Genomic DNA, 72,089 nt, shown 5'->3' with positions numbered 1-72,089 from the left:
ATTAGAGATAAATTAGGCAATATCCATTAAATTTTTTAAAGCCTTTTCTCTTTGACTTAATAATTTTACTTTTATGCATTCAACCTGTAGATAAATGCCCAGCATGCATTTCAAAATACATTTTAGCATTTTTATATTAATGAAAATCAGAAACAACTAAAATGTTTATCAAGAAGTTAAAGTATGTAAATTCATATAAATGTGTACATTTTATATTCCTTAAAAGCAATCAGTCAGGACTGCGCTATTGGTGGGGACTGATTTCCAAAATATATTAAAAGAGAAAGCAAGATGCAGAACAGTCTGTATATGTACTTGCTGGTGCCACAAACGGGTTACACACATACATACATCCTTTCATTTGCATCTAATGTCTATGGGAGGAAACACAAGTAACTGGCAAGGACAGTTGTCTCCGAGGAATTGCTTTGTATTGATTAATTTTGTTCTTAATGTGTGCATGAATTATCTGTTTAAATAAAGAAAAAAGGAAAGAAAGAAAGAAAGAAAGAAAGAAAGAAAGAAAGAAAGAAAGAAGGAAGGAAGGAAGGAAGGAAGGAAGGAAGGAAGGAAGGAAGGAAGGAAGGGAAAAAGTAGCCACTGGAGGAAGGCAATGAGTTAAGTTTTAGACCAGCTAACTATGTGCTATATGCCACCTCCAGGGATAAATTTTCAGTAAGCAGATGCAATTCCTGTCTAGCAAATGAGAAAGAAGAGAGTTAAAAAAGTAATGATTTTTCAGTGTAGGGGAATTGGGAGGAATAGGTAAGATCATCTTGAGAGAGAATAGAAGTAATACAGGAAACGTGAGAAAAACAGCAATTAAAATGCAGGCAGAGGAAGAGAGGCCAATAAATGTCACAGATGAATAGCCAGAGGAAGGGACACTACAGCAAGAGGGATGGAGTTTCAACAGAAAACACACACACTTCCACATGTTTTAATGCCACTGAGAAAACCACATGCTGTACTGTATGAACAGTGAATGGAACCCAGACCAGAAATTCTTTTGTATATATGTTAAATAAGACTACAGTGGATCCATGCTTATGTGCAGATAGAAAATACTACATTTTGAATTGTATCCCTATTTATGATAGTTATTATTTTTGCTTTGTTAGGAGACTAACAAAGAATCTTACAAAACCTGGCATTGGGTCTCATGAATCAAAGGGTGAATAAATTCACAATGTATGACATATAGGAAGGATATCAAGAGGTAGCTGTTGAGTGAATGTTGAATAGCACAATCACTTTGTCAGTCTCAACATACAAAATTTTCATAGCTCAATAATTATAATATATCCTGTAACCATAAATTAAATCAAGTAGCTATTAAATTGACAAGTAATTAGCTATGAGACAGAGTTCCACTTATATCCCTTCCTCTACCTAAATGTAAGCAATGAATTTAAGACACATGTCAATTTTCCAGCTGTGTTGCAGGATAGCCTGGGAGGGGGAAAGGGAGATTGGGATTAGGGGAAGGGCTGTTTGTGAATCACTACCATTGTGTCACACATCGATAGTTGTGCAATTCACAAAGAAAGATTAATCATTTAATTGAACATTTTCAAATTTCCATATTTAAAGTGATTTAAGATGGCATTTAATAAGTAGCTATCATCAAAGAAAGGAGGCACTTTGAAGACATTTTGGCAGATCTTACAGAAGTAAACATATTCTCACCACATGACCCAGTAATCACTCTGCAAGGTATTTGAATTGAAAACATACATTTACTTAAAAACCTGTGTACAAATGTTTACCGAAGCTTTATTCATAATTGCCAAAACTTGGAAGCAACCAAGAAATCCTTCACTAGGTCACTGAGACAACTTTAACAAGGACTTGAAAGCTGTCCCTTTAAAATGGAATCATTAAGAAAGATAGTGATCAATCAAAATACATTGAATACTTAGAACCTGACATCATTCTTGAGCCTCTAAGTATGAAAAGAACACATTTTTTTTCTTTTTACATATTTAGGCAATTTTAAGAAATATTTGTTCTTTTATTTATTAGTTTGTGTTTTGAATAGTTTGATTTTGGACACTTAAGGTACCTTACAACTGACTATATTTCAGGTGGATATGGACACAAATGATTTGTACAAAAATGTTTCTTTTTAGATACTTCCTTTTTGTCGCAGTTTTTATTCTTACATGACCAAAATACATCATAGACTGTGAATTCAAACAAGGCCATAGTCCATTTATAGTTTCCCCCAACTATGCCCACTGTAAATTACCCAGTAGTTGATTGGCTTTCCAGTTTTAGAACTGGCAATGTTAGGAGAGATCTTGTGCTTTGTGCGGTGGGTGCTATTGGATGTCAGTGAAACATGACTTCCTCGGAAGGGAAAAGAACTTTTGGCCATGAGATAACCCTTACCAAAGTTTTGATGAGTTAAGTGTAAATGAATCGGAAATGTATCATATTTCCCTTGAAATGTTCAAGGATTTAAAAATTAAGGAGCAAACGGCTTGGTAAAAATGTGTTAGGAGGCTTTGCCAAGCCCAAAACATTAAAAAAAAATAGTCTGGATATTTTCAGAATTCTAACTGCCACCAGTTTTGCCTATAACTGATGTTTATAGTTTGATATTTAATCATGGAATCTAGTGGAATAAGATTGAAAATTTCTGGAGAAAAGTAGGTTTTACTTTTTGCCATTTATTCAGCCTTGTGTTTTCTTATAACTAGTTTCTAATACATTTTAAATCTACATTCAAAGCAAAAATTTTCTATTCCATCTGGGTTCGCATACTGCCTCCTCCAGTTACTAGCTGTTTGACCTTGAGCAAGTAACCTAACCTCTCTGTGCTTCAGATTCCTTATCTTTAAAATGAACATATTTGTGATGAACTTTTGGTATTCTATGTAAGTGATAAATCACTAAATTCTTCTCCTGAAACTAATATCACTCTATATTAACTAACTGGAATTCAGGTAAAAACTTGAAACAAACAAACAAAAAGAAAATGAAGATAATTATACAGTATTACTTGTATATATATTTAAGGCTCCTAAGCAGTACCTGGAACATAGTATATGCTCAATAAATATTTTTAGATTGTACAACCACATTGGTTACCAAAGATAAGCCACTTATAAATAACTTTGCTTCCCTGATCCCTACTGAAATTGGAGGAATTAAATAATCAGATTCTGGTTATGGTATTTGGCTTCTAGCCCCTCCCCAGTTTTGTTTATGAACTCTCTAGTTCCTTTTCTCCTCTCTATACTTCTTCTGTGAGGTTGCTCTTGAACATTCCACCTGCAAGAAGGAGTTGTGGCCATTAGATGTGTACGGGCAGTTGGGACCATGTTCCATTTCTCTATTCCTGCTGTTCCGAGATTTATAACGTGGCAGTAACTCTATCTCTGGTTCCTTCTGGTGCTCTTTCTGGGGAAGAGAAGTGCCATCATAACACAACCCCCAACTCCTCCATACTCTCCCACCACAACCCTTGACATTGTTAGTAGAAGCATTGATACCAGAAAGTCATAATCTCATCTTGAGGTGATAGCAGTTCCCTGAGATAGTGCTCAGAGCTAATCTTTTGTCATTCATGCATTTATTTATTAAATATAAATACTGAGCATAAATTAGTATTTGATCTATTAGAGGAACTAGATTTTATGAAAGACAGGCAAGTCAATTTATCCTTGCCATTCAGAAATATGCTGTGTAACTGAAGAGATGATACACCTGTAAATCATGGTGTTACAGACAGACTGAGAAGAACAGCCATGTAACAGAAGACGACAAAGGCTGGGAGCTCTCTGCAAGCTGAAGGGGTCCAGAAAGGCTTGTGGAAAAGGTAGACTTGAAAGCTAAATCTTGGGAAGTCAGACAATTATTAAATAGATTGAGGGAGAAGGCAAGGAGATTCTGAGAACTGAGAAGACACAAACTTGAGATTAAAGGGAGGGAATTCATGTGGGACAATAATAAGGCACAACTGCTGGAAATGGATATGGCATACAGTCTAAGAGTACAGACTGAGGTCTTTGAGGATAGTCTTCTTTGGGGAATACACACAAAATAAATCACACTTGAAGTATACATAGTCCTAACTGAAGCAATTAGCTGGTGTCAAATGACTAAGAACACCCAAGGTTCTGTGTGCACTGAAATTCCTAGACTTGTATCTTTCGTCCTCTGGGTAATGTCCAACAGCTGGTGGAGTCTAACATTATTTTTTTTAATTTTTTTTAAATGCTTTTATTGATTTTTGAGAGAGAGAGAGAGAGAGAGACAGAGCACGAGCAGGGAGGGGCAGAGAGAAAGAGGGAGACACAGAATCAGAAGCAAGCTCTAGGCTCTGAGCCGTCAGCAACCCAGTGCGGGGCTCAAACTTGTGAACTGTGATATCATGACCCTAGTGGAAGTCAGACACTCAACAGATCGAGCCACCCAGGCACTCCTGGTGGAGGCTAACTTTAAAGCATGCTGTCTGATCAATGACCGCAAGTAATGTATTTGGGTAGTCTGCAATGACCTGCAAGCTACTTCTCTGCCTGTCCAGCTGCCTTGCTAGTCCGGGATCTGAGTGAAAGCACTTAACCACTGCCGTCTCTTCTCCTTTTAGGCTCTGAAATTCCTTTTTTTCTTTCTTAGTCCATATACTTTGTTTAACAAGAAAAAAAAAATGGAACTGTAACTTATACTGAAAACTGTGTATCTGAGTTTATCTACCATTATGTTGTGTTGTATGTTCTGTTTTTTAGATCATTGCAAGCAATTTGTACCCCTTCCCCCCATATACAGATCATGCTTAGTGCTGTGAGAAGGAAGAGTGAAGAGACGGACTTAAAACCTCAGTGATTTTGTAATGAGCTCCCATCAACCCTTCAACACACACACACACAATTAGTACATATTCATTTCATTCCATTAATACTTATCAGGCACTTAATAGTGCCAGGCACTACTCTAGGCACCAAGAATGTAGCAGTGAACAAAACAAAGAAACTCCTGGAATGTTCATTCTAGAAGGGGAAGGAGAATAGAAACAAACAGGATTATATCATTTGTCTTGTGACAATAAGTATTATGACGAAAACAACCCTGAGAAGGTGGCGTGGGGGGATGATCACCATCATATACTACTCTACCATTACTTTGCTATTCTTTGTTTACAGGATAATTTTTTGTCTCTATTCATCTAAAGGGTTTCATTTCACCCAGAGATAGGACTGCAAAAGATAGATGAGTGACTCATATTCAAATGTTTTCCTTTGTGAATGATAAAACTGTAGCTCATGACAACGAACAAGTATTTCAGGTCCATTTGAACTCAGGGATTATATATATATGTATGTATATATGTGTATATATACATGTATGTATACACACACACATACACACACACACACACACACACACACACACACATATATACTTCCTAGTGGAATTAAAATGCTCAAGAGTCTTAATTTTGGTTCTTTGAGAGTCTGAATATTGGCCTCAACTCTCCTGAGATTTTCATCCACAGTACAAGGGTGTTTGTATGTAAATGAAAATCCAAATGACCCCCTTGACACACCAGGGTTCCTCAGTTTCAAGGCAGGAATTTCACAAATGTGTGTGATTAAATACAGGGAGGGAGCATGTGACAAAAGTAATGTCAGTTGGGTCTCGTCAACTTTTGTAGGAGAAAAAGATATTTTATTAATGAAGAAGTGACATATACCAATTGATTAATAAAAGTGCTTTTTAAATTCTGGTGACATAAATCTAACTGTAAGAAATGTTAACAAAATTTTACAAAGGCTTACAAAACAGGCCCAGGAAGAATTGTGTTACTAACCAGGAGAATTTGTTCCATAAACTTTTCAAATACACTCCTTGTACATGCTATTTCTTTGGCTTGGGATGCCCTTCCATTTAATTAGTGAAATTCTTACCATTTACAATTCATTTTATGATTTACTTCTGCCTAATTGATATCACCCCTATGTAGATTTCAGTGCAATTCTGTGTTCTCATCAAACACTAAGATTTCGTCTGTTGCTGACTTTTTTTTTAGTTTTATTTGTTTAGTTTTGTTTTGTTTTGAGAGAGAGAAAGAGAGAGAGAGAAAGAGTGAGCCGGGGATGGGGCAGAGAGAGAGGGAGAGAGGAATCCCAAGCAGGCTCTGCACTATCAGCACAGGGACTCGGTCTCATAAACCATATGATCATGACCTGAGCCAAAATCAAGAAGTGCATGCTTAACCAACTGAACCACCCAGGCGTCCCTGTTGCTGAATTTTAAATCAGAAGCATGAGAACTCCAACCTGACTCTCATTTCCATTTTTCATGGTTGGTGGAAGTTGTCCTGAAATTCATTTGTTTCTCAGTTATATGAAAAGGGAGGCTCATTCAGAAGTCACATCATCCAATGTTTCCAAGCAGATTTGGAAGTTATAGGATCAGAAATTATGGTCACCATTGTTAGACTGAGGTATAGGCTGAAAAATAATATGAACCTTAGGTTAAGGTGGCACATTCACTATAGAAGCAATGAATCAAATGGAGATTAATTCATGCATGCATGCGTGCACTCATGCATTCAGACATGATATTAAGCAGAATAAAGAGTTATAATTTCTTAAAAATTATCTAAACACATGATATAGGAAGGCAGAATGGCCTGCCATTAAAGAAGTTGAGCATTTTGGTCAGAATTCTCATGGAAAATCTGAGATCATTGAAATGAGATGAGACATCTACAATAAAAACATAAAATCATATTTTAATGGTTTTCTCAAGATGAAAGAGAAATTGCTCTTCCAGGCTTCTAATAGTTTTGCTCACTGGCAGGATTTTACTAAGAATCTTATAAGTCAGTTTCAATATTTGCCCATAAAGAGAAAGAAATTGAAACTGTGACTTTTAATTTTCATTATTCCCCTCTGAGATATTTGGCTAAAGTTGACCCATATTATTATAAAGTATTTAGCTGTTATTATTATTATTGTTTAATGAAGGTGGCTAAACTGTAAAGTATTGAGATTTAATTTTAATCATATCTAAGACATTGGAGAATCCAACTTGTTGATTTTACCACTTGTATTTAAGATTATAATTCCTTTTCCTTCCTAATGTTGTATAATTACTAATTAAAATTTTGAATTTTTCAAAATTAACTGAAAAGATTCATGAAACAAATTAGGAGGTCTTCTTTTGATAAAACATGAGCATAAATATTACCAAAAACTCTCTGGATTTAAAAGCTCCTGAAAATACGCCTTTTTTTTTTTTTTTTTGGTCTGGCTTTTTCCATTCAGTATAATTATTTAGAGATTCATCAGTGTGTGTTTATCATGTACAGCATATAATTTCACTTACATAAAACTCTAGTAAATTATACACAGAAAGCCAATAGAGGTGCCTGAGATCAAGGGAGGAGCTGAGGAAGACGGCACAAAACAACATGGGAAACTTGAGGAGTAATAGGGACATTGTGTACCTTATCTTACTGTGCTGGTAGTTTCATAGGAATACACATATGCCAACGCTTATCCAAGTATATAATTTAAATATGGGGAGTTTATTGTATGCCGACTATAGCTCAAAAAAGCTGTCAAAATGTTGTTTAAAACTCATGTATGTTAAGATTTTCACATTCTTTTTTCGTAAGAGAAATCACTCTGATACTTCTTAATATTCAAGTCCATTAATTCATTATTTATATCATATTTTCAAAAATTTTGCCTCAGAGTCTATGAATACAAGAGAAAACAAAGATTCAAAACTTTCGCTAAACCATACATGAGCACACACACATCTACATGACAAAACTTCAGTCCAATCTATGGCTTATTTTTAAGAACAAATAAAGCTGAAAATAATGACTCATGCCCTTGAAAAGGGCATAAGAACCCTCTAAATCGGCAATTCATCATTATGTGGTCAAGTTCTACTCCTTGTAATATTTGGGGCCACCTGGCTCTGTTCAGGTCCCTTCTATGAAAGCACCGTTGAAATAAAAAACTGAGAGAGACCAATGGTTAACTAACTAGATATTAGAATATTCTCCAAGAATGTCAGTTTTTCTTAAATATCAGTTTTCTAACACCATCTAAATTAATCAACACATAGCTTAATCAATAGTTAGCTTATGATGCCTTAACCCCAAATAAACAAAATCTTGGAGTATTTTGACATGCATTGGTATTGCTATTAAAAATATATTTATTGGGACATCTGGGTGGCTCAGTCGGTTAAGCATCTGACTTTGGCTCAGGTCATGATCTCCCAGTTTGTGAGTTTGAGCCCCGCGTTGGGCTCTGTGCTAATGACTCGGAGCCCAGAGCCTGCTTCGGATTCTGTGTCTCCCTCTCTCTCTGTCCCTTCCCCACTCGTGCTCTGTCTCCCTCTTTCAAAAATAAATAAATATCAAGTAAATAAATAAATAATAACATTATTTACATATCAATATAAAATTAAAAATATATTTAAGTACACTACTACTAGTAACCCCAATACACTATTGGCATTCCCAATAGTATCTTATGGTAATACTAATATGTTTTATTGAAAAAATTGTTGTGCAGTCTTAACACATGCATTTTTGGTAGATAGATGCTTCTGGCCAACAGAAGTTCTGGATTATTTGTCATGAAGTGGCTCTCATGCAGCCAACCCTCGCAGCCTCAGCTCCTGCCTCAGCCTTACGGAACCCTTGCTTCAATCTCATTGTTCTCCTTGCAGTCTCTCCAATGTACTGTGCACCTTTCTAGTTGTCTTTCTTTTCCTATGCTGTCCTTTATCTCAAGCCCCAGAGTACATCTGGAGAAAACAGGTTTCAAGCACCAGATTTAAATGTCGAATGAAATAAGTTAAATAAGAAACAAATAGTGTCCAGAGGCTATATGCACTGTGTGATAAATGGTAGTTAAGTAATATTTTTAACTGTACTTTCTTGGCTTTTGAATAGCAATGGAATTATCATAATATACTTAGCAATGTGTTTTATTATCTTTTTGGCGTATTTCAAAAAATTTTAATATTTATTTATTTTTGAGAGACAGAGCGTGGGCAGGGGAGGGGCAGAGAGAGTGGGAGACACAGAATCTGAAGCAGGCTCCAGGCTCTGAGCTGTCAGCACAGAGTCTGACGCAGGGCTCAAGCTCACAAGCTGTGAGATCATGACCTGAGCCAAAGTCGGCCGCTTAACCAACTGAGCCACACAGGTGCCCCTCTTTTTGATGTATTTAACAACTCTATTAGACTCTATCCTTGTGAAGTGTAGGGACAGACTGCATCTTACTCACCTGTATCCTTGACAGCTCACTGCATTATGCCTGCTCTGAGGCACTTAATAAATATTAACTGAATCAAGTTGACTTGACATTTAAAAAAGGGTTTGAAGATATAAAGTGACTCCTAGAGCATATAATCTTGGTGGAATATAAAATACAAAATCATCTACTCTAGCTTGTCTCTTTTGTTACAAGCAGGTAATTAACCCAAGAACAAGAGTATGAAGAAGCTGAGATGCATTTGCCTACTTGGAGAAGAACATGCATCACTTATAGTCTGGCTTCATCAGTCCCCCAAGTTTTCTTGGGTCAGGTGTAGAATTTGCCAACTGATCATATTTTAGACAATGCCTTAAGTACACTGCAATGTGATATCAAGTTTCAGTTCCAGCTCACATATAACAAAGTTAGAGTTTAGATTTCAGAAAGATCAATAAGACTATAAAATACTGAATCAGTGTAGGGTTATTTGGGGGGAAAAACAGGTGAAACATTCTGAGGATTTTCTGAACATCTTCATTTCTCCAATTTTCCTCAAAGAAGCAAGTGTAACGTGGATGTTCTGTTTTGAAATTTCTGATGGTCTTGTAATATTTCAATATTTATTCAGTACTTATCAATATCTCTTGAATCTATTGTTCTATCTATGTAAAACTTGCTCCCCACTCTCATTAAATTTGCTATCCAGTGGAGGAAAGAGACCAAAAAGTTAATTATCAAATTGATGAAATAGGAATAAAGTAAACTGTGAGGAAAAAATAAAGACCAGAGATAGAAAACAATGAGGTAAAACTTTAGACAGCATAGCCAGGGACAGTGTCTTTTAAAGAGGTACCATTTAAATGGTGCTATGAATGATGAAAGGTAATTTATGTAAAAGTCTGGGGAAGAGAGTTGCAGGCAGAGGAGAATAGGTCTAGAACTGAGGATGGAAAGCCCTGAAATAACTTTCTGGACTATTGTTAGCTTAGGCTGTGCTGTGAGATGGGTAGATCTACCCAAGAAATTGCTACGTTTTCTTCAAGATCAAAGACCATATAAAATAGCCAACATTTCTTGAGAGATGTCTCCAGATCAGGCACTGTTTTGAGTCCTTTACATATAACTTTCTTAATTATCCCAATAATCCTATGAGGTTGTTTTTATCCCCATTTTATAGATGAGAAAACTGAGACACAATAAGGATGAGCAAATTCCTCAAGACTCAAAGCCAGATTCAAATAAGTCTTTTGTCTCCAGAGTCTATGCCATTATGCTATTCTGCCTTTTTTGTGTTCTGTAGCTTTTAGGAAGCTAGTATGGAAATAAAATCAAGCTTGCTTGGATAGTAGTGGAATAGACCAGAGAGGATATGGTGAGATGAAGTAAAATCTACAAAGGAATCTCTCTCACACACACTCCTCTTCTCTCCTGATTTTCCTCCAGGACTGAAAGAAAAAAAAGGGGGGGGGGCATGAGGCTTAGTCCATTAGTCCACAGGATATAAATCTGAAAGGAGATCTAAAGTGGGGATAGTAATTAAAAGAGGAAATGACTGTTAGTAAGTCATTTCACATTCTGGTACCCAAAAGTTCATTTATCTAGCAGTGGTGGATTGAACCAAAAAGGCAGAGCCAAACTCAGGGTTTCAAATTTAATTGTATATGCATGGTTTCACAGAATTTTTCCAATTGATAATGGCTGAGTAATGACAAGATGATTAGAGTTGAGAGGTCGAACTTTATTCAAAGGGAGAACTAAAATTTTTTTTTACATTTATTTATTTTTGAGAGACAGAGTGAGACAGAGCACGAGTGGAGGAGGGGCAGAGAGAGAAGGGGACAGAATCCAAAGCAGTCTCCAGGCTCTGAGTAAGCATTCAGCACAGAGCCTGATGAGGGGCTCGAACCCATGAACCATGAGATCATGACCTGAGCCAAAGTCAGACACTTAACCAACTGAGTCACCCAAGAACCCCTCAATGGGAGAATTAGAAGGACAAATTAGGAACTGAGTCAAAAGAGACCTGAGGGTGAAAAGGGAGACCCAGGAGAAAAGATGAGCTCTAAAGAACTGGGATACCAAGGCCCTAGAACATCTAGTAGTGTGAATGGAAGTTAACCTATACTGATCTAAGTTCCTTTACGGTCTTCTTGCTTAGATAGAAGGTACCAGACCCTCACTGTTACTCTGTATGTCTCCTGACCCAATCTGAGAGTCATGACACTTGAAGACTGAAAGGACAGTTGACATCACAGGCTATCCAATCCACACATCTGTTCTGAGACCCACCATGTGCCCACTAATGGGTGCTCCCTTTGTAGCTGTCTCTCCAGACAAGCCAGTGGAGAGACAAAGGCACCCCTTGGACTTTCTTTGGCTGTCTTCCCCAAGCTGGATCCTTACAAATAGGAGAAGTAGGCACAGTAAATAAATACTAAACTCAAATGATCATTGCACACAATGTGTAGCTCTGCCAACTAGATGTTCCTGAATGGATCGGAGCCAAAATTTGGGGAATACAGAGCAATAAGAGAAGCTAGAAGCCCGAGAGCATTAGAGACTGCCAGGACAGGGGGATATCACAGTGTCACAATATCTTACTCTTAACTCATCCCAACTCACTTTCCAGAAATCTGCAGTCTGTTCTTCCATCACCTTGGCCTGCCACAGGTGTTGAATCTATGTAAAGGAAGTGCAAAGTATTCAAGAACATACCTTTTCCCACCTATTCTCCTGGACAAAGTAAGTGTGACAGACTTCACTGGAAAAATCTCTCCAGCTCTCTTTATCCATGACATCCAAAGGAGCTATTTTTTGCATTGTTGTGAGCTGAGACTGCAGAAATCTCCACAAAAGTGTCCCCAAGACAATTGTGTGTGCACAAAGACAGAATATAACGGCAGGGGTATTCTGTAGTGTGTGGAAAATCTCATATACTTCTTGGAAACTGTACCAGTATGGACAACAATACCAAATGAGAAAAGGCAGATGGGATAATTAAAACAATACACAGTGCCGAAGCAAAGCCTAAGCATTGTGTTTAAACTTAGAAACGGTACAAATCATCTAGTCACTGAAACACTTTTCCAATCACCGTTTCAATAAAGTAAATAGCTCCTTAAAGAACATGAAGAGCTAATACAACTCCAGAGAGCAGAAGCCGTCCAGTTTTCCATTCAATGTGGTGGAGAGAGTGCAGAGAGGGGGAACTAGTATATTAAAATCAGGTGAGCCCATAGACTGTAATTGGAAGATTGAGGGCGAATCCCCAGCTGTTTAAATCCTCAAAGAAATAATGGGCTAATATCCTGTATGCACAGATACGTTATATGTAGGTCAAAGAGAGGGTAAACTTTTTTCCAAAGCTTCCCCTAAGCCAGAAGCTAGCTCTCTACCTTTTGAAACAGTGTTGTGTACAAGCAGGCACTGAGATCTCTGCTAAGAACCAGCCAAACTGCCGGCCGTGGTTAGTGGAAATGCTTATTTGTTCTGGGAAGCAAAACTAGTGGGAGAAAAAAGGCAACTTTTGAACAAAACCCTAAAAAGAAACAGATCTGAGGAATCTGGTGAAATTGAAACTTTTAATCCAAGGAAGATAATAATGACTGAATGGAAAATAATCTTCGTACCCTCATATTTTGATTTCAAACATTGGAAATTATTTTACGGTCTAGAGTTGCTGCCATCACAGTGGATAATTGTGCTTGATCCGCAGTTGCTTATTGGAATTATTTCTTCTCTTAACCTCAGGTTAACTGACGGCAGCAAAAGAGTTAGTTGGGGAAATTACTTTAAAGATAACTGTTTCAAGTGAAAGCCTGAAAACTAATTTTAGTCTCCTTTAGCTTCCACTGGAAGAGTGATCACATTGTAAATGAGGAAAAGAACTATACATAGGCATGGCTAGTTTCTACATGGAGCTGCTAGCTCTGTTCACCAGGATCTCTTCCAGGTACTCACATGATCTTACTCATGAACAGACTGGCTTACATTTTGGGGAAATATCAGTGTAGATATTTGTCCATTCATAGTCCATGCCCCTTTTGGCAAATGCAGGTGGGGAAAAGATAGGTGCCACAAATTAGAACTGAAAAAAGCGCCTTGCCATTTATTGCTCATATTGAGCAAGGTGCATACTCTGTTTTTAGTTTAATGAGCTTTTCTTCCCCCCATTGGATATAATTTCTTGTTTAAATATTTTTAGCAGGAATTTAAATTTTTCTCTAAAATCCTCTTAATCCAATTCTCCATGGAAATACATCTTCTGTCCCTATCTATCTATCTATCTATCATGTGAAGACCTTAAGTGGAAGTGTAGTGAAAATTGTATCCACTTTTTTTAATGAATTATTTTTTTAATAAAATGAGCTGATAGCAGTAAAGATATCTTGTGTTCACTCCTTACATTGTTTCTCATATCATTCACTCTATCAAAGTGTTTGTTTGAATTTTTCATTTATACGAAATGTAGTGCCTTTAAGGCAAGCCTCAGATTCAGATCTTTCTTTAAGTAACTGTGAACCTGAGATAGCCAGTAGAAAAATTCTATTTCATGATGAACGAAAAAGTAGTCTAGAGAAAATGTGAATCCATCTGGCAGAGAAGGAGCTAACATTAGTTTTCTTTTCTTTTCTTTTCTTTTTTTTGTCATTATAAAAATGTTAACCTTGCATATTCTTTGACTTCTAGTTAATGTTCCCCAACTCTCAGTCTACCCTTTGTCCAATCCAGATGTCCAGTTAGTCTTCTGGAGTAACAATATAGCATTTAGTCAAAAATCTAAAGCTATGTAAATTTTATTGCATTGTGCTTAAATTACATATTGTTCCTATTTTTATATTCCTATTGGAATCTGGTTAGTTCCAGCAATGGATGGGAAACTATTCCTACTCTTTTGAAATTTTACAATGGAAAAAGGTATTCAAAACAACTAAAATCAAGTTCCAGTTAAGTGCTAAAGTCTTTTTAACTGTACTTAAATGTGAATGCACTTTCATTATCATGTTAAAACATTATGTATTGGGATTGTTTCTCAACCATCTGTTCATGAAAATTCAGATTACTGGAACATATTCTCTTTTAAACTTGTAGGGGAAAGGTCTGTTTGACAAGAATATTAGAAATTTGATGAAATCTCTAAAAGGGAAAAATTTAAACGGGAAAATTACCTACTAATATTTCAACGGAGAATGTGGGCAAACTAGTAGTTTCATAAATGTTTTACAAAATTAAATCTGCAAAAATGAAAGATTTATTTTGATTTGGGAGGAGGAAAGTCAAAATGTAAAAAATGTTTTATTTTACAAATGATATGATTATACCAGAAATTGAATTACACAGGGCAAAACTCTTGACTTCAGAAGAGGATCAAAAATATTAATGAAAAACTGTTTGATGATTTAGAGTCAAATAATGGATCCAAAGGCCAGCTCAATTTTCTTGATGTGATTATGGGTGAACACAGCAACACATGGAGAATATTTGTAAGACATGGTTTTTTGTTTTTATTTACGACAACTATTTTCGCTTCTATAATCACTTGGGTGTTACTATCTATGATAACAATAGTCATTATTTACAACCAATTATTCGATGTTTAACTAGGGGCAATGTCATTATTCAATATTTATCTACTTTTTACTAATTTACTAGTCTTTCTGTCAAGAAATCTACCTATGAAATTGAGTAATGGTTTAACAACACAGTCTGGAATTAATTTGCCCGTGTTCAAATCCTGACTCTGCCACTTACTAGCTAAAGATTCTCAAGGATTCTTTCAAATCCTATTTGAGAGGGGAGAAATCTGAAGAATGTGATAACCAAAGAGGAAACAGGTGGGCAGTGGGCAGTTTCCTAGGGGACTTTACATAAAGCTGGCCCCTATCAGTGTAAGAGAAGATGAGAAATAAACCCACCACACAGGAGGGGACAGCTTGAAAACTTGCCTGACTTCATCTTGGCACTAGGTGGTAAGAAAATACAATCGTCCTTGAGAATTGCAACCACAAACAAGCCCTTATTCGACAAACGTTTCGGGTCCAACTCCAGTCTGTCTTTGTGGTCTGAAAAATCTGAATCAAGGAACTTAATTTAAGGTAGTTCAAGATTCGTAGTGTCCTAGGAGACTAACTGAGCAAAGGAAGCTCCTATTGGAGGAACTTGGCTTGAACCCAGGCCCCAAATAATCTACAGATAACATTCCTGGTTGTATGCATGACGTGGAGGAGACAATCAGCAGATACAGAGTATAAAATAACTACACTTAATTCCTGCAAGAAATAAATGAAGCCTAAAATACCCATAAAAGGAATAAGATGCTTCAAATAATAACCAAGAAGTTTTGAGTAAATGCCAATTGTATCTTTGAAAATAAAAACTCAAATGTTTTGTTACTTACAATTATGCCTTTTTTATACTGATTTACTTAATAGTTCTGTATACAAAAACTTCTAGAAGTGCACTCTAAACTGTTTCTACCAATTCATGCTTTGCCTTTTTATTCTCTTGATACCATCTTTTGATAAGCAGTAGGTCTTAACTGTAATGAAGTTCCATTTATCAATCTATTCTTTTAGTTTTATTGCTTATTTTGTTCTGCCGAAAATGTCTATCCCAAGGTTATGAAGATAGTCTCTTTTCTTCTGGAAATATGATTGTTTTACTTTTTGCTTATATGTCTATCAATCTATCCCAAGTTAATTTTTGCATATACTAATTTTTGATTTGTCCCTCCTTGTACCACTGTGACCTAACTCTACTAATTGTAAAATGTTAGTACTGGAATTTTAAGAGGGATATCATTGAATTTGTAGATCAATTTGGAGGGAATTGATGTCTTTTTTTTAATTTTTTTTTAACGTTTATTTATTTTTGAGACAGAGAGAGACAGAGCATGAACGGGAGAGGGTCAGAGAGAGAGGGAGACACAGAATCTGAAACAGGCTCCAGGCTCTCAGCAGTCCGCACAGAGCCTGATGCGGGACTCAAACTCACGGACCACGAGATCGTGACCTGAGCCAAAGTCGGACGCTTAACGGACTGAGCCACCCAGATGATGTCTAAAAAATATTGGGTATTTTGGGGTGCCTGGATGGCTCAGTTGGTTAGGTGTTGGACTTTTGATTTCAGCTCAGGTCATATTCTCATAGCTTCATGGGTTCTAGCCCCACATCAAGTTCTCCACTGGCAGTGTGGAGTCTGCTTGGGATTCTCCCTCTCCCTTTCTCTGCCCCTGGTGCTGTCTCTGTCTCTCTAAAAATAAGTAAGCTTAAAAAATTATATGTTGGATTTTCCAATGCATGAGAAAACATGTACATTTTAATTGACAAACTCTTACAATTTCTCTCAGCATTTTTTGTGCATTTTAAATTGAAGTCTAATGAACATGCCATGTTATATTAGCTTCAGGTGTACAGTATGATTCAACAATTTGATCTATATCTTAGTGCTTATCAAGATAAGTGTACTCCTAATCCCTTTTATCTGTTTCAATCCTCCCCCATTTTTTGGATTTTTTAATAGTAAAAATAGTAAATTTTTTATCTTGCATATATTTCTTTAAAGACTAGACATTTGGTATTTTGGTACGATTATAAATGAATTTTTCTTTTAATTTTTTTATGTTTATTTATTATTGAGAGACAGTGAGAGAGAGCACAAGTTGGGGAGGGGCAGAGAAAGAGGGAGACACAGAATCTGAAGCAGGCTCCAGGATCTGAGCTGTCAGCACAGAGCCTGATGCGGGGCTTGAACCCACAGGCTGTGAGATCATGACAGCCTGTCATGAGAGTCGAAGTTGGACGCTTAACTGACTGAACCACCCAGGCGCCCCTGTAAATGAATTTTTAAATTTTTATTTACTTTTGTTGCTAATAAGAAGAAATTCAAATGGACATCTATGTGAATAGTGACTTTTTATTAATTCTAATTACTTGTAAGTTCCTTTGGCTTTTCTAGGCATGCAAGCATGTCTTGCATTAATAATGACAGTTTTGGGGTGCCTGGGTGGCACAACCACTCGGTGGTTGAGTGCCAAACTCTTAGTTGGGCTCAGGTCAGCTCATATAATAATCTCAGGGTTGCTGAGATGAAGCCCCTCTTCTGGCTCCCTGCTGACAGCACAGAGTCTGCTTGGATTCTCTCCCCTCTCTCTCTGCCCCTCCCTCTGCTCACGCTCTCTCTTACTTGCAAAATAAATAAGTAAACATTTAAAAAAACAGTGGCTGTGAAAACATTCTTTTCTATTCTTTTTATCTTTTATTTCCTTGTCATTTTACACTGGGTAAGACTCAAGTACAACATTGAATAGAAGTGATGGTAATGTACATCATTGTTTTATTCTTAGTAGAAAATTGTTCAATATTTAAGCAGCTTAAATATGATGATAGCAGTAAAACATTTGTCAATAGCTTTTATCAAATTAAGGGAAGTTCCCTTCTTTTCCAAACCAATGAGAAGTGTTTTGATTTTTGTTTTTTATAATAGTGTGCTAATTGTTATCAATGATCTTTGCGACTCTATTCAGGTGATATATGAATTTTCTTTTATTTTAATGATAATAAGAATTATACTGATTGATTTCTGAGTGGTAAATAAACTTTAACCTGTAAAACTTAATACCTATTGGTCATAATGTCCACATATACTGTCTTTTACATATGTTACTGGATTCTAGTGTTTTTAGTGTTTTGTTTCTTGAGAGGTATTGGCCTGTAGTTACTCTTTCATGTAATGTCCTTGATTACCTTCATGTATCAAAGGTTATACTGGCCACATAAAACAAACTGGAAAGTGTCCCTCATTTTACAACTTTTTGGAAGAGTCTTTGGAATTTTACTATTATTTCTTTTTCACATGTTTAGCATAATTCAGTTGGGAAATCATCTAGTCCTGAAGAGTCCTTTGAAAGAATGTTTCAAAGGAACATTAATTGAATTAAATGTTTAATTACAGATTCAATCCATTTAATAAATATGCTGCTATGCAACTTTTTCATTTCTTCTTATGGTAGTTTTGTTGATTTTTTTCAAGTAATTTGCCTATTTTACTAGAATTTTCAAATACATTGGCATAAAGCCATTTATAACATATTTTATTATTTTTAATACTTATAAGATTTATAGTGGGTTCTAGTTTTTCATTCTTGATATATCTTGTTAAGGATATATCACATTTATTAATATTTGCAAAGAAAATTCTTTTTGATTTATCTGTGTTTCCTACCATACACCTGTTTTTCTTTTCATTGATTTCTGCTCTTACATTTACTTTTTTTTTCCTTCTACAATCTTTGAGTTTACTTTGCTGTTTTTATTAGCTTCTTGTGATAGAAGCTTAAGTCATTAAAGTTTGACTTCTCTTCTGCTACATGCATTTAGAGCTGTAATTTTATAGTTAAACACTTTTTTGGTTTTTGTTGCAGCACCCAAGTTTTTATGTCATTGTTTCATTATCATTCAGTTTTAAAAAAATCCTATAATTTCCATGTGATTTAGTCTTTGACCCATGATGAACTCCTTAATTTCCAAACATTCGGGATTGTTCTCTTTATATTTATCTTTTTTTCCTCCTAGTTTAATTCCCTTGAGACAAAAGGACATACTCTGTGTTATTTCAGTCTTTTGAGATTTGCTAATTCTTGCTTTCTAGCTCAGCATATGGTCCAATTTGGTAAATGGTCACACTTACAAAACATTATTCTGCAGTTGTTGGATGAAATCTTCTGTATGTAGCAAATAAGTAATCTTGGTTGATCAGACCTTCTATGTCCTTCCTAATTTTTGTGTGCTGATTCTGTCACTTGAGACATGTGTTAAGCCCTCCCTCCCTCCATGATTCCTGAATTATCTACCTTTTCTTCTAATTCTATCATCTCTTGATATTGAAGCTATGTTATTTGGTGCAAAAAAAATTATAATTCTTATATCTTTCTATAGGTTCAAGAATAATGAGTCTTTAATGTAATTAAAGACTGAGATAATTGGATTTTAAAATAAACATGTAGCTATTTATTTCCTATTTGTCCAACTCTTCTTCGTTGAATTCCTCCTTTCTTGACCTCCTTCAATTAATCACTGTCTTTCCATTTTCCTTTTCTGTTGGGCTCTTATTTTTATAATCTTTTATCATTCCTTAAATGATTGCTCTAGAGTTTAAAATATGATTTCATAATTCATTACTTAAATTAATACTGCTATCATTTCCTCATGATACTGCTTACATGTCCTCAATGCAAGAAACTTAGGACAGTTTAACTCCATCTATCCCTGAAGGAGAACAGAATACACCACATCCAAATATACCATTTGGTATATTGATTATTTTGAATAAAAGCTACTTAAGCAAAATCCAGGGCAAGAAAGACACTGTGACCCTCCTTTGTCTTCCTGAAAGTAGTAAATAAATCTCCTTGTGAAAGGTCCCTTCCCTGTCTCAGGAAGAAGAGACACCCTTATGATCAAGGATAGCGAATTTAGGGCTAAGAAGGCTGTAAGCCTTGTTACTTCTTTACTAATTTATTACTCCAAGCCCAAACCCTTCTGTCTTGTCAATTCTTCACAAATTTATTGTTTCTTTGTTTAAATGATATGAAAACTGCCTACTTCGGCTACGTTTTTTATTTCCATATTTTAATGAGCTCCCCTATGTATGAAATTAAATTTGTTTTTCTCTTGTCAATCTGTCTGGTGTCAATTTAATTATTAGACCAACCAAAGAACCAAGAATGGAAGAAAGGAAAGTTTTCCTTCCCTAGACTATTTGCATTATTACATTATTGTTGCATATATATTATTGTATATATTATAAACTACATGAGACATTATTATTATTGTATTTTAAACAGTTAGCATTCATTTACATTTATTCCAATATTTACTTTTCTGACGCTTTTTATTTCTTCATGTAGTTTTATTTTCCAGCCAGGATTACCTTCTTGTATTGTATTTAAAGAACTCCCATTAGTATTTCTGAAAATACAGGTATTCAACAATAATTCTCTCAACTTTGTTGTCCTTTAATCTGCAATTTTGTTCATTTCATCTTCATTTTTGAAGGATATTTTCCATAGGTATAGAATTCTAAGTTAGAGGTTTTCTACTTCTAATACAATACTTTAAAGACAATATTCCTTTGCATTCCATCTTCTAGAGTTTCTGTTGGAAAGTCACCCATCTGTCTTATTGTTGCTCTATTAATGACAATGGGCCTTTGCTTCCTGTTGCTTTTAAGATCTTTTATTGTCTTTAACTTGTAGCAATTTGACTATGATGTCCTTAAGGTAATATATATATATATACACACACACATATATATATACATATACATATATATATACATATATATACATATACATATACATATACATATATATACATATACATATATATGTATATATATAGTATATAGACACACATATATATACATATACACACATATATATATACATATATACATATACATATATAGTGTGTCTATATATAGTGTATAGACACACATATATACATATACACACATATATATATCACATATTATATGAATGATATAGGTAATGTATATATGATACTTATATGATATGTATTGAGGTTCTTTAATCTCTTGGTAAATGTCTCATATCACTTTGGGAAAAATCTCAGTAAATCAAAGGAATGTAAAACCTGCATTATTATTATGGATCAGAGAACAGGGGCATAGGGAGAGAGGACTTAATTCAGATATCAGATCTTTTAGAAAGTCTTTGGACAGTCCCATACCTACTCATAAACCCTATGTCTCCCCTAGGTGTTATTTCCTAGAATGTTGCATTATAGCACATTTAATAACGTACTGTGCCTGTCTATCTCTCTCACTAGAAATGAGCAGAATGCAAATAATATGGACCTTTTTTTTCCCAATATGCACAAATGTGTGTGTATGCAAACATATGAAAAATAATTTTTATTAATCATATAATCATATTCATAAAAATGACTTTATTATGTCATTATTTATTTGTATTTTTGTTTGTGTGTTTTGCTTGTTTAAAAATTTTTAAAACTAGACGATTGAATATGTGCTTTAAAATGCCCTGAATAGGGGAGCCTGATTGGCTCAGTCATCTAAGCATTTGACTTCGGCTCAAGTCATGATCTTGTGGCTTGTGGGTTTGTGCTGACAACTCAGAGCCTGGAGCCTGCTTCAGATTCTGTCTCCCTTTCTCTCTGACCCTCCCCCACTCTCTCTCTCTCTCTCAAAAATAAATAAATATTTTTAAAAACTATTTAAAAATAAATAAATAAAATAAAAAAGTTAAATGCCCTGAATAGTATTTACAATTAAGAGCTACTTATTAAAATTGTAAAGTTATGTTTTCCTCTATCATTGAATTTACTGGATAAGGAGATCAATGGTTACATTGTAATTGATTTCTGATTTTTTAGTAAGTATAAAATGCCTACAGTAGATTCACCTTTGAAATTACTTTTAATTAAGCATAAAGTATAACACTAAACCATTATTTAATATTTACAACTCTATATCAATTATTCAAACTCTTAGTCAGTGTTTCTCTTCAACTACAACATCAAATATCTTCAAGAAAATCACCATCCACTTGCTTGTCCACCTGTGGAATGAATTACATTATTTTGTCAATGGCTGGGAATCTTAAAATCATTTGCATATTCTTGGCATAGATTTTATTAACATGTATTGATCATTGCTTCTATATTTAATATAAGTAACAGAAGAGAAATACTAAATGTCCTATGATTAAATTCTTCTAAGTTGCTGTGAGTTTTTTAACAGAAGTATGCTCCTACAGATAGTTACAAGAGTGGCATCTGTAGGTTACTCATGTATATCTGCAGATATGGGACTATAGCAAAAATAATGTAGCACCTTAACCACAGTCTTACATAAAAAGCATTAATTATCTAAGTAGTGAAAGGCTATTCTGTGCTAATACTTTGTGATACAAAGATGACCCTACCATAGGCCTTGTAGCATAATAAAATAAGAGTTTTGGAATATTTTTGAATATGCAATAAGGGAGGCTAAGAGGTAATTGCAGTATTGAGATGCAGTTCAGGGCTATTGGTGCTTAAAGAGAACAAGCTTGTAAGGACAAGCTTGAATCTTAAGATTGCCAGAGGAGGTATTAAAGCTATGTGAGAAGGATGTATGTCATGGAGGGCACACACATACACACACACACACAAGCATCCAGAAAATGTTAACGATACAAGACTAGACAGAGATGTTGAGAAGTTTAGGTTAGTTCATCTATAGGAAATGTGTATGAAGCACAGCAGGAAAAAGCTATCAACAAAAACTGTCATCTCCTCATAGGGGAGGTCAACTGTAAGGAAATGTTTGCATTTATTCTATGGGGGCAAGAAGCAAAGGAAAGTATGTGAACAGGGATGTTACGTGTCAAGGTTGGCCTCAGAAAGACTGATTTAGCAATAAGATGTGCCATAAATTCAGTTCCACATCATATTTAAGAACCTACTTATTCCTCACTTGAACCGCAAAAAAGTACCAAAGACAATAAAGGTCAAAGAGAGTACAGAACCCAAGGAGAAGAATTAAAAACAAAGAAATAAAAACAAAACAGAATGAAGAGTGCCTTGAACCCAACAGAGTGAAGAAAATAAGTACTCGCTCTTTTCAATAAATAGATCACAGATCTTCCCAGTCAGTTCCAATGTCACCTCTTCAGGGAGACCTTTTTTGACTGCCACCATCTAAAGTACCCTGTAACAGTTGGGGAGAGGGGCAGAGGAGCAGAGGGAAAAAGAGAATCTTTAAGCAGGCTCCATGCACAGTGTGGATCCAAGCAGGGGGCGCAATCCCAGGACACTGGGATCATGACTTAAGCCAAAATCAAGAGTCGGTGGCTGAACCAACCGAACCACCCAGGCGCCGATACTTTTGATACTTTTTTTTTTTTTCTATTTGAACGTGTTTCTTCTTCAAATTGGTTTTATGGCTTCAGTTCATGAATCCAGTCAAAATAGAATTCTCACTATCTCGGTGTTTTGTGTACAAGAACTCCCTAAGTGCTTTGGGGAAAAGACCCAGGTTTCACACACAATTAATTCTGTTATTTCCAGATTGTCCTATTTGATTCACATGGCATTACTGAGCAAATGCAGATGTTGACATACTTCTTTTTACTTATTGCTTCTTTCTCTTTTTCTGTAGCCTACTCTCATTTTTAAGTACAAATAGTGCAGGAAAAAGCTGAAGAATTTGGTGCTGTTCTCTCAGAACTAGCATTCTTTGCCTCATTCTTTCCCATATAAGGGTGAAATCAGGGGTAAACATAAAAATGTTTCTCTAGGCAATCTCTATCATAAGTTGACTATTCATACTACATGGACATGTTCCCAAAAGGATATTAATTTAATTCTGATTTCAGCTACAGATTAAAAAAAAAAGTAACTTAGATGAAAGATATTGGTTTTCTGGAAAAACAGGCTTGGGTAACTGGTTCTGTGGTAAATTAATTCTGTTAGCAGAGATTCTCTAAGGATATAGATCCCATAAAGCACAAATATACATTTATGTTGGTTTAAAAATGTTTGCTAATCATAAAGCTTCGCTGTCACCAGCTAATATATCAAGGCAAATGTTCATTATTAATGAATATTTAATAGCATCATCACCATTCCAAGTAGGTTTGGAAAATTTTAATTCTTTGGCCAGTCTGCCATGTGTGATTGGATCATCAATATTTTTACATCATTGTGCAGTTGACAGAAAGCCTATTATCATAAGCGTGGTAGTTACAACAGTTGAACTTCCTTAGGGTTAACTTGGGCTTTCATTAGTAAATTATTCTGAATATTGGTTCTGCAGGAATTTTCCAAGAACATTTATTAATGTTCAGTAAAAGTTAGATCTCAAAATTAGATAATTCTCTACCTGACTCACGAAAATACACTGAAAGGCCCTGAGAGCAAATAGCCAGATAAGGAGCATGGCAATGCTGCCTTGGACAGCTCCTTATTCCTTCAGGTCACCCCACTTTCCTCAGAAGACATGCAATCCTTATATGTGTGGACCTGGGTAGGGGGATGCTGTCTACCCCATTAGCCTGTAGAAAATCTTAACAATATTTTTTTTTCCTAGGTAAAATTAAATACAAATAGAAGTTCTTGATAGAAGTTCTTGTGTTTTTTAAGTACTTTTCTAAATGGTTCTTCTTGTGCACACTCTGGGAGCACAAACCCCACACTGGACACCATTAATCTATGTGAGAAACTATGGCGACTTGGTCAATGAAAGTTGAGCTGATGCCAAGCATTACGTCTAGTGGTGAATGGTGTCAGAGACAACAATCTGTGCAGCAAATGGCACTTATTGTTATTGGATTGCCATATAGCATCTAGGGCTTTTTACCATTCAAAACTAAAAATATATTAATTTTCAAAAAGAAGATGCCTTGAGTTAATAATTCATATTTAATATTTCAAATTCTTATTTAACATTTTAGTGTTTCTTAACTTTTTGGAAAGTATACTTCTTTTCTCTTACATTGAAAAACTGAAAAAAAAGTACCCTAATTCCTTATTTGCATTTTTCTCCCTCAGTTTCCCACTAATAGTACTATGGATGGACTACTGAATAAAGTTAAGTGCTTCTTTGCAGCTGTCTTTACAATATATTCTGCTAAAGATATACACTCATTGTGGGGTTCCTGGGTTGCTTAGTCTGTTAAGCGTCCAACTTTGGCTCAGGTCATGATCTCATGATTCGTGAGTTTGAGCCCCACGTTGGGGCTCTGTGCTGACAGCTCAGAGCCTGGAGCCTAGTTCAGATTCTGTGTCTCCCTCTCTCTTTGCCCCTCCCCCCTTCCTCCCCCCCCCCCCGCTGTCTGTCTGTCTGTCTGTCTCTCTCTCTCTCTCAAAAATGAATAAATATTAAAAAAATTAAAAAAAGATACATGCTTATTGTGTTTCAAAGTTATTTGATATGTTTTTGTCCTCTCTGTCCTGTTCCCTTCTTATTCCCATAGGTAATCATTTTTATTCTTCTTAATTTATAATTCTACCTCCATTTTTGCAAATAAGAACAAATGTATATTATAACCGCATGTGTATTTAAGTGTATTGTTTCTGCTAATTTTTCTTACAAGGGCAACATTCTAGTTTTATAATTGTGTACCATGCCTTTTCATTTAGTATCATATACTGGAAGACAACCCTCTACCAGTATACAGAGATTTTTCTCGTTCTGTTTTTTATTTGCATAGTATTCCCTTATGTGGACGTACTATTCAGCCATGTAACTTTCCAAATATGTGGATGGGAAACTGGAGGCTTAAAAGATGACAGAGTGAAGTAAACAGTCAGGACCAGCAGGAGAAAGAGAAGCAATTGACAGAAAGCCACAAGACTCCTGGGGAGACCCTCTGAAAAGGCTTAGGTTAGTGAGGCTTTCTTGTCTTGGGTGAATTATAGTAAATTGGTTGTAGTACCAATGCCAATGTATGTGTGTTAGGGGGTAGGAGGCTTCCCATACATCACCAGTCAATTCTCAGGCACCGGCAGGGTATCCAGGAATTCAACTCAATTCTGACACTGTCTAGCAGGAGGTAGCATCGGATCCCACAGGTGAAGGTTCAGTCCTACAAGATTGCCACCCCCCCCCCCACTTCAGATGCCAGCTGGGAGCCCTATGCTTCCAACCCACCCAGCTATAGACTGGGATTCCCATGACTCCCTCCTTGTAGTTCAGATGCCAGTGCAAGTCCAGGTTATTACCTGCACTTCTAAGCAACTGGCTATAAAAAAGAGGTTCCCACCACTTCCTCCTTGTGCTCAATTAATTTGCTAGAGCAGTTCATAGAACTCAGAGAAATTTACTTACTAGGTTACCAGTTTATTATAAAAGTATGATAAGAGAAGATAGGACTCAGTAGGCAGAGAAGGAAAGATTAGGGACTGAGGTCCCTGGGTGGGGAAAAATGTCAATTTTGGAACAATGCTGGGAGTGTCTGACCACAGCAAACCCCCGCAGGCATAAGGTTTCTCTTAAGAATGTAACAGATCCTACCTATTCCCCCTCAGGTTTCCCCTCAGGAATTTTACAAAAGACCTAAGTCTGGCCGTAGACCACCCCTCATACAATGGAAATAAGCCAATCAGGAACGGACAACCCGGGGCCTAGAGCTGTCAAGCCAATAAGGGTAGAACCTCAGAAGGAACACGGAGGAAGGGATGGGGGAGGGCTGACCAGAGCCTTATAAAACTGTGACCCTTGCTTATAGTCCTCAGGCATTCATTTTCCAATGTCCCCTCTCTGTGGAGAGAGCTTTCCTACCATTCTTCCTTTCTAATTTTATACTCTAATAAATTTTTTCCTGCTGCTCATTTTGTATCCACCTCTTCATTCTTCTGAAGCTGCGAGACAATGAACCTCAGGTATTGTGGTAAAAAATCCTGCAACAAAAGGATATAAGTCAGGAACAGACAGATGGATGAGATGCATAGGGCAAGGAATATGGAAAGGGCAAGAACTTCCATTCTTCCATTCCCTCTCTTGGTGTGCCACTCTCCTAGCACCTCCACGTGTTCACCAACCTGAAAGTTTCTCAGAATCCTGGTGTTTTTGTTTTTTGTTTTTTGTCTTTTTGTTTGTTTTTCTGGAGGCTACAACAGATAGGCATGGTTAATTACATCATTGGCCATTGGCTGTTGATTCAACTTACAGTCCCCCTCTCCACAAAGGTCAAAGAGTGGGACCAAAGTTTCCCACCCTCTAATCACACGGTTGGCTCCATTCACAACCAGTGCCCATTCTTAAGTGTTTTCCAAATGTAACTTCATTAACATAACAAAACACACCTTTGTCACTCTCCTTCAACAGTTAGGAAATTCCAAGGATTTGGCAGATGTGAGCCAAAAACCAGAGGAAGACCAAATATGTATTTCTTATAATAAATCACAATATCACACATGGTAAGGAGAAATTTAAAGTCTTAGATTCAAACCCTTCTCAGTGGACTGGCCTATTGGATCTACATCTCACCAGAGTGAAAGGAATCACCCTTCTACAAGGCAGAGCCACCCTGGGAATCACTATCCTTGGGCCAGCTAGTGGCCTGAGGTGTGCCCTTCTGGAACATCTATGGTTTCTCTTCAGGCCTTCTGTGTGGGGAGCATAAAAATATTTATGTTCAACTGCTGCAATTTCCCTCAGCCAGAACTTCTTGATATATTGTTCTTTTCTTCTCCCTCCATGGAAATGTCTTTTGTATTTTACTTCCAACTATTTTTTGGAAAAAAAGGAAAAGAAAGGAAGAAGGAAAGAACTAAGCAGGGAAAAGAAGAAAGGGGAAAAAAGGAAAATAGAAGATTTTTGGTGTATTTCAGTGATGCATTAAAGGTATAATCATTGTTGCTTTAGAAAAGTAGTTCCTAATACACCTTACCAAAATTATCATGCCATCTAGTTCTAGATTTATTTTAAAAACTCTGGAAAATAAAAGAATTAGATATACTTTTAAAACAAAATTATTAATTATAATATTTTATTGAAAGAATAAAAGTACAGCAGAGCTCACAAAGCTACAGTTGTTATGCTTTATAAGAACAGACGTTTACACAGGTTTTATGTATGCACACATTCATGACATTATATCACAACATCAGAGCACCTTTCACTGCCACAGTGTTAGGAAGTGAATAAAACATCCAAATTAATCTTTTAAACATTTAAAACGATATAGTATATTTTAGGATTATGTACATGTTTGAAGCATTTAGATGCTTTAAAAATGCATTATTTTCATATGTGCACCACAATTGTCTCCAATTCTCAAACTACTATGATACCAAAATTCTGTTTGTCAAGTAACAAAACACAAGATCCCACGATCTATATCCAAGCACCAGTTAAAGTCAGCATTTAATTCTTCATCAAACCAGAAACTTCTAACATGTGCAAAGTGAAGTGGGTATTTAAAAGAATCGTTGAAATAATTAGGTGCCTCAAATTTTTTCTTGCTTTAATTAACTGATTATATTAGAGAAAAATGGGTGGGGGGGAATTGGATATTTTAGATTCATTTTTTTTTCCCAACGTTTATTTATTTTTGGGACAGAGAGAGACAGAGCATGAACGGGGGAGGGGCAGAGAGAGAGGGAGACACAGAATCGGAAACAGGCTCCAGGCTCCGAGCCATCAGCCCAGAGCCTGACGCGGGGCTCGAACTCACAGACCGCGAGATCGTGACCTGGCTGAAGTCGGACGCTTAACCGACTGCGCCACCCAGGCGCCCCTAGATTCATGTTTTTCTATCTGATGGAATCCTAGGCCTCTCAGAAGAAACTTCCCAGGCACTGGGGAAGGCTTGGGTATAAGCAGGTTCATTTTATGTGTAGCATATGTTAGAGTTTTATATATAATTGAGATCATAAAAAGTATTCTCTTGCTTTAAAATAAGTTTGAAGGGGCGCCTGGGTGGCGCAGTCGGTTAAGCGTCCGACTTCAGCCAGGTCACGATCTCGCGGTCTGTGAGTTCGAGCCCCGCGTCAGGCTCTGGGCTGATGGCTCGGAGCCTGGAGCCTGTTTCCGATTCTGTGTCTCCCTCTCTCTCTGCCCCTCCCCCGTTCATGCTCTCTCTCTCTCTCTCTCTCTGTCCCAAAAATAAATAAAAAAGTTGAAAAAAAATTTTAAATAAGTTTGAAAATACTAACATGGAAAACTGCTTCAAAATATATCTCATTTGGTTGTACTAACATAGTTTAAGAAATATTTCCGTCAAAACAGATCATCACAATTATGTGATACACACATATAATGTCAATGACATACCTCAACCAGAAGTTTACCTAAGAATTTTGTCTTCATTAATTATATCAGGTGATAAACTTCTAAGCTTTTATGTATATTTGTTAGACTACAAGGACTTTGAAGGGAATAATACAATTTTATCATTAGCTAAATACTATGACCAAAGAACACTATCAAATTTTAGACCAACAAGTAAAAATGGAGAGATAATCTAATTATTTTAACACATCTCCCTTCAATCTTATGTACTATGCCAAATAAAAATAAACACTTCTGAAATGAGACACAATTATAATTTTGTTAATTTTAATTCTAATTGTATTTATGATGTAAACTAAATGAAAAATATACTTTAGCAATACTTAGTTAAAAAAAAAAACACTTCGATAAGCACCTCAGAACTAAAATATCATTAAAAAACATTATTTAGGAAAGTGAATGCCAAGATATATTCTCTCTTTTATCCTCTTAGAAAATTATGTCAATAAAGGCAAGAATTTTCAAATGCTGTCAGATTTAAGAAGTATCCAAGAATTCTAATACTGTGCAACTTCAAATTTTTTTGAACAAAACACTGGCTTTTTCTTGCAGGCCAAGCAGCCATCAAAAATTTATTTTCATAATCACCAGAGGGCGCCAGTGCCTACAGCATGGTTGATGTAGGTGTGATCTAACCTTCAGGTGGTATTTGGACTTGGATGTGGCCAAGCTAAAAAAGGCCTTAAAAAGAAAATTGATAACCTCTAAAGATATGTATTTAAATTCTATAAAATCTAAATAATGTTGGACTGTCAGACAAAAAAGAGTTCACTGGCCTATTTATGGGTAACAGGATTTTATTAATATATCTGAATCAGGAATTAAATGGATAATACTTTTAACAATGAATAAAAAGAGCATTACTGAAGCTATTAACACTAACAATTCATTTAGCACCATATATTTAGCACCAGAATCGATATTGCTAGTTCACACTTAATAAAAACTTTAAAAAGAAATCTCAAAATTGTAGTAAGGATATGGTGGTTTAACAGATTTTCAGCACCATTAATGAGTGAATTGTTAAACTTCCTAAGGTTTTGATTGACTTCTCATAAGTCAAAATTATATCATGACATAACTTTTAAAGTCATTTTGCATGGGTTTAAATATGCCTTTCCCCACACATATAATGACGATACAAAAAAAATATATATATATATATATAATCAAATATACTGTTAGACATTGATAGAAATCTAACTTTACTCTCCCTAAACACTTTGGTAGGTAAAGGCTTCCATTTATGTCTAGATTTGCATCCTATGATACTGAGGAACATAAGGAATGATGTTATACAAGGGGGAGAACATATACCACAGGCTGAGCATTACTTTCCTTCCTGGACACATTCAAATGATCTGTTTAGCTTCTATATTCATTTCATAAGCATTTCACAAAACACTTCAACTGGCCTAACTGTGTATTAGATTTGCTTAGGTGAATGTTATAAGTTGATTTAACACATGTGTTAATGAGAAAAATACATGTTGTTTCAATTCAAATAGTTGGAATAAATTGTAGTATTTGAACTTGCCTTAGTGTTTGGTCAGCTCTGTGCTGAAGTTGCACGGAGCTTCCAAAGGAACATTTCCACAAAGGTTTCAAGGGAACATTATGGCGCCACAGCCAAACGAAGCCAGTAGGGATCCCCTCAAGGACCACAGAAGTCCCAATGCTTAGGCTACTGAACAGAAACAAAAATGATAATAATAAAAACTGTTCCCACCACATTTGAAAAGCAGATTGAAAAGGTGATCTGTCCTCACCAGGGACATTAAGACTGTGCCTACACAAGTCCTCAAATACAATTCTATAAAGAAATCCATCAGAGTAACATCTAAAATTGTCATTTTCCAGTCTTCTGATGACATGAAAGCCAAAAAAAAAATCTATACTGTGACAGACATTTTTTACTCTTTTACTGAATAAAGGGTGATAAAAAATCTATACCATAGAGGATCAGAAGAATACGTAGAATATGTAGGATGTAGAATATGTAGGATGCGACTTCTTTTGAATGAAATCATTTGAAATGAAAACCTCAATATTGACTATTTAAAGCTGCTCTTAAGAAATATCTTCTACCCAGACTCTTTCTGCCCCTGGGAATTACAGCGAGAAATAGCTCTCTTAGCACCACGGTTGAATGCTGTGAAAAATATGACACATGGTGTTGACACCAGCAAATTTTCATTTGCTTTAGCCTGGAAAATGAAACATTTCACATGGCTACTTTATATTACTAACTTTAAAAAGTACAGATAGCATAACAAAAATACCCGTTATATTTTCAGCTGAGTAGTTAAATTATAAATAAATGTCTAGCTCTAGTTGTGATTTGGAAAGGACTGTGGTATGAGTTATACATGCAGAGACCCTAGTCTTCATCTGGTATGTTTGATGATTTATCTGGATTTTTGATGCATTCAGAGCTTTGTATTTAAGACATTTTTTTTGTTTTAATAAAACATGGAAAGGTGGGACTCCTCTACACTGTTGCAATTCTAGACTTTTTAGTTAATTCTAAAAATATATTTGTAGACACATTCATTAAACACTTACTGTATTATAGCCACTATATAAGAAACTGGGATGAACACAAAGAATCAGACAAAATTTCTGCCAGAGAGAAGCTCATAAGACTTAATTTTATCCCAAATAAGTTTCATAATGTTAATGATGCTTTTCATATTCATTAATTTCTATTAATATGGTAATTTTAGCCTCCTAGAAATCTCTGTGAAATGTGTAGCAAATATCATTATTCTTTTTCAGAACTGAGAAACCAAGCCACACAAGTAGTCCAGCAACAGAACTGGAACTAAGAACAGTCATCTTTGTTTAATAGTACTTTTGCTACTTCTGTAGAACTAATATAGGAAAATGAAGGATGGAAATACTTCCTAGATAAATCAAGTAAACATCCCACTAATTACTTTTTGCTCCAATTGCCCTTAGTTAGATAAAAGTTAGACTGGGGGCCGAGTCTTACAACTACTTCTGTTCTCCATTTTAGTCTCCAAACATATTTATGTTTAGTAAAGTCTATATATGTGCCCACAAAAGCAGAATATTATGATATGAAAACATTTGGTCACCACATTCAATTTGTAAAAGGAATCAGGCCAATTGTTTGTCATCATGTAAACCTAAACTCCAGATGGTGGATTTTCCCCTCATTGAATGGATTTAGTTAACTCATCTTTCAGTGCATCCACCCTAAGAAACTGCAAATGTGTAGAGAATTTTAAACAAGTAGCTTCCTTCTGTTATTTGCACTCTGGAACTAACGCTGTTTGCTTACTCTGTAACTCTATGGAAGCTTTACATAACTTGAATCTCTTTCTCTCCCTGTCTCTCTCACTCACTCACCCCCACCACACACATGAAATTAATATAAGTGTCTTGACCCAGATGTTGACTTTTTCTCTCTAAAGTGGTTTCCTGAATGAGGAAACACCGCATTTCCAAAATCTTATGAGTGAAATTTTCATAGTGACTTTGATTAGACTTCCACAATCAAACTTAATGGAGGACTGAAAATTATTCTTCTTCACAGACATAGAAATAAGATTTGGTAAGTAGTCCTTAGCGAACCATCTGAAGAGGGCTACTCTGCAAAGCCATAACTATGGTGTGCGTACAGGATCTTTAATGTGATGCTCAAAGGCTCATGGTGATTGGATTGATTCTCACCAAATAATGACATAAAGAGACAGAAGTGTCCTGGCATCTCTCCAGTTTTTGTTTTGTTTTTGTTTTTGTTTTTGTTTTTTTTTCTGGCATCCTTTACCCTCTGCTGACTGGCCTCAAGATATGCTACACTCTCAGGATAGGCCCTTCTGAAGCTCTCCGCCTATATTTTTTTGTGCAGTAACTGTATTTCTGTGACTTTTCATACCTTAATTCTCTTGGGCTTTCTCAGAATTTTTTTCGCGTTTTGTTTTCTGTCTTCCAAAGTCACAACTATTTAATACAGTAATCCCTGGGCAGTTAATTCTTGTCCTGCCTCTTTTAGTTCCAAGCATTGTAGCTACATTTTCATGCTAATCAGAAGCCTCACATATTATAGAGGGTGTCTTATCACCTATTCCCCCAACAGGTGAGCATGGTGGCATCTACTTCCTCAAACTTACATTAAAATCAATTTAAAAAAAACTGTAAATTTATAGCAAAATCATTAAACTGCATTATTTTCTGAATATTTTTGTGAGCTTCTTGAAGGCAGGAACTGTATCTCATTATCTTTGCATTTTCAGAACATAACGAGCAGAGTGCCTTGCACACAGTAAGCACTCGACACATGATTACTGATTCAATAAAAGTGATTAAACAAAAAGCATGATTTGACACTTACATAAGTTGAGCATATCCTTTGGTGAACCCAAATAAGACAAAATATACCTCCAGAATGAAATCTTGGGTGATCAATTAAATTATTATGTCCAGATATCACTATTATTTGCAATTTATCACTTTGTAGTAATTATAGAAATGGGTGCTGAAGATGTCCCACCACCTCATATATATTTCAGAATAGTGTTTTTAAAAATTTCCCTCAAGTTAACTACTGAATCACGTTATTGTCTGCGTTACATAATCTATTATATGTGTGTGCATGTATATAAATATACATGTGTATATATGTATCTATATACACGCACACATATAAGTCAAGTATATATTTTATTCCTTACAAATATAACATAATTCCTTTGGAAAGCAAGTTTTGGGATTGGATGCATCAACTATGTCAATACTATATCTACAATATTTTAATTTGGGCTTAGAGATCAAGAGATAGAAATGGATGTTTTGATTACTTCAAGATGAAGCAAACATACTAGACAAACACAAATTTATACAATGAATAATAAAAGGAAAACAAGATTATTATAAAATATGTATACTATGTGCAAAACTCAATATATATATATGCCTATTCCCAGAAACCATTCTATTTCCTGAAGGAAAAGATAAGCTTATTTAAACCAGTATAGGTAGTTTGATGTTACTCCTGGAAAACAAAGATTGTCAGTACAAGATCCTCCATAACTTGGAGGGCAAGCTGAACATGGTACCCCTACTTTATATGGTGCTTCTCCAATCCAATTGCCCCTAGAAAGAAGAAAAAAAAACATATAAGTGCTCTATTAATGCCCATTTAGAACAATTTGATTGTCCTTAAGCACATGACCACATGTATTGACATGTAATGATCTTTTTTGAGAAGTTTAATCAGTTTAGTAAGGCACTGAAAATTGTATCCATTTCTTATTTATACAGCAATGTATTATTCTCTAAATCTCACTTTTTAAATCTTTCTCTCTGCAAAAATTAATATTATCTTAATTTACAGACTAGAAGTAAAGCACTACAATGAATAGTGACATAATTAATGTCAAGCAAGGCTTGATGCTTATTCAGTCACCACATATGTCTCTGTCCTATAACTAACTGCCTTCTAGAGCACATTGGCAGGACATACTCCCATTTTTAAAACTCCCACTAATGTTAAGGATGATAATATATACATGTACTTAATATTTTCTGGGAGGCTTAGAAATGATGAGGTGAGCATGAAGTTGTCATAAGCACAAAAAATAGAGGTTCACAAGATTCGTTTCTAAAGTTGTAAAACATTTTAAGTTCTCAACATTTATAAAATGAGATACAGAAAACTCCATTCTCATGGTAAGAGATTAAGGGCTCAGAGAAGCAATTAAAGGTGATTTCAAAACCTTTTGTCATGTGTAAACTCATAGCTTTCGTTCTTAGTAATACAGTTTGTTTTCTGATAAGGCTAAACAGACTAAATTGTTTTGTGTTATCAGTATTTTTATCTGTATTGATAGCCATGATAATAGTAATACATTAAAGTCATCACTCATGGCAGTTAAAAATAGCCATAATGCCTTACTGTTCATTTATGAAGAAAATAATAGATTTATTTTCAGTAGCATGGTACCTAGAGTACTAAGAAATAGCAAGATAGCCAGCAATTTGAAGGAAATTGAATGGTCAGGAGAAAATTTGGTTGCCTGTCAATAGTAAAAATCAGGGTTGAAGATAAGACAACAGTAGGTAAGAGGCTAAAATATGAAACAGGTGGTTCTCATCTTCTTTAAGACCTAAAGAAGACCAAGCAGTGACCCTTAAAGTGTACCTACATAAACTATCTGCTGAAATCAGTCATTTACAAATTCAGGCTTTGATCTATAAAATATTTATAGAGGGAAATTTATCTATAAATATAAAAAACATGCTGACTAGCTATTCATATTACAGAATGTCATCAGATTCCAAGAGTGTCCACCTCTGTTTAGTTCTTTCTATACTCTGCCCTCTGGATAAGCTTCCTCGAGTATAATTTTGACAATGTCACATGCTTACCCAGAAACACTCAAGAAGCTCGTGCTCTTATGAGTGTAGCTCACCCTTCTATCCTAATCTCTCCTATTTTATATTCATAATCTTATTTCCCTCTGTATCTGTACCCAAAGCTATAAATGTATATGGACCAAGCATATGCTATTTTGATTTCATATCTTTCTCTTTATTATACATACCTTTTGGAAATTATATAGCACATATTTTTGGTAACATAAACTTAGAAATATAATTATATTGCATGTAAAAAGTATTACATATTACATTACAAACTTTTATATAAATCACAGATTTTTACCAAATAGAGGATAATTACATTCAATAGTAAATCAGTCAACTAATAAATGTATATTATTCATCCTTTTATTTTTTGTTTCCTATTCCATCTAATTAAATTCTCCCTCCCTGTCTCCTTCTCTCACTCCAACTCTCTCTCTCTCTCTCTCTCTCTCTTTCCCCCACCCCCCAAAAACAGGCATGAGATAACTTTATATTGGCATTGGAAAATTCACACTCAAATATTAGGAATTTACAACTTTATTCATTGCCTAGGTTTCAAAATAGTGGTTCTTATTTATAACAAATAAAGCATATTAACACAATATATTAATCTCTTGTACCCATAAAACAATCAGATATCTCATCAGTAATACTAGAAAATCCTAAAAACAGAACAGTCAAACAATTGAAACACAAATCTCTTTTACCATATGAGTACTACTTGGCCTATTTATGTCAGGAAGAAGGGTAAAGGATTAATAGGAAAACATAAAGTGTGAAACTGAAAATTTCCAGCAAATGCACAATTTTAATGCTTTTGGTAATGCAGACACATTTTACTTTCCAACCCTTATTATTCTAATAATTGTGAAGGGGGACCATGGGGAAAATCACTATTTTTCTAACTTTGCAAAAACACTGCAACTGGCATACTACCATATAAATGAGTAATGCAGTTATTTGTGAAACGTTTTCTCATTCCCTCCCCATATTGGCAAAGTCAGAGAAAATCTTTGTTTGGAACTTACTTTGGAAGACACCAAGAGTGTCATAAATCCTTTGCACATTTTGGTATTTACTCCAAATGGGAACAGACTCATGTATAAATACTGGAACATTTTATCATCTGAAGAATTATTGTTATCAAGAAGGCATTTTATCAAATGTAACAAAGGCTTATTTATTCTCATCTTGTAAAGAATATTTATAAATATGACTATATTTTATAATCCTTGATCAATTTTCACAATACATTTTTATGTATTCCATAAGATAGAACTAATGAAAAAATTTTAAACTTTCAATATTGAAACTTAAATCATGACAGAGCTTTCATTTAAAAAGAAGTCATAGCATTTAAATTTTCCCTTCCAGTAACAAATGATTCCTTAGCCATCTATAAAATTAATAAACCGTAACTTTTAGTTTTATTCTTAAAAGAAAGAAGGAAGAAGGGCTTTCTTTTGCTTTCCCAGTTAAAAAAATAAGCCAACATTCTAGTATTGATAGATGGGAATATTGCAGTGTTGATAAAGTCCCTATGAGATTCTTTTCTGATAACTTTTATAGAGCTAACGAAAGCCTGGAAGTACAGTGTTTATTTTACAGTTATCATCACTAAAAAAAGATGGTGAAGGGAATTGAGTGAATCTCCATACCTCAAATTACTTTGCCTACAATTTTAGCCCCAAATACCAGTCTTTGTGAAAAATAATCTTTCATCTCAGTATTTTTCAGATATACTGTGGTGAAGGGAGATTTGAGAATTAGAGGCTATTGTAGTTAAGTCTTATTCATATTAAAACAATTATCTGACTGGAGATATTTAACATCATTAAAGGTTCCAGGAAGTAGAATCCAGCCTAGTACTCACTTTGGGGCATAGTTGCACACCAGGTAAACTGCGCGTCGCCATACAGCTCCCCAAACATTCATGTTTTGGCAAGTATGAATTGCACATCCTATCCGATTGGAGGTGGCCCAGACCATCTGCAAAAATAAACCAATATGTCATTACTGAAGTTAAAGCTAAGAAAAGGCATATTCCCCAAAACAGCAAGAGCGTTTTTAAAACTATGAATCAAAACTTAACAAGACAATTGAAATAACCTGCGTATAATGTGTGCACATGGGGCCAAAACATCTCATAGGACATCTGGGGTTGCAATCCTGAGGATATGGAAAAGCATAATCTTTCACTTCATCATACCATGGCTTGACCAGCTGGAGAATAGAGCGATATCTAGATATCAAGAAAAACAATGACAACTTAGAATACAGTAGTGGTAATATATAGTGGACTCATGTTAAATTATAAGTTAATTATTTTTTTTTACTGATTATTCATGCTGAGTGAAGAGGAAATCCATGCCTCATAATTACCATCACCACCTAGCAGAATCCTCTATTCCTCCAAGTAGGGCCAAGCATGAAAATACCCGGGACCAAAGCAGGTGAGCCCATACTCACTTAAGAGTATGTCTGGTTGTTTCAAAAAACAAAGTACAAATATTTCAAGAATCTTCATCTTTATCTTGTTTTATCTATATCAAAAATTTCTCCCACCAGAATCATATATATAATTAAAAATTAGATATGCAAATATAGTTGTGATACTAGAACTTAGTGCGGTTTTTTTTTTCCCTTAAACTTGAATTACTTTCATTGTAATAATAGCACACCTGATTTTTCTCCTCTATATGGAAAAGAATGGGTCTTTTAAAATGTTGGATGATGGCAGTCCACAGTGGTGGAAAAGTTATCCTCTCATTGAGGACAGCCTTTCTCATAGCTGCACATACTTGCATGTATATATATATATATATATATATATATATATATATATATATGTACATGTAAATATAAATATTTTGTATAACACACACAGGCATACACATACAGATATATGCAATCATGGGAAAGTTGCATAAACACAATAGGAAACTGGTCTCATTAGGCCCTTTAAACCAAATAAATAATCCTTGAAGACATCTGAAACAGTCATAGGCCAAGCATCATTGCTTGACACATAATGAGCACTCAATAAATATTTGCTGATATTACTTGAAATTGGTGTCACTACCCCTTGGGATTCATAAGTAATAAACCATGTGGATGAACTGTATCAGTGAAACTGCTTCCTACCTTCCAGTTCGTACCGACAGATTTTGGCCCAAAAATCTCAGTAAGTAAGAAGGTCCATGGTCCCAAATGCAAGTAGCTGCCCAAGCCTCTGCAGATTTTGCAAGATTTTCATCCCAAACCTGTGAAGGGGAAAAAAAAACCCTTCCATTTTACCAGTTTTGCTAGTAACTGACAAAAAGTAAAAGGAAGAAGTGGTACTACTACCTCCTAAAGTCCTTTCATTTCTGGTTCTTTAGACTATTTTAAATAAAAGGAAGCAAATTGAGGCCATTGATATTCAAAATTCTGTAATGCAATATAATCATATAATGGCATCCTCCAAATCCTAAGTACAAACATCAGTTTTAGTAAAGGATAGGTGAACAAAAATACCCTATCTGGTTGTAACTGGGGACACTTCATACTGACTACCGAAATTGTAGTCCACCATAGTCCATTGATTTTCCTAGAGGTCATCTTCACAGCAACAAGGAGCCATGTGATTAATATACCTTAAAAGCTAATATCATCCAATTATTTATTCAAATCAATTTACCAAAATTAATAATGTCTAATATTGTACTGTAATTTTTAAGGGTCAAACCATATGATAGTGTAATAATTCCCAAGGAGCCTTCATATTTTATATCATTTGAGTCTTTGGTAGTAGAAATAATATAATAATATGAGAAGTAAATTTTAGTTGGTATGAACTGGAAACAAACTATGATAAAAAAATAATTTGACTATGCTACATAGGACTGCTATGAAAATATAGCATATGATGGTCCAATGAAATAAATTAAGAAAAAAGTAATTTTTCTCAAAAAATGAAGGTGTTTAAATTGATGATGAGGGTGTTATTGATGTATAGCTTATTCTTTGAAAAGAATTGTGGGATAAAATTTAAATAAGCTTTAGATTTAATATACATTTATATTAATTACCATATAGATTGACATTTTCATCTTTAAAGCTGTATGGGGAAGTTAACCCAAGCATCTGTGGACCTGCCAATGATAAATCAACTCTAAAATGATAATACATATCTTTGTGAGAGAGTGTGTGCACACGAGTGGGGAAGGGACAGAGAGGGAGAGAGAGAGTCTTAGCTGGCTCCACATCCAGCAGGGAGCCCAACACGGGTCTCATCTCACCTCTGTGAGATCATGACCTGAGCCGAAATCAAGAGTGAGCCATAGACTCTATGAGGTGGAGTCATAGACTCTATGAGATGGAGCCATAGACTCTCTCTATATGAGATGGAGCCCTGTGTCAGGCTCTGCAATGGCAGCGGGGAGCCTTCTTGGTATTCCTCTCTCTCTCTCTCTCTCTCTCTCTCTCTGCCCCTCCCCCACTCTTGCTTGCTCTCTTGCACACTCTAAAAAATAAATAAACTTAAAAAAAATAAAGAGTTGGACACTCAACCAACTTAGCCACTCAGGCATCCCTGAAATGGTAATCTGTTTTATAACAAGTTACAAGGTACAAAAACAGAAAAAGAGAATATTTGTAATTCTTATAAATCAATATAGAAAAAAAATGCTTTCAAAAATTTTCCCTAGTGAAATGTCATTTAGTGAAGTGTTTTTCCTTCGTAATGAATGATTTTAATTGAATTTTATAGTTTGTATCATGACATTATTTCCTAAATCATTTAAATATTTACATATTATTCTATCTGAAAAAAAAGTTATTCAAATTGTGACTAGTGAGTGGTTAGTAGTATATTTTAGAAGGTTAGAAATTACACAAAAAGTGACAATTTTATAATTACTCAAATTCACATGGAACTCCCCGTATGAAAGTGTATTGATGTCCCGCTGATCGCTGTGCTCCTATTTTTCATAGTCTCCTTTATTTTATCATTCTTTTGGTGACTTTCTCCTCTATCAGTTGGACGGAGCTAAGCAAGACTCACCTACATTAGGGTTGATGGCCATGAGTTCACTGTGAGTTATAAAGCTTTTAAGCAAACTCACAAATCTGCTAAACTTATAACACTGAAAGCCTTAATTTTCCACAAGGGTAATGGGATACATATATTTATTTAATATAGCAATGTATTTAAGTGAAGAGAAATTATTTTAGTGACTTTGAAATAAAACATGCAAAAATTAAAATAATGGATGAACTCTTCTAGAATTACTTTTGTCCCATGAGGCCATGGCAGTCACCTTCAACAGAAATTTGTTGGTTCTCAAAAGATGTTTTAAATTAGGAAAACAAAGCCATCTTACATAAACTCATCTAGAATTACGTTAAAATAAACTTACAAAGTTTGTATAAAATCAGAATTATTTAGAAAGGATCTGGAGTAGTTCTATGGTGGCAACAGCCACATCTCCTTTGTCCATATAAAGGAAAGATTACTGAAGGAGTTATAGCAAGATACACTTTCCTCAGTTATCCAGACTACATCTGCCAATTTTGAGGATTAAATTAAATGTGGCAAAACATTACACAATGCCATTTTTTTTTAATTTTTTTTTCAACGTTTATTTTATTTTTGGGACAGAGAGAGACAGAGCATGAACGGGGGAGGGGCAGAGAGAGAGGGAGACACAGAATCAGAAACAGGCTCCAGGCTCTGAGCCATCAGCCCAGAGCCCGACGCAGGGCTCGAACTCACGGACCGCGAGATCGTGACCTGGCTGAAGTCGGACGCTTAACCGACTGCGCCATCGAGGCGCCCCTACACAATGCCATTTAATCAGTCAGTATCCAATGTTACATACAGTATCAAAAATGGAAACCACTCTTTCTATCATGAGATTTTGTACTACTGTTTTCAGTTACTTAGCTCAGACATAAATATTATAAATTATTACTTCAAACTTCTTTGTTTTATCTGTAAAAATCTGGGCAAAGTGTATCAACAATACGAAATACATTTATAATGAAAGTCTTAATATTCTAGGACTGAAATGAACTTTTAAAATAGATAATGGATTTATCTAGTATTTATTCTTTTCATGTTTTTTTCAATGAAATATTGATTTATTAAATATGGGTTACAGTTCACTGAAGTACATAATAGCATAATTAATTTACAAAGGAATTCCAGATGGAATAGCACCAAAAAATTATGTCCCCTGATGGGTTCCTAATTAATTGTAGTCACTTGGGAAAACAATACATCTAAATATTATTTACATTTTGAACTACAATGTGCACTCAGATCAATAACTGCTAAAAACACTGAATTATAGTCTTGTCCTAAAATATCAGCCCAGCATGGCACAAATAACACTGACCTGAAAATCAAAAATCTTTTATTCTAACCCCAATTCTACTGCTAAGATCGTCTGTGACTGAAGACATGTCAATTATTCTTTCTCCCGCTTAACTCATTTGTGAAATAAGATTGGATGGGGTCATTTCTAGGGTACCTTTCATCTTCTCTTCTCATGATGTAATATACCTAAGTAGCCTCAGCATCAAAGTGGCCTACCGCTTGCTCAATTCTAACCTGTTCTGTTCCACAGAGAGAATAAAACTAGATTCCTTTCAAAATAACCAAAATATTTAAGGCTGTTACAAATTTAAAAGTAATTTAGCATATATAATTCTATCTTTATGCTCATTAATATACTTTAAAACTTAAAATTGTGTATGTCAAAAAGATAAACCAAAAAGTCATGCCTGAAAAATATCTTACATGAACATACTTTGTTAACCATGATAAAGGATTTTGATAAGAAGACAATGTATTTAGCATTGCTGATGTCTACATTTTTATGCATGACTTTCTATGTACAAATATTACAATGAAAATTTTGGAGAAGATAGTTAATGGAGGAGGGATAGTCACTTTCTTTCTCTCTGTGTGTTTACTTTTAAGGAACTGATGGGAGGTATTTCTGCCTGTCCCTATATTCCTGAAGGAAGATGCTAGAAGGCATGTTGGGCGTGGGCTAGGTCCCCCACAGAAAGCTGGTCATTTTGGCTTCCTGTGGGAGACATGGTCCACTGTCCCTTTGATACCTACTGCAGGGGAAGTCAAAGGTGCTATATACTCTTTCTTGCCTCTTTGTCCTCAGGCAAGACTGCATAGAGAAGGGGAAGATCCAGCTTGAGTAGGGAGCTCTGAAATTTAGGAATTACATCAGTCACATCTATGGGAAAGTTAAGATCTGCATTTGCCATCTGTCTTTCTCCATTGGTTACAACTTCCAGGAGAAAATGGGTATATTATTTATCCCCTTAATATCCAGTAGTATTCAAATTTGTTAATATGATGAGAGGTCTAGGAGGTTTGAAAATAGCAAGCAATGATAACTTTACTTAATAACAATAGGAAATTTCAACAAAAAGTTGGGGGCTATAGGGAGTGGTCCAATATGATCTACTTTTTCCTATCCAGAAGCTCTAAATTGCAATGAATGTGCAATGTGCAATGTGGCCAGTGTAACCATGTGAAAGAAACAAAAGTTCAGGAAATGAACATGTAAATTACTTAAGCATTTAACTTAACATAGCTTTCTGGATGCTTGATGGACAATCTATCTTCTGACTTTTTCTGAGTATGTGTAGCATTTATTTGAAATAATTTTAATATTATATCCTACAAATACAGCAACAGTAAAGGGCACACATGTGCACTTACTTAACACCTATGGAATGCCTAGTAAATATGCAGCATACTACTTGTTACCTTTATGGAAAAGCTAAATATCTGATACTTAGCTCTTATTCAATGAGCTTGAACATTCTGTATTTCTAGTTTTTGTCCTTCTTAAATAGGTAAGATGCAATCACAGAAGATTTAGCTGTAAACACGTACAATTTGATCTTGCCTCCTAAACGTGAGGCAAAAATTAGGCCTATTATGCATGGACACCCAAAAACATTTACAAGACCCAGTAGAACTTAGATATTGACTCAATTAGATAGTTCACAAAATACAGATTGCTTAAAACACACATATGCTTGTAGGTATGCCCCAGTGCCCCAAATAGTATTCTTCCATTTCTTGTTGTTAGAGCCATTTAGTTGGCCAGCTTATAAATGGATTGATTTACTTTGTACTAAAATGTTCACCATGAGGTACTCTACTTGTAAATATTAGCATCCTGTCTGTGAAAATCGTAGTTGGACTAAGCTATGAGAGATATCCAAAATTCAACCTGATGTCATTTAAACATCTAGAAGAGTTGTAGCTCCAAGAAATAGAAGGGGTGTGAAAAGAATGCAGATTCTCATCAAGTTCGGTGGTTTTCAGAGCCTGAGCTGAAGAAATACAAAATCAAATCAAAGAATGTTGCAGTGTGGGAGAAGTTTGCTGACTTTCATAAGCAGACAGAATTGAAGAGTGATGTGGTTCAGTCCAAGGATGAGGTTGTTTTGCCAGCTATTTCTGTAAGTTTTGGTATCCACAGCACAGTGACAGCCAGAGTCAGGAAGCACACTGACATCTGAAGCACCCATCTTAAATCCCAGTCAATAGCTTGGACAACAAGAAATGTCGTCCGAATGGAAGGCAACCCTAGAAATTACTTGGGAATACATCCCCAACATTGTTTGGGATGACATAGTGCTTTTTTTTTGATGGGTAATATCTTTTAATTCCACACATAAGATTTAAATATAGAAGTGTTTGAAAGAATCAAATTAAAGTGTTAGAAAAGAATTTCTGACTAAGGAAGCTATGTGAACTTAATATTATTAGTGGTGGTGAAGAAAATGTGGTCATTAAAACAAGAGGTTAGCTTTGTAATTGCAACATTAAATATGTAAATGAGTAATTACTTACTTTTGTGATTTTGAGTTGGAAATAATAAAAAAATCTTGTTAAATTTTTAAAGGAGTATTGCAAAATATAGAGCTGAAGAGTCACTTTATTTTAGACTTTGAAGACACTTCAGTATATGAAAATTATTTTCAATAAAACAACTGAAATACTTTTAAAAGTCAATATATTAAATGTGTAAGTGCAGTTTAGGAAATTTAGTTAATTAAATCTGTTGGTAATAAACATTAAACAAATGTTGTAAAAATGCTAGATTTATGAATAGAACAAAAGATTTATAATTTGCAGCTAAATTAAGGAGGAACCAGGAATATTAATTTTGAAAACCAAAGTGACCTCTTGAAAAATCTATCCTGCTTATGGAAACCATCTTCAAAGACATAAAATGCTAAAAATAAAAATATCACACTTTGAGTTTTTAGAGATACATTTCTAAGTTGGCTATTGTCATGGATGCTGTGATAACAATGCCATTGGAGACAGTTTGACATGTCCCTTGGACATGTATTTTTTAGAGCATTGTGTGGCCATTTCTTGTATATTCTGATACAAAGTAAAGTCCATTTAGATAGACAAGTGTTGAGGTTTCAAAAAGATAAGTTAGCTAGGACTGTTTGGTCTTCTCCTGAGTTAGTCAAATTGGAAAAGGAGTACTGACTTACAAAAGTGAGAAAGAACCATTAAAAAGACATTAAGTGATGACAAAATTATTTCCTCTAAGGGCAGCCAAAAGCTTTTAAAACACTTCATGGGCTTTTGAAATTGGTGGGTTTATCTCTATTGGGTAGAAATGCCCAATGAAATGGCCAGTTAAGGAAACCAGGAGCTGAACACATAAGGCCCAGGGTTAAACCAGACAGGAGGGTAGGAATTTGTTTTGGTAAGGCTGGAGAGGGATGGGATGTTTGGGGAGGGGTAGGGCACAGGAAGAGAAAAGGCTTTCCTATGGGAAATTGTTGGCATTAGACTAATGAAATAATACAAAACTGATTCTACTTTATAGGAGAAATAGATAGTTAAAGGAACATGATAAAAAAAATCCCCTCAAGCCTCAAAAATAACTACAAAATATAGGAACACATTATATCACAAAATATCAAAGTGAGGTCCTAAGCATTTTTTCAATGCTTAAAAGAAGATAATGAAGATTTCCCTCAGGTAAGGTGAGTACTACCTTTCATGTAGGTAGGAAAGGAAAATTTATATAAGATGATGATGTAAAGTGCACTGGTTTTTAATGGGAATCATTGCCAATGACATACATTTCTTAACAACAAACAAAAAGGCCTCTTTTGACCCCTTTTCATCTTCCAATTACTGCATCATTCTCTCCTTCCTTTTACAGTGAAATTCCCTGTCTTAACTGAGAACTACCAATTTTTCTCCCACCCTTCTCTCTTGAGTTCACACAGGCAGACTCCCCACCCCACCTCCACACCACCCTGCTCTTATCAATGTCATTAGTGGTCATTTCCTGGTCACCATCTTACTCTCTTTATTCGTAGCTTTTGACATGACTGACACCTGCTCTTCTGGACACACCTCCATCTCTTGGTTTCATGCCCCACACTTGCCTCTGTTGCTGCTTCTCCATATGTTTGCTGATTCTTCCTCATCTCTCCAACCTCTACTTACGGGAGGGTTCTTAGGACTCAGGCCTCATCCATTTCTTTTCTTTTTTCTCCCCCTCCTTTGTTTCATCTATATTCATCATTTAGGTAATCTCATCTAGTCTCACAAATTGAAATACCATTTTTATGCTGGCGGTATTGTTCCAAATTTTATCTCTAGATCATCAGTTGAATTCCAAACTAACAATCCATCTACCCACTTTAAGCCTTCTATTTAGCATATCCCAAACTGAGCTCCAGATATTCACAACCCTACCCCACTCCCTACCCCTAACCAGCTACTCCTGTAGTATTCCTTCTACTAGTGAAAGGCATTGCCCATCTTCTAGTTCAGGGGTCACCAGATCTGTCCCAGAGCCTGTTGATATATTGTCTATGGCTGCTGCTGTGCTACAAAAGTAGAGCTGAGCAGTTGCAACATATGCCATATTTACTATTCCTTCCTTCACAGAAGAAATTTACCGACTGCTCTTGTAGTTGCTCAGGCCAAAAAATCTAAGTAGTCATCTCTACTCTTTCTTTGCTTCATTATCTTATCTGCTCCTCCCCAAATCTTGTTGACCCTACCTTCAAAATACTGCATATTCAGAATATAACCACTGGTCACCACCACTATTGCCACCACCTCAGTCAAAGCCACTACCATATGTTATCTAAGTTATTGCAAGAGACTCCTAACTGAGGCAGGGCTTCACAGGTATGAAGCCTTAATATATGCATTAATGAGGGTATGGATAAAAGATATGTATTCAGATTTGAGTAAGAGTACTTAAATATGATTGGTGGTTAGGAAAGAAAGTTTCAGTGCTTTAAATCTATGTATGGCTAAATCTGCACTGTGAAACTGTACTTGACTCAAGTGCTTTGAAGACATTAGAGCTCTGTATAAATATAGTCACTCTCAAATGACTGTGTTGGGGGGATGGGCTAATAAGGAAAATGAATAAAGTAGTGTTGGGTATAAGATGGAAAAGTACTGTTGCTGCTGGACCTCTGGAGAGTTACATGGGGGGAAAAGAGAGAGAGAAAGACTTAGAAATGAGCAAATTTATCCCATCCAAAGAGGCTACTCCTCTCTAACCAATTGCTGACAAGTATGAAGTGGGCTCAATATCTCTAGAACTTTTCACTCCGCAGGATAATCTAGAAATCCTGATGTATATGTGAAATGTATCAACTTTAACATTTGGCAAATAATTTTTTAAGTGTAAAGTTATATACAGTTCAATATCATGCACAGAAAATATGCTCACTAATTAGAATGGTTGTTGAGACTACAGCTTATGAACTCTGAGTAAGGTATAATTATGTTCACATAGATGTGGCATCTTCTCTCCTAATATCCATGGACACTGGCAGGGAAGAGTGACCCAGGAGCTACCTTTGCCCCAAAACTCCTACAACAGACTTACCACACAAGGACTGCTATTTTATCCTTAACAATGAAAAATGCAAGAAATACAAATTTCTAGATTAACCAGTAAGATCCTAGGTAATGCATTCATCTAGGCAGCCAGTAAATTAATATTCACTGGGAGGCACTAGGTATTGTGGGTTCAGCAGTCAGCAGGCCTGACATGGACTCTATCTTAAAGTTTAGGGAAGAGACAGGTAACAAAAACACTACCAAATAAATAAATGAATAATTGCAAATTGTAATGCATCACATAAATACATTATTAGGTAATACATTATACATATATGTAATGTATATAATGCATCATACTAAAATGTTCCAAAAGAATCATGTGCTACTTAAAAGTTTGCTTCTTTTAAAGTTTCCTTAGCCAATCAACCATATTCTCAAGTGAACCTTGTTTCATGTTCTAGACCCACAGTGTCCACATGATGTTTGGTTTTGAAAGCAGGTGGTGAATACTTTCAAGTGAAATTTTGCAATAATATAAAATTATACTTAGGATAATTCTTCCTTTTGCTTAGCCTATTAATCCTTTCAATATATAGTTTCTTGACAAATAAGTGGATATTTGAGCCACGTAATGTTTTCTTCAGCTCACTTTTGTGTCCTAAACCATGATTTAAGAAATTTCTCACCTGGGAAATTACTCCAGGATCTCCTGGGGAACTTTTGAGAAGATAGATGCCTACCCCAATCCTGGACCTATCACATCAAAATGTTAAGACCGGGGAGCTTGAATGTGTGCTTGCAAAAATAGTTCTGTTCTCTTCTGGTTAGAAATAATTGTGTAAAGCTTTATCTGGTGGAGAGTCATTTTGACTGCAGAGAACTCTGGGCCTCCCCTCACCTCTCCCATCCCTACTCACCTCCTTGTCCTGCCATACCACATGGGACTTTCAGTAAGAAAGGGATACTTCTAATGGTTAACATCTGTTAATTGTCACATATAAGCATTTACATCAGTATCCCTCCTCTCAACTCTGCTCTATTACTGATTGAAGTTTAAATAAAATTAAAAATAGCATTTTATCAGAAAAATGTCTCACTGTCACAGACACTGGGTGGTAAACTCTATGAGGGTGTTTGTTCTCTGTGTTCACAGAAAACAGAACTATTGATGAGAGAGGTAGAGATATGGTCGTGTATGTTGCTATACAAATAAGCCAACATCATTCACTCTGAGACTGACAATTTCAGTAGAAAGAAACATGTATTCTATGGCTACACGGATATGAATAACAGAGATAACAGAGGTATTTACAGTGCTTATTTAGAAATCATGGAAACTTTAAATGTCTTTATTAACTAAGATATCACAAATAACATATGGGAAAAACATATACAGAACTTTCTGAAAATCCAAAATCTTGAAAAAAAAGATAAAAATTTTAAAAATAAGGCAAACACTTTGCATTATCATGACACTGAATCTGTATTTAAAATATACATCCAACCTATGTGCAATTTATGAGAATACGAGAATATTACACGAATCAGAGGAGAAGGTGCCCACTGATTCTGCCAACCTAACTTTAGGATGCATCCACAGAAGTAGAATAAATGGAGAGTGATTTGTCATTGGTATTCTGCACTTGACAGGTCCCATGAATTCTAGGCATCTAATTATCAGAAGAGCATGCACATACAGGAACTCCTTGCTCAGAGCCACATTGCTTCCATTTCCTGAGACTTTAATGGGCACCATGCATCTGTGTATGTGTGGTAAAAAGTGTGTGGGGAGTACACTGATTTTTCATTTATTTAATAATACAGTATTGTACCTTTTCCAGTATTTTCAGAAAGCAAGTGTCTTTGTACAACCTTCTTGATAAGCTATGTTGAATACTGTGCATACAAGAGGTACTTAATACAAGGGCTGAAGGCTAAGAATGAGCTGAGTGATTTAAGATCAAGAGTCCCAGACATAAATGTTCACGGCTCTCAAAGACTTGAGGCACTATCATAATACAGAGTTTTCCTATATGGTTGCCAAGGGGAGAGAAAGAATACTGGGAGTAAGATTTGATTCCACATGAAGAAATACTTTCTAATATTCAGTGAGGTCCTCAAATAAAACGCATGTAGGGAAATTCCCCAGCCAACGGTCTCAACAGTGGGAGAGGAACACATGAAAAGGAGTGTGTATCATATGGTCTTTCAAAGCAGGGGCTTTGTTGTCATCTAGAATGGTGTTCACACTATTTTGATTTACCTGCTTTGGGACCTGGGGGAATTTACTCACTGCTTTCCAAGTTCCAAGTCCTGTTTCTAAATGAGAAAAATTGTCCTCATCTCTCAAGACTTTTCTGAGGGTTAGACAGGATTGTGACTGAAGAGTATTGAGCACAGCCCTAGGAGGACAAGGGTGTGCTTAATGGTAAACATTATCATTGGAGGTTCAGGCCCTGGAATGGTTGTGATCTCAAGTTAACTAGAAAGCCACCTAAAACCAGAAGCAGCATGAGGTGCACTTTTGATCATGTTATCTGGCAGCCTAAAGTTTAAGAGACCAAGCTTTAATCTCAACAAAGCAGGCAATCAGATAAAGTGAAAACAGATAGACCCTTAAGCAACTAAATAATCAGAAACAAAATTGTATGTAGATAATGAGTTTGCTTCCAGGGGAAATAACATCAGGCAGTGAAAGATAAAACTTAGAGAACATTTTAGATGTCTTAAAACTTATTAATGCCCCTGTGTAAATCCCTCTCTTACATATGTTCAATCTTTAAATTTTAACATCATTTGTTGATGGATTCTGGCAAGAATTCTCCTTCCCAGGGAAATGTAATACCCATCACCTACCATTTAATACTGGAATTGTGATCCAGGAAGACATTTTCATGCATGGTTAAGTTTTTTCACCAGCTCAGTGTTACAATAGTCTAAAAACTGATTTCTTGATTGTTAAACTATCCTGTGATACACATGCAAATCCCAAATCTTGCCATTGCCCACATCGTTAGAAGAATTCAAATGCCTTTCCGCCTACCTACTGCCTGCTGAAAACATGATCTCTCTGGAATGCAGAGACCAATTTGGTAGAATGTTCATATTTAATGAAATTATGAAACGTGAATTTGATGCACTTTTTAGGAGAAAAAATATTGTGTCCTTAAGCAACATTTCTCAAGTGTTTCAGTTTGGAGTATATGGTGTGAAATTTTAAGAGTCATGAAAAGTTTAGTCTAAAACCCCAACTTGTTGGGCATTGTTCCATATTGATGTCAAAAAAAAATGCTTGGTACCTGATTTTAGACACTATGGGTAACACAGACTGGAAACATTCAATTCCCATTAATGTACTTTATGCCAAACATTTTCCTTGACCACTTTAAGCTGTTAATCTTGATTTTTCCCTACCCTCTTCCTACAACATTCTTTAGAAATTCTCGTTGGCAATTAAATATCCCAAGTTCATAACTATTTAATGACCACTGACTATTACGTGCCTTTTAGATATGCTAAGTTCAGGACATCAGACCAGTCAGACTAGTCAACTTCTATTTTCCTGAAGTCCTCTGATTAGTTTCCAAAAATATCTTATCCTGAATGTGTCAAAAAGACTAGATGGGCTTGGTGCTACCCAGGCCCCTGAAATGGATTTATATTTGTGTTGATTTAAGCCTCAGTACTTGTTAAAAAAAAAAAAAAGAGGTACATGAAACCTTCTTGCAAAAATTCTTGAGTAGATTCCCAGACATAAAATCATCCATTCACGCTGTCTCCATGACACTATCCTACCCCTATTATGCAAAGTAGTCCATGTTGAATACCAAAGCATATTCCTATCCAAACATTTTTATAGTGGAGGAATGTTCCCTCCCATATACTAGCTACTTTTTTCAATCATTATAGATGCATACCTTGGAAAATAAATCTGCAGCCACTTCATAACTACCTGAAATCTGATTTTGATTTTGAGTTCTCCAAAATCCAGAGAAACCCTGTTGTCCTGGTAAAAAACAGAGGTAACACTCTTCACTGCTTCATCATATACATCTTCAATCTCTCCCATAATGTAAATAACTTACTTCTATTGATTTGATCTCTGAATTCACTTTGTCATATCCCTATGGGCTTAAATGTCAGTGTTCAGTTATCTCTTATCCAGACTATTAGAACAGCCTCTGGACTATGCACCCTGCCTTTACTTCTGCCTTTTCTAATCCCTTCCTCACCTTGTAGCCAGAAAGACCTTTATGAAATGCAAATTAAGTATATAACTTCCCTGATTAAAACCTTCAATAACTTCCCTTAATTTTAAAATAAAACTAAACAAGTTTTTGCATGCCTTTTCCAGCCTTATCAAACACCACTTTTTCTTTTATACACTATATCCAAGCCACATTGAATTTTTATCCTTGCCTTCAGTGTACCACTTACCTTCTTAGAGCACCTTACCACACCTACCACATTTTCTCTGCCTCTATACCTCGAGTCCAAGTCAGGGCAAAGTATGTCTCATGTAATCCCAAAGCACCCTGTTTTTTTTCCACTTCAGCACTCAACTCGCTGCTTTTCCACTCACTTGTCTGCTCACAGCTCTTCCTATAAAAGAGTGTCTCTTCGCTCCCCATTGAATCTCCTAGCACAGTGCCAGCACATGAGTAAATAAATACTGTGGAATGAGTGATTGAATAATGAATGACTCTTGCCCATCAGATCACCATAGCCATGCATTCTTTACATTGGGTGCCCAGAAAATGTTAAAAGTTGTTCATGAAGTGTGTTAACATTTACATTTGCACTTTAGAGGCTGTATTTAAAATGGTTGCAAAGAAAATGTTCTTAACCTTCAGCTGACTCCATACATGAATAGCTGAACATTCATATATAAGTAACACGAAGTAAGTAATATTAAGCAACATGCACCTTGGAAGAAAATTCCTACAAAATGTGCCCAGTGTCGATTGGAAGCCAAGACACTTAAAAGGCTCTACATCTACGAGAACAGGAATGTGGCGTTCCAAATGTGCTGGAGAAATGCCTTCCTGTCAGCAGTCTTTCTCAGTTCACCGCTGGCTGGCAACGGGTCTCAGGAGGCTTTCTAGTAGTCATAAAAGCAGTCATTGAAAAGATTTAGGTTAGACACATCAAATTTCTCATGTTTATAACAAGAAAATTGAGTTATCCTTCCCAAATGAGAGGAAATGCACCATCTGGGGCAATATATGGTTTCATTAAAAAAAAAAAAAAGACATGGATAGACATCATAAGTGTTTGGTCAACTATTGAATAAAGAAAAAATAAGGAGTTTAACATTATCTCCATTCTCTTCCCATGAAGCCCAAATGAACAAAATCAGCATTTTTCATCATTCCTGAGTCATAAATTATTGTGGGCAAATAGTTTATTGGCTGTTTCAAGGATGGATTAATCTATTCTCCATTCATTCATTGCAGTTATGCTTTCTGATACTTTACTACCTGCTGTGACTTGGTAACTAGTATTTTTCTCTTTTCCAGAAAAGTCTAGGAAGCCTTATTCTCTTAGCTCTGCAGATATTTACAGACACCAAACAAATGAAATGGCCCATATTATCAACATAGTGAAATTATATTACACTTTTTCAGCTTTAAGTTGTTCAGTACATATCCATCATTGTATTTTCACTGTCCCTCACCTGCCTTGACATCACTGTATACTGTCTATGAAGACTGCTATCTCAAGCACCGTGCTTCAGTTAGCTGTTCATACCTGTTGCTCTGCAGGTGCAGGTGTCTGACTTCTCTTCACCTGGCCTAAAGGGATGGCACTCCTAACCCAGTGGTTGCCTATTCCCAGGTCAACTTCACTGGCAGTCTAAACTCCATCAACTGATAGGGCCATCTTTCTAAAATGCACCTCTGACCCTGCTCCAAGACCTCTATAGTCTCTCTAATTACTTTTGTATGAAGAAATGATCAGTCTCTTCTCAAACTCCTCAAAAGTATGGCTAACACATTATACTCTTTTGTTCCTGGTGATTTTGTTCATGTGTTACTTTACCTACTATAACAGCCAAGCCTGCCCCTTCCTGAGCATCTATCTCAAATGTTCCTCCCTCAAGGAGCCTTTTCATGATTTTGCCAACAGGGATTATCACTTCTTTCTTTGATTTCTCCATGGTATTTTTCTGTACCTCATTTATTACATCAATCTTACGCAGCAGCGTATTACACTGAATTATATACTTAGTGTTTTCTTTCCTGTGTTGTTTTTTTTATGGTTTTGTTTATATTTTAAAGACAAAGATTCTGTTATCGGTGGATCTTATCCTCTCATGGAGGGACCTCATCATTTTTAAAATCAATTTGTTCAATTGACTTGAATTCAAGGAATATCTTACAAATTTTACTCCATGTGTGAGTCTTGCAATTTCATTCTTTTAAGGATAATTCTTATTCTAAGAAACTAGTGTGGTTTGTGGTTTAGAGTCATGGTTTAAGCTGCCCTTAGAAGAATGAAAAACAGCTGGTGTCCAAGGAGCTCTGGAAATTTGTCAATAAACTAATTGTGGAACAGAAGCCAAGAGTAAAGAAGTTTGACTTGCATATCTTAAGCCCTATCAATATTTAAAAAAAAAAAAGATACTATGTTTAGAAAATAAAAATTTTCAATATGTGTTTTTTTTTACTAAAATCTGGCCAAATATCCAAAGAAAATATTATACAACTATAACATGAATGTCAACACTCAGAGTTCAAATTGCTTCTACTTTATTTTGTCAAGGGTACACTGATATAACCAAGTACTTAAAAGATGATAAAATCATTTAATTTTAAGGGGCTTTTTTAAAATTTAGGAAAAACCTTTTATTTAAACTTCAGGTTCATGTGATAAAATATCATATGTGATGAGAATACTTTCATTAAAATATGTAATACCAAAATTGATGCTACTTATAAACATGTAACAATTCATAGACATTTCAACTAAAGTCATCAAATAAATGTTGATCACTGCTATACTCAAGAATTTGCTTAAAACATGGATATATGAAGGTGAATAAACATGGCCTGAAAGCTTAAAACTAGAAAGTTTGCAAGATCTATACAAATAAGCGTAGACTGAGTTCAATTTTGATGACAGCAGAATAACAGACATGAATGGTTATTTAAAGAAGTTAAAAGAAGGAGAAATCAAATATAGTTGTGAGGGTAATATATATATATAAAAGACACAGCATTCTAAGACTTGAAGGGCAGAGCTGTAGATCATGGAATAACCTAAGGAGGAGATACAGGGAGAAAGGCAGCATGGGAAAAAGGTTCAGAGAAAAAAGTTGTGGGTAAAAGGGACCCAAATCAGGCCACACAGTTAAAGAAAGCCCTGGGCTGGGGCACCTGTGTGGCTTTATTGGGTAAGTGTCTGACTCTGGATTTTGATTCAGGTCATGATCTCACGGTTGGTGAGTTTGAGCCCTGGGTTGGGCTCCCCACTGGCAGTGTGGAACCTGCTTGGGATTCTCTCTCTCTCTCTCTCTCTCTCTCTCTCTCTCTCTCTCTCTCTCTCTCTCCCCTCATAGTCCCTCCCCATCTTGCACATATGCGCACTCTCTCTCCCAAAGTAAATAAAAAAGAAAAGAAAAAGCCCTGAGCCGAATACCCTCTTCTATGAGGCTCCCATGGCTGCTATCACTCACTGATGAGGATAATCTGAAGACACAGTTGGTGGTCCTAGTGAGCTAAGAATCCTAAATTTTTGAGGTACCTAGTAGAGGTTAGGAACTAAGCTCACTTTCAGACTGCTCACAATCTAAATCAATGTTGAACATGTTAAAATGAAGGTAGTAGTGTTAAATTGAGATCTGTATTTTTCACCTGGCCCAGAGATTAGTCACTTAACAGTTTCTGCTCCCAACTCAAAGCTGCCAATTACATTGCACTTCCCTCAGTGTTTCTCTGAGTCTTCACGAGGGATCCACATGAATTATTTCAATTTTGTCCTACCTCAGGGCCTTCTCCTTGGCTCTTCCTTCCACCTGGGACTCCCTTACTTCTTCCAGCCCTTCCCTGGCCACCCTATTCAATTTCACAACCTGCCTACAACCTGCTTTATTTCTCTCCTCAAACTTATCACCTTCTAATGTACCATATAGTTTATTTATTTATCTTCTTTTTTCTCTGGTTTTCCACCCAGGGGAACCAGATACATTTTATTCATGAATGTACCCCAGTGTCTACAATAGTGCCTGACATAGAATAAATGCTCAATAAATATTAATTAAATAAATACATGGGCAAATGAAGTGTATGCAGTATTTACATGACAATTTGAGACAGTCATTTTATTTTATAGGATTTACTGTGCTAATTACTGCTTCTCATTAACTTGACTAAGTGAAAGAGGATTTATAAAGCATCCATCTACTGATACAACCAGCACTGTATCTGGGTCTTACAAAACAAATCATATTATAGCTCCCATATTAGAGAAATATTAATAGAAAGAATATGCATATTATAGGATTTCAGGTGGTATTTTTAAAGGAGAAAAGATATCCTGACACCTCTAGGAGTTTCCCCCAATGGAATATAAAAACCTAGCAAATGAAAAGAGGCTTCCTAACACAGGCATCAGCTTTGAAATTACACAGATTTAAATTCTAACTCTATTAATACCATTCACTATCAATACCACCTTGGCCTACTCATTAACTTTTCTAAGTTGAAGTGATTTTATTTGTAAAAATAAAGATCACAATCTTAACCTCATAGGGAGAGTGTGAGCTATCAAATGAGATCATCTACAAAAACAATTAGCCAACTCGTTGGCATGTAGAAAAAAAAAATAAACGCATTCGGAATGAATTAATTCTTGACCAGTGGGGGAAAATATAACCAGAAAAATGTGGCTTTTTTTCAACCATTTATACTGTGTTGTACCCCAATGTTACTCATGATGAGCCCTCTGCCTTCACTATCATTAAAATAGTGAATTGTATTATATATTGGTTGGTTATTATCTATATTATTATTTTTTTAGTCAAAAATTTTTAATGTTTATTTGTTTTTGAGAGAGAAAGAGAGAGACAGAGCATGAGTAGAGGAGGGGGACAGAGAGGGAGACACAGAATCAGAGGCTGGCCCCAGGCTCTGAGCTGTCAGCACACAGCGCAACATGGGGCTCGAACTCAAGAACCATGAGACCATGACCTGAGCCGAAGTTACAAGCTTAACTGACTGAGCTACCCAGGTGCCCCGGTTATTATCTACATGATTATTCCCATTTTAAAAATAAGGAAATTGAGTCTCACACACATTGTGTAACTTGCAGGAAGTCACAAAGTAGGCAGCAGAGTTAGGGTTTGAACTCAGAGGATCTTGCCTCTAAAGCACTTCAGTGGCCTTGGTCCTACTTTGGTCTGCATAGCCATGTGATTGGCAGAGGAAATCTTTCCTAAACTCACAGTCTACATACTAAGCTTTTCTGATCTCACGTAGAATCTCATGCACACTGCTCTCACAATTTATGCTAAATAAAAAAATGTATTTGTTCTTTTTGCTACATCAGTGTATCACCTTCTAGAAAGTGCTAATGTTTATTGAAGTCTATTTCGCTCTAGGCTCTGGTCTAATTGCTCAACCCCTCAACTCATACCTTCCTGATAACAACCCAAAGTGGCAGATACTACATGTATCCTCATATTAAAGGTGATGAAAATGCAATAACAAATTCATGCATGTTATATTTCAGGACTGAGGTGTGAACCTAAGCATTTAGATTCCAAAGCCCATATTCTTAGTCATGAGACTATATTGCCATTCATAACACCAGAACTGATTATATCCTCTTTTCCTCTTCCTTTAAAAAATCCTAAGAAACTGCATTTTCAGGGAGTCTAAATTGTACTTCTATGAACTATGACTCTCTTATATTTGGCAAGTCTTTATTTTTCCTGTAACTGACATCTACAATTAGTCAAACTTAAAAAGCTTGTTTAGATAAAAGGTGAATTTAGAATCTGATAGAAATACTAAATTTTTGGGTGAGCACTTATAAAAGGTTTTTTGTGGTACCACCCCCACCCTCGACCCCAACTGAGAAATACCAGACTGGTGATCTTCATTGCCTTAAACAGTCTCCAAGCTGTGCTCTCAGAAGGTGCTGAACTTTAAACCATAACCTTGCATAATTCGAAACAAAAAATAAAGTAACTTTAAAGAGACATCTATCCTTTCAATACCAACTCAAGGGTTTTGTTTTGTTTTTTACTTCCTAAGCAGGATGATTTAAACACAGCGTGCCTATTTTTAAAAGAGCAAAGAATGTGTTCATGGCAAGTTGGAACAGTGTGCAAGTGTGCTGGCTTCACTGTTATCTGAACAACAAGGCACTAAATCACAAAGAGGAAAAAAGTCAGCATGTTCTCTGAAAATACAAATAGATCCGTGTCAGGAAGAGCTTTGTCCAAGAAAGGGAAAAGACACCTACCCAGAGGACAAATCATGGACACAAAACCTGTAATTTAAAAAAGTTAGTTTCAAGAAATGTTTGAGCTTATAAATATGATTGTTAGATAAACAAAGCACAGAAAAATCCCATGTGAGTCTTCTTTAAAAAGTGCACCTTTCAAATGTGGTCAGTCAACATACCCCGCTCTTTATCTTTGTTTCTTATATAAGACCTGATTCATTAGTGGTTATGGGACTCACAAAAGAAAATGAGAACTGCCCCCCCCCCACCTACCTCCTTTAATTCCATGATGGAACAAAACTTAAGCTTACTATGCACATAAGAACCTAAGTTAAAATGTGTACAGGGCTCCATATCCCTTTACACGTAACCACTGTTTAGATTCTTCAACGAACAATCGAAATACAGCGTCCTCACCCAGAACTTAAAGGAAACAAACTCCTCTTACCATATATTCCATGTTCGCAGCTGGTGGGAACACTTTCCCCCGAACTTGATTATGGTAATCAAGAATGGCGATCATGTCATTCTGCGAAATGTAGCGCTTCCGCCTGGCTTTAGGGATATCCGCAGAATCTAGTTGTGCTTTTAGTGCTGCTTCAATATCAGTGAAATTATTGGTTGGCGGGGATGAGTCAGTGGAATTGAGTAAGACGACTGCACTTGCTTCACAGAGAAGGGAGAACAGGAGTGCGCTGCTGACTGCAGAGATTGCTATCATTTTGAGGGGTGGAGAAGAGGCCACCGAGTTTGCTTTAAAGCAGAAAGATAGAGTTAGGGTCTATGAAAAGAAAAAAAAAGGGGGGGGGGTCCAGTGGGTATGAATTTACAAAGCCATCACTTGGGAGCATTTATTTGATTTTCTCTGAAAAATTCAAACAAATGTTGAACTCAAGCCTAGGAAACAGCCTATATAGTAGTCGTTATACATTTTACTTGGTGTTATGAGTCAGATACCTAAGAGAAACTGCCTATAGCTAGAGAAAAATAAACAGTGTGACTACAAACCCTACAATGAATGTGAACCGCTTGCCCCAAATGCCTGTACCACATAATGCATTACTGCACATATTCAGAGGGAACTCTTTAGGAATTGAGATTACTCTTGAGAGTGAGAAGGAAAAATGCATCACAATTAACAACAGAGAATGTGCTGATAATGTGTCCCAGACATATATGGACACCAAGTGATAGAATACATACCAAAAAAGTTATAATAAGCCAATCTCATTTCTAAAAAATAAAAATAAAAATGTGAGCTAGTATAAAATCAATGCATGCAAAATAAACTTGTCGAGCTAAAGAGCTTACCTCTGCACAATGCCAAAATGAATATACTGTTCTTCCAAAAATTTAAAGTTCTTTGCTAGGTTGTAGCATGAACTCTTGTAAGAGTGTGTCTTATTACAAACTCAGAGAGAGCAAAACTCTGCAAGGTTTGAATGCTGCTGGCTGCAGGAGCAGCTAACAGCTTTTATATGTCACAGTCTGCAACTTCCAGAAAGGGCAGTCTTTCTTAGGGTCTCTCCTAGCCAAAATCAAAGGGGAGGGGTTTGGGATAGAAAAAACAGTGATTGGGTGGCAACCTTTTTATGTGGGTGGTGAGGAAATTGAGTCACACCCACAGCTTACAAAGTAGAAACCATAAAAGACAAACCCCTTTTTCTCTGGGCTTCTACCTTTTCTGTGAGTGGTTAATTTTCCTCATTTAATGCTTTCTAGTTCCTGGTTCCCATAAAAAAGGAGAGAAAAAAAAAATAAAAGAAGACTGAGTTCTTGAAAACAGAGACGGCTGAGTAACAAGCAGTACATTTTTTTTTTAAGACAGTAAATGACATGGGAGCTGAAAAGAGCAAGCTGATATTAAATCAAGAGATCAGCTCACATCATTAATCTGGGTGGCCACAAATATGATTCAAGAGGAATGCCAGGCAGATCAGTAGTAGCCAAACTATAGCATATGATATTAGGATAATAGATGCTCAAGTGGTTGTACTTTCTGTCTCCATGTGGCTTTATTCTTCCAGTTTATGTATTTATTCTCTCCCTTTGTTTCGTTTCACCCTCTCTCCCCTTTTTCTTTTCCCAAAGAGTGAGGCAGCAAATTGCCTGCCTTTTACCTGCCTTGTATATAATGCAAATAGAGAAGCTCCTAACAAAATGACAGCAGCCAAGATCACATCTGTTTCAGGTTTAAAAACATATAGTTGAAATCTAAGCAGAGTGGGGTTCAGCCTCTCAGGAAGCATAGTGGAGGGCATAGCACAGAAGCAATGAAGAATTTAACAGCAGCAACTGGCTGACAACAGTTAGAAGTTCCTTCTCAGAAAGATGGCATTGGAGCAAAAGTCGTGTCCAGCAAGACAAGTGCCAAGAATGTGAATGTTAGGGCAATCTGCAATGGAAGGACCCTCAAAAATGCCATGTGTCATGGTATCACTAGTAAAATGTGGACCATTCATAGTCAGTGGCAACAGGAATCCTGGAAAATACACACTATTCAGTTTAGGAACTTACTTAACCTGCACTGACTTGTCCAGTTTGCCAATGTGATTGTCTTCTGCATATTTCGGCAGGAAGAGTGCTATGTGCATTTACAGTCATCAGAAATGATGGTCATGTGGTTAGAAACACACTGGACTGGGAGCCAAGTTTCCTGGGCTATATTCCCAGTTGGGTCTTCAGCAGTATGTGTGGCCTGATGCATATTGTTTAACTCTTCATTGGTGCAGCCAAAAATGGGAGGAAAAAAGGTACATATCCTATGGCGAGATTGACGTCATCAAATTCCTGAAGAGAACAGTAAGGCATTTGAAGCCAGAAGTTTCTCTGAATTTCAAAGTACGGTGATGAGATGCAGTCTTAAATGTTAACATGTATCAAAGTTCAAGTTTCACTATATTTTAGCAAGTATTGAGCTCCTACCTAAAGTGAAGTCATTTAGGAGAGCTTAAGGTGCAATACTGAAAGCTGTAAACAGAAATTAATTAACACTGTAGAATTGAAAAGGCAAGAATATATAAGCACAGGAGGTAAGCAGGAATAATAACAAAAATTAGAGTATCTTGAGACAATGCATGTGGCTGCTCACAGTTACAGATATCCAACAAATGGAGCTGTCCAGCTAGTGTCTTACCCCTTCAGAAGGTACTCATGCATGGCACCTTGAATGAATCTCAAAGATACAGTGTTAAGGATTCCTGAACTAAATAGGAACTTGGGCAACATACTCTCTGGGGCCATCCATTCAAAGATCCTGGGACTTTTGAGACTTTAGTGCTAGCACTGATTAACCTATACCTTTCAATATATCTCATATAGCTGTCCAGCATATATAGGACTAAAGGACTCTATTGCCCAAGGAGCAGATGAGCCTTTCTTCAGGATAGCTGAGCTGTTGCTTAGAATCTCATAAAAATCAACCATTGCCTTCAAGGTTACCTCTCTGTCATGTACACAAAAAGGTACTATCTCTTGAAGTTTGACTTGACAGGCTTCCATGGAGATCAAAATGCATTCCTTAAGAAATGTGTCTGAACCATAAATGGGTTTTCTTTAAGAGGAAGTACAGGGATAGAGGAGGAGAAAGAGAGAGAAGGAATTTCTGAGTTGGACCTAAATGGGAGATGACCTCTTAGAGTCCAATTACATGAGGACAGAGCTGATAGTTGCTCAATCCTGAGACCCTGAGGCATGTCGATGATTTCAGATGTCTTTCAACACACATGGATTATATTGTGGAATTTCAGACTATTAAGGAAACCCACAAGGCTATGGAACCATAAAAGAAAAGACCTGTGGGAGGAGAATTAGAAATTCTGCTTCCAAGCAGACGTTATTGCCAGGAGTATTTGAAATGCTTTGGAAGTAATTTTAATTTTAAAATACTTGCAAAATTAAGAGGCATACATCCAAGTTGCCAATAAGAGAACTATTAATGAACAACTAACAATGAGGTGGTTCTTTATGAGATCTCTTCTTGAAAAAGACCACTAACGTGTTGAGAGACCTTTAGGAGAATCCTTGCCAACAGCGACAGAAATGGAATGTAGCTACATTCCTGAAAAACACAAAACACACATATAATGTATACAATTAGTAGCAATTTTTGTCTGTCTTGAAACCTGTGAGAAAATGATTGTGACTTTTGAAGTGAAATAAGATACAAATATCCCAGAATGGCACACCTGCTTAATCAAAGGCACTCCATGTGTGTCTATGTGTGTCTTTGTGTCTGTACAAATGTATGCGTGGCTTTGGTCTAAATCCTTTCTAATCAAAATTTGTTCTATGGACTAGTAACATAGATATCGCAGGGAGCCTTAAGAAATGCAGAATTTCAGACCCTCATCCCCTGAATCAGATTGCATTTTATTAGGATTCTCTGATGATTCATATGCGTTTTAAAGGCTTGAGAAGTACTATCTAAATCACTTTTTTTTCAGAGACCCAACTATATGCCTATTAAATAAGACATTGTAAAAAATCCATTCCTCTAGTAACATGGGGAGAATCAAAGACAATATAGGTGTACACAAGTATCTTCGAAATGGGGAACACAAGTCAACTTCTACTTTCTAAGGAAGAAAGGTCACTGGGAAAGGTACCTGCATATAGTATGTCCCAAAGAAAGTACTTAGTAGTGGTCAGAGCCTTTTAAGATTGTTATATAAACCTTATTTGTAATTTAATTCATATTAATTTATCACAGATGGTTGAAACAATGGAATGCAGTGTACATGAAAGTGCTTTGTAAATTGTGACATGCTATATAAATAGAAAGTATAATTGTATTCTGTCACCCCCAGGACAGAAGTCCAAATCATCCTTTGTGCCTCACTCTTTCTCACCTTGCTTCATACATACACTAACTTTGTAAAACATGTGCATATATTTTTAATTGAGCATCACTGACACACAGTGTTACATTTGTTTCAGGTGTACAACTTTGTGATTTGACAGATTTATACATTTTGCTACATTCACCACAAGTGTAGTTACCATCTGTCCCATTACATTATCACTCTTACAATATCACTATATTCCTTAGCTGTGACTTTTATTCCCGTGATTTATTCATTCCATAACTAGAAGCCTGTATCTCCCACTCTCCATCACCCAAACCCTTACCCCATCACCCTTGGCCACCATCAGTTGTAGATTTTATCTCTGGAATATCTCACCAATCCACTCCCTTTTAAATATCATTTTTATGACTACTTTTTTTCATTTCTCTACTGTTCAATTTTATTTCTTTAGTTAGTGGTTTTTATTTTAATACAGTTTAATTAACATTCACTGTTATATTAGTTTCAGATGTACAATATAGTGTTTCAACACTTCCATACATCACCTGGTGATCATCATGACCGCAGGACTCCTTAGTCTCCACACCTGTTTAATCCACCCCCCCCCCCGCCCCCGCCCTCCTCACATCTGGTAATCACCAGTTTGTTCTCTCTAGTTAAGAGTCTGTTTCTTGGTTTGTCTCTCCCTCTCTCTCTGTCTCTCTCTCTCTCTCTGTCTCTCTCTCTCCAAATCATTATTATGATTTCTTAAAGTTAATCCCATTATCTTTTCCTAGGATTTTCCAGTGTCTCTCCTCTCATTCAGCAGGCATGTTGTTTTTGGTTACCTTCTTAAAAAGCAAATAGAATAATGTCACTCATGTACATGTAACTCTCTGTTGGCTGCCCATTGGCCATAGAGTCAAGTTCAATTGCTTTCACCTGCCTTGCAAGGGCCTTGAGAATATAAATCAATTTACTTTGTAAACCTTAGTTGCTGAAACCATTCCTTTCTATTTCTGTACCCCAGATTTATACCCCAACTACAATTAACCACTTTCTTTTTCCTGTTAGAATCAATAAGTTCACAAGCCCATGCGTGTTCATTATTTAGGTAGGGTAACAGCCTTCTTGTCTTGGATAACGAAATTATTACAGGTAATTTTATGTTATTATAAAAAGAGTTTAGTAAACAGTAAGAAAACATTGCATAAATTGTGTATTAACTTCTCTTTAATAAATTTTTTTCTTGCTTAATGACAAATCTCAATAACATTCTGGGGTCATCAATATTTAAAGATTTCTAGGTGATCTTTGCAAACTTTTTTCACCAATTTAACCATTAATAATTACTAATCAATCTGAAATGTATTTGGGGGCAACTGATGAAGGGTGGAGGCTTTGTAAGAATGATAGAATTTTAGTGTTTAATATGTATGTCCATTTATAATGTCATAGAGGATCATGAATTTATTGGATTCAGAAAGTGTGCAGAATAAACCTACAAAATATTCTCAAAATTTGAGCTCTCTAAATAATACTATATATAGACATAATAATACCAAAATACTACATTTCTAAAATAGTTGATAAATTCTATAAAATATATATAGTTATAATTTATTTTGTTATATTACATGGTATTGTGAAGCCAGATCCAAGTATCTGTATTTTAATTCACCATTATCTCTTTTTTTAATCTTTCTCACAAAAAGTGATTAGGAACTAAATGTATCATAGTGATATTTGTGTGATTATTCCAACTTCTGTGTGTTTGTTTTTCTTCAAGTAAAACAAACAAAACCACACCCAAAACAAACAAACAAAAAAAAACTTTTAGATTTTCTGCACATTAAAAGCATAAAAATTAACAATATTAAATGTGACCAAATTTGAACTTTCTCATTGGAAATAGTTCTGAAAACCAAAGAAGCCCTTTAAGTTCCTGAAAAAACTTGATTTTAAAATAAACAAATAGGGGTGCCTGGGTGGCCCAGTCGATTAAGCATCTAACTCTTGGTTTTGGCTCAGGTCATGATCTCACAGTTCGTGAGATTGAGCTATGTGTTCGGCTCCACACTGAGCATGGAACCGCTTAGGATTCTCTCTCTCTCTCTCTCTCTCTCTCTCTCTCTCTCTCTCTCTCTCTCTCTCTTCCTCTGCCCCTCCCTGCTTTCATGCTCTCTCTCTTTCTCAAAATAAATAAACATTAAAAAATAAAATAAATAATACAAAATAATAAAGAAGAATTGTTAAATGAATATTTAATATAAGAGTAGAGCAAAATTGTTTCTTATTCATCTAAGATCTTCAAAATTTGCCATTCATCCAAAAAAGGAGAAGCCATTAAAGAATTTTCTACAAATAAACAAAAGAATAAATAAAAGTATTAGATATGTACTCCAAGAAATTGGTTCTACATGAGAATAAAAAAAGGAAATTCTCATCATATTGGTGAAGGGAAGTATCAGAACACAAGCTTTATATAATCTGGAGAGCAACCAGTCTAGATTGGAAAAAAAACCACGAAAAGCCCCAATAGAGAGTGTTTCCAAGGAAAAATAACTGAAATTGATGGGCTTTGTAATACTTTTTAAACATGCTGAGAGTGTGTTTATAAAACACTGTAGGAGGAAAAAGAAGTATAATTATAGAATACTACATGCTATACATAATCCTATATACTATGGAATGCTGTTTATTTAAAAATAAATTAATTTATTAATAAAAATTAATTTGGTCAACAGTGCAGATTAAATATGTTCACTGAGCTAATAAACACATGACAAAGAAGAGATTTAGATAAAAGAGAAACCACACTGGGATTGATTCTGTTACAGGAGCTTCTAACTGACAAGAGCCTCTTATCTTAATAACTCAATGACTGCACTCCTAGAACAACCCTGCTGTTTTAGAGGGTCCTTGTCCACCTTTTTTGTCCTACTGAATTTGAGGCTATGCTTTCATCTTTCTATATAATTCATGGAGTAAATGAGGCCCTGAATGAACATGTATGTAGCAGTTGCTACCGTGGATATTTCATGTTTCTGGATGAGGGGTGGGCTTTAACTCATCTCAGGGATTCTCTTAATGCTTTAAAACAAAGTGTATGGAACACCATGATCTATGGTTTCTTTAAGGTCAGTAAAAGACAAAGGCATTCTTTCAGTTTTCTGATCAATCCTTAAAACAGGCACATATTTTTCTCTACCTCCCTGAGACATCCTTCAGAAATCTTGGGTAATAATCTCAAGACCAATGTGTCTGGTGGATAAAGGAGAATCTCATAGCTTAACTAGACTTTATAAATTTATGGACTTTGACAGCCCTGAAGGAGGACAAGCATGAAGGAACTCTTCAAACAGCTAGCGTGTTTGTGTTGGTGTCTGCGAAATAGCCAGCTGGAGACCTGTGTTATTTTCCACTAAGAGGCTTGTAGATACATCAGACTTTAATGGGTATGAAAGATTGTATAGTTAAATTTGTAAACATCTGGCTCCAGGAGATATACAAAAATCACATTCATGGTGAATAGATAAAAGATATAGTTACAGTGGTAAATTCTGGCATGAAATATTAGTTATATCTGGTGAAACACGTGAAGAATCCAAAGTACTTTATAGGCAGATGGTTTGAGTTGGGGTATGTGTGTTGGTTATTTAGTGAAGGGAAAACGGACTCAGATGTTAGGATCATCCAGAAATTGTATGGTTATCCCACAGAGACAAAAAGCCCTCAAGTTCTATCCTAGTCAATAAAAAAAACCGTACATCTCCACCCCCTAATGTTTAGGAAGTTGATGCTAGAAACAAAGAACTGTACAATGACCCAAAGATAAGATATTTATTTTCCCTGTGCCAAGAATATATCAAAATAAAATCCAAGAGGTTCATGTTGTGGTCAAGTAGACTGAGAGATTTTAATGCACTTATTCATGGCAAAATTTCAGACTTTTCCTATAGTGGGCATTCAAAAGATGTTTGTTAAATTTGATAAATAAACAAATGCAATATCAGCATGGCCTTTTCCTAATCCAAGACCTCAGCACACAGCCAGGAAAAACTTGGGCTTTCCAAAAGCCATCTGCACTCCAGCCAGAGTCATCAAATCTCTTTGGTCCTTTCACTCACTATGAAGAAGGTCTGGATAAACTTTGTGGGAAAGTCTCATTAGCTGCCCAGTAAAAATTTAGAAATGAACATATGGGGTGGTTATATTAGGCTGTGTGGAGTCATTAGTCAGATTATGTATGGCAAAGTACTTCATTTGTCATTCACACAGAACATGATTAGAAACGTGCAGTTGGGCAGCTCTAGTGAAGGGTGACAGGAAAAGAATTAAATATGTACCATTTGAGACATTTGATAGTAACCTCTGACTATCTGGTAATCAACAGTTATGACAAATTATGCTGAGTAAAATTATACATAATGGGTTAATATTCCAAAAATGATAAGCTGAAATAACTATTATTCTTCCCTCAAATCATGTTCCCACAAAGCCTGCCTGCCACTATGGCTCCAAGGAAAGGAACAGGTTAATGATATATCAAGCATGAGGAGGCTAGCACATAAGAGAAGTATTTTATAGACAGAAAAGGAATAAAAAGAAAGCATTTCTTATTCCAGAGAACAGAAGAAGGGAAACAGGAAGATAAACACTACAGTTATAAATCCAGGTTGCAATCCTTGGAGATAAAGCATGGATGGAAAAAGGTAGATACTTCATACAGAGCAGAAGGCCAAATGTAGAAATGCTTTGACTCACTTCTAATATGGGCTTTTACAAGGAAAGTACATTGCAGAGTGCCCCGTACCAGTATGCCATTCCCACTGAATGGAGTAGTGGCATGGATAGAACGGCATATTTGCCAGAGAGAAGAGCAAATATGGTAGATGGCTAATCTCCCTCTGATCACAAGTATCACAGAAAGCAACTTCCTGCATGTCCAGGGGTGGAGAGTTTGGGGAACAGAAGAGGGACAACAAAGAATGAGGTAACCTTGTAACAGAGGCCGCAGGTGGAGATGTAAAACCCAAACCAAGAGTGTGAAAGAACAACCAGATTGAAATTCTGAGGACCAATGAGAGCTGAAATGAGAGCAAAACGTCAAGGGAGGGCCACTGGACTCCATTCTAAGTGATAGGCTCAAGTTTCACTACAATTTTAAGAGCAGATGTTAACATCAGGCCTAGCTACCAGGCAGTGCAGGGAACTTTGACACTAATTTGACTTTGACTAATTAGCATCCAGAGGACATAAAAACAGACACAGAATTAAAAAGCTCCTTAGATTTCATCTATCCCCAGTGTCCTCATGGCTAGAAGAATGGAGGAGAAACCCTGAATGGAGGAGAAACCCTGAACTAAGTAGTACTTACCCCAAAAAGATTGAGTTAATCTGTGTGTCTGAAATTCCTCCTTCTGGCAAATTTAAGGATATATTTGCCCCTAAATCCGACAACCTAGCAGTGAAGGCTTTGGGAGAAGATTAGGGAAAAGAATAGAGCTAAATTGTTTTTGGAACAATCTTGCACTGTGATGTGTAAACTTTCAAATACTTTATAGATGTTTACATAGGGTTGTTTGGAGAACCTATCTGGATCGTCTAGATGTTATCTCTGGATTAAGCTAAATGTTAACAGAGAGCCACACTTTTGGACTACATTTCTTTCAGCCTGCTGCAATGATGCTTCACCTGACCTGAGCATTGGGACTATGTCTCAAGTGTAAGAATGCTAACTTCAAGAGGAATGGTGCCATCTCAGTAATTCCAGGGATATTGTGAAGTGTGTTGTCAGTCACATCATTTAGTGTTTCCACCAGAAGTCTCAGCATGAAAAATTTATTTCTTATACATAATAGGAAAAACTTTATTTCTCCACCAGACTTTGTAAGTTTTTCCTTTATGTCCATTTCAAACCTTGTAATTGATTGTGTTTCCGTTTCTGCTATGGTTAACAGAAACTGACAGTCCATTTCAGCACCCATTGTTGGCCCTAGGATTGTATATCTACGTATTCATGTGGTTTTATTTTCCTGGTCTGTTTGTATTTTTGCCAGCCATCATTTTTAATTATTATCTTTATTTTATTTACTTTTTAAATTTTTTAAATCTTTATTTATTTTTGAGAGAGAGGGAGACAGAGCATGAGCAGGGGAGGAACAGAGAGAGAAGGAGACACAGAATCCGAAGCAGGCTCCAGGCTCTGAGGTGTCAGCACAGAGCCCAACATGGGGCTCGAACCCATGAACTGCCAGATCATGAGCTGAGCTGAAGTCAGACACTTAACCGACTGAGCCACCCTGGCACCCCACAAAGCTACATCTTTCTGAGGGCAAAGTCTGATCTCTCGGTTGCTATAGAATGCCATCATTTTGGAGGAAAGTGAGGTTTATATAAATAAATTATCAATTATTAAACAATTATGAATTGTTTACTCAATTTTTAATCCTCTGTTGAGCACTAAAGTTCACAACAGAAATAATAAGAAATCAATCACCCTGCATTCTTAGGGTCTTATATATGTTATGGGAAAATTGCAGAAGATAACTTGTAATTAAATACATTCATGCACAACATCACTCATCATCAGAGAACTACAAATTAAAACTACAATGAGATATCACCTCATACCTGTCAGAGTGGCTGAAGTTACCAACATAGGAAACAACAGATGTTGGCAAGGATGGAGAGAAAGGAGAACCCTGTCCATGGGAATGCAAACTAGTGCAGCCACTCTGGAAAATAATATGGAGGTTCCTCAAAAAGTTAGAAATTGAACTACCACTAATAGAAATGACCCAGCAATTACAGTACTAGATATTTACCCAAAGGATACAAAAAATACTGATTCTCAGGGGCACATGCACCAATGTTTATAGCAGCATTATTAACAATAGCCAAATTATGGAAAAGCCCAAGTGTCCATTGACTGATAAATGGATAAAGAAGATGTGATTTTATAAGTAGATAGATATAGATATAGATATGGGTACAGATATAGATATAGATATAGATGTGGTTATTACTCACCCATAACAAAGAATGAAATCTTGCCATTTGCAATGACATGAATGGAGCTAGAGAGTATTATGCTAAATGAAATAAGTCAGAGAAAGACAAATACCATATGATTTCACTTATATATGGAATTTAAGAAATAAAACAAATGAACATAGGGGAAAAAAAGGAGAGAGAGGCAAACCATAAAACTGAATCTTATCTATAGAGAACAAACTGAGGGTTGTTGGAAGGGACGTGGGCAGAGGGATGTGCTAAATGAGTACTGAGTATTAAGAAGGGCACTTGTTGTGATGAGCACTGGGTGTTGTATGTAAGTGATGAATCACTAAATTCTACACCTGAAACTAATATTACACTGTATGTTAACTAACTGGAATTCAAATAAAAACTTGAAACTAAAAATAAATAAATAAATAAGTTCATGTACTAAGTAATAGAAGAAAGTCATCCAGAAATATTTAAATGGAAGATAAATAGCCAATATCAGGTTAATTGGGGATTTCTTATCAAGGTATAAAAATTAAGCTGAATATAAAATATGGCTAAAAATAAAATTGATAGAGGTGAAGACAGAGCCTTCTATATAAGGGGAATAGGTAGAAATTAGGCACAGAGACAAAAATAACAGAGTAATTTTATGGGACAAAGTGATTATATGTAGCCAAAGAATAGGGTTTCATAAGTGGATCATTAATAAAAGTTTCAATCTTCAAAAGTTTTAAGCCTAGAAGCTTGGCCGGGGGGGTGGGGGGGGAACACTCTTACTAACAATTTGGGAAGAAAATCCCATTTGAGTAATAAAAGGGGAAGCTTAATTTGCATGTGTTGAGTTTGAAATGATATCCACTTGGAAATATCAAGCTGTGGAGTTAGAGACACGGTACTGGGAATTGGGTAATGGTCAGGATTTATTATGTTGGGCCAGATGAGCACAGGACACAGAACATGCTTGCAGGTCAAGTTCTGTCCAGAAACCAATCAACACTAGAGAATTACTTAATATGTGAATAAGTAACTTATCTTAGTCCAGTCAAGGGAGCAGGTGTAAAGTTTGAGAAAGTTATATAAATGAGAAAAAGTAGTGGAGAAATCTGGGGGAAAACAAAGCAACACCAGAATGTACAATCTCTCATTTGAGGCCTAAAGTATATGTTTCTAGGTATGGATGGGTGGTTAGATAAGAGTATGTGCATTTGGAAGTAAACAAAGACTAAATTCCATAAAATTTAGTAGACTGTGATTACAAGAAATGGCCCTGGACTTCCAAAAATATTCTGAGAAGACTAGAAATAAATATACTCTTCAAAATGGGGATGCAAATGAAAGCCTTGAAATTGTACTAGTTAAAGTAGTTTTGGTAAAGAGAGAAGTAGGTCAGAGAACAGTCTTTGGAAAATGACAGGTGTTAAGAAGCAAAAAGAAGAAAATCAAAGGAAGGAGATGAAGGAATGATTAAGACAAAGAGGACAAGAAGGAATTATGTTGGCTGTCTTTCAACTATAATCATACACATCATGTTTCACCCTAATTTATCTGCATTTAAAGATTATCAAAATAAGTAAATATAATATATTATATTTACTTATTTTATAAGCTATACAGTCTAATATTACAGAAAATAGAGGCCTTGACTAATTTGAAGGTGTCATTGTGCAGAGCTGGTGTTCCACACACCTGTAGTTACTGATCATAACACATGTTTTGAAGAAATTTCAAGACTCTACTTACCACTTAATCTTACCACTATCTACTGTGGTGGAACTCCATGCCCCTTCTCTGATGTCAATGCCCACATTTAGAGTCTTTAATGAAATGGGCAACAAATGCAAGGTGAATGTGTACAAAAGGCCAATGGTGACACTATGATACCTAAAAGCGACTTTTTAATCTTTTATCCCTACCAATTCACTTATATCCCTATCAGATATACCCCTTGAAAGGCTGATGGTCTGCCTCATGGACCTCCCAAATCCCAACCAACCCACTCCCAGCCCCTAATTCACCTCACCTTCCTAATTCTCTTAGACAAGAGGCTCTCAAATATTAGCATTATCAGAATCATCTTGAGGGCAGGTGAAAACACAGGTTGCTGGGGGTGCCTAGGTGGCTCAGTTGTTTAAGCATCCAACTCTTCATTTTGGCTCAGGTCATGATCATGCAATTTGTGGGTTCTAGCCCTAGCATATAAGGCTCTGTGTCAACACAGCCTGCTTGGGATTCTCTCTCTCTCTCTCTCTCTCTCTCTCTCTCTCTCTCTCTGTGCGCCCCCCAGGTCTCTCTCTCTCAAAGCAAATAAATAAAGTAAAAACAAAAACAAAAAAAAACACAGGTTGCTGGTCCAGGATGGGAGTAGGGTCAAGAATTTGCTTTTCTAATATATTCTCAGGTCATGGTAATACTGCTGGTCTGAGAACTATGAGCACTATGATTTAGAAGCAGATTGTACTTATTTATATAGCTAGACTTGTTAGTTAATGTTGTACTTATCTCCTTCAG

General features: G+C 35.9%; 1 protein-coding gene across 1 annotated transcript; it reads right to left on the bottom strand.

Annotated features, from left to right (window-relative positions):
* Nucleotides 1-29,839: 29,839 nt before the first annotated feature.
* On the bottom strand, nucleotides 29,840-59,258 carry PI15 (peptidase inhibitor 15). Its single transcript, XM_003999904.5, has 6 exons — nucleotides 59,092-59,258; nucleotides 58,229-58,533; nucleotides 38,598-38,716; nucleotides 37,563-37,695; nucleotides 37,327-37,442; nucleotides 29,840-34,181 (listed from the first exon to the last, which is right to left on the bottom strand). The coding sequence occupies exons 2-6, from the start codon at nucleotides 58,499-58,501 to the stop codon at nucleotides 34,046-34,048; spliced, it is 777 nt and encodes a 258-aa protein (XP_003999953.1). The 5' UTR covers nucleotides 58,502-58,533; nucleotides 59,092-59,258; the 3' UTR covers nucleotides 29,840-34,045.
* Nucleotides 59,259-72,089: the final 12,831 nt, after the last annotated feature.

This window comes from Felis catus, chromosome F2, assembly GCF_018350175.1.
Source record: "Felis catus isolate Fca126 chromosome F2, F.catus_Fca126_mat1.0, whole genome shotgun sequence".
Taxonomy (NCBI): domain Eukaryota; kingdom Metazoa; phylum Chordata; class Mammalia; order Carnivora; family Felidae; genus Felis; species Felis catus.
This window is presented reverse-complemented; position numbering and strand designations above follow the sequence as displayed.

Coding starts and splice junctions, on each gene's coding strand:
- PI15 (XM_003999904.5), bottom strand. CDS start 58,501: ATGATAGCAATCTCTGCAGTCAGCAGCGCACTCCTGTTCTCCCTTCTC. Junction 37,696..38,597: donor CTGTCGGTACGAACTGGAAG/GTAGGAAGCAGT, acceptor CTTGATATCTAG/ATATCGCTCTATTCTCCAGC. Junction 34,182..37,326: donor GTGTGCAACTATGCCCCAAA/GTGAGTACTAGG, acceptor TCTTCTTTCTAG/GGGCAATTGGATTGGAGAAG.